This window comes from Nansenia antarctica (genome assembly GCF_963989245.1).
Source record: "Nansenia antarctica genome assembly, chromosome: 3".
Taxonomy (NCBI): Eukaryota; Metazoa; Chordata; class Actinopteri; order Argentiniformes; family Microstomatidae; genus Nansenia; species Nansenia antarctica.
The window spans coordinates 78,146,531-78,218,619 of record NC_137688.1 but is presented as its reverse complement, the minus strand read 5'-3'; the positions used below and the strand labels follow the sequence as shown (position 1 = coordinate 78,218,619).

Genomic DNA, 72,089 nt, shown 5'->3' with positions numbered 1-72,089 from the left:
ATCAAAGGTAAGAGTTGGTTTTCTTTAACTCAGCTGATGCATTGTTGTGTTTCTGACATGGTCTGGTTGTGTTTCTGACATGGTCTGGTTGTGTTTCTGACATGGTCTGGTTGTGTTTCTGACATGGTCTGGTTGTGTTTCTGACATGGTCTGGTTGTGTTTCTGACATGGTCTGGTTGTGATACATCATTGAATGTGTTGACCTGCTGTGATGTGTTGACCACCATCACTCTCCATCATCATCCATCATGTGTCTATGAAATAGATAGTTACTGTACTACTGACTGCAGCATTCATCTCTGCTCATTGATGTAGCCATGTCACACAGACACATAGTACACATATTCATCTGCTACCTTTATTAACCTGAGTGTAGCTGTGAGGCCTGTACTAGCCTTGTTGACTAGACTTCCTCCTTGTCTGACACTGGGTATTGGACCGTACCGACGTCCATAGACCGGTCACTCTTCCACCTCAGTGTCTGTAGTTGACAGGGTAACTTCTCCATGGCCCACACGGTCATTTTAAGGGTGAAAGTTGAAATTATACAGTGGTTGTAATGCCAGTGCGTGTTTTATGCGCGTGCACGCGAAAAAAAATCGTGCACGCGAAAAAAAATTCGCGCGCGAAAGAGGACCCCCCCGCCACACTGCTGTGCCCCACCCAAAATTTTGGCCACCAGCCGCCACTGCAGCCTACCCGGCGGACCCCCGCCCGGGTCGGGCTCCCGCCTCAACGCCGTCCTCACCACCCTGTCGATCCCCCAGGAAACGGGGGCGACGACCAGGCCAGTGGGGATGATGGAGTCTGTACTCTCCACCAGGTCCACAGGATTGAACTGCCTCGACAGCGCGTTGGGCTTGATGTTCTTGGAGCCCGGCCTGTAGGAGATCGTAAACTGGAACCTGGTGAAGAATAGTGCCCATCTGGCCTGTCGAGAGTTCAGTCGCTTGGCTCCCTGGATGTATGCCAGGTTTTTGTGATCCGTCCACATGAGGAAAGGGTGCACGGACCCCTCCAACCAGTGCCTCCACTCCTCCAGCGCGAGTTTGATCGCCAGCAGCTCCCGGTTCCCCACGTCATAATTCCGCTCAGCTGCGGACAGGCGACGGGAAAAAAAGGCACAGGGGTGAGTCTTATGTGTTGTGAATCCCTCTTCGGCTCCGCCCCCTCCTGCCTCGTTGGCGCTCGTTGAGCCTCATCAGGCTCAAGTGGAGACAGCTGGACCTTCCACAGCAGGTGGCTATCAACTCAGGAAAAGGCAGCCCTATAAGAAGCCCCAGAAACCTTCCTCTGACGCTTGATTATTTTGACCCCATGTGGTTAGTTGTTTGGCTCTCCCTGTTGTCTATTCTAGTTCTAGTAGTTTTCACTGAGTTTTGTTTGTTTGTTATTTTGTTAACTCTAGTTGTTTTCTTTGTTTACCCTCGCTCCCCAAAGGAACCTGCCTTCCCTGCCTAGACCCCTGCCTGCCTATCGACTACGTCTCCTGCCTATGCCCCAGCCTGCCTGCCGACTACTCCTCCTGCCTAACCCCCAGCCTGCCTGCCGCCATCCTCTCCTGCCTAACCCCCCCCTGCCTGCCTGCTGACACTTCCCCCTCTCTGCTCTGGACTGGTTAGTACACGTACATAATTCAACACTTCACTCATCTACATATCTACACCACACTAGTTTTTGCATGCTAGACACTCACACTCAGACACATAGAGTACAGTCCCACTCACACTTCATTTACATTTCCTAGTTCTCTGGCATCTACACATTCCCCCCACTTAGGCCCCGTTAGAGTAGGGTTATTATTTTGTCCATCTTTAATAAATCCTTTTATTGTTATTTTGCCTCTTGTGTCCGTCTGTTCTGGGGTTCTGCCACACTTGACTCTTTTCCTAGTGAGAACATAACATTATGGGGCTTTTCCACTAGAGGGCTGACCCGGGTCAGGGTTAGGGTTAGGGTTAGGGTTAGTGTTTATGTTCATAGATTTCTTCGCTAGCCGCCATCTTTAAATACCCAATGTTTCCTCCAGGATTTTTTACAATGGTGGCGGGCGGCCGTGACCACGCGCGCTCAAAACAACTTTTTTTTTTTTTTTTTCTAATCACAGCCAAAACTAGAGGATGGCCAAAAGAAAATAAATAATAATATACAGAATATAAACTTGTGACTGACAGTCACATACACACACAAAGATCATCAGCTATAATATAATACGAAGTAGGCCTACATGAGCACAAAAGCGGCTAACGTTACTGATTAACTGTTTACTGTAGTGCAGAGAGATGGTAGTCGTAGGCGGCGTATCAAATGACAAAGCTAAACGTTTAATGAAGGACATGAACGATTGTCAACAACACACTCAAGCAGTAAATAGAACAGTCTAAACAACTTGGGTACTACGGACGGAACAATAGTCTCAACCTATAGTTCCGTGCGTGAATTATGTCAACCCACCACATTACAGAAGTAAAATCACAGTCAGATGGAGCATTCGGTAAACAGCTGAGTATCAGCTGAGTTAAAGAAAACAAACTCTTACCTTTGATGAGACCCACATGAGCCCTGTTTTCCCGTACTTCTCCCGTGTGTCTCTTATTGTCCAAATGTTCCCTGAATTTTAGCTGCATGTTTTTCCAGCATGTAATTCCGTTGTCAATAAAAAAATCGTCTCCCCTTCTTTTCCCCTTGACAATACTGTGTCGTTGCTAAAGTGACGGCACATAAGAATCGTTTTTTTACTTGCTCATGTCTGCTAACGTAGCACTTGAAACTGGCGCCGTTCTCTGGACTGCAGCTGCTCCCGCGTTAGCATTAGCATCCATCTTTTCTTCTCCCTTCTCACCGTCACGAGCTCAAATGACACTTGTCGGCCGATCTAACTCTTAACACTCACTTACAGGACTTGTGACACCATGTCGTGTTATTCTATTAAACATACACGTGAGTCCTTCTGTATTTCAATGTAAGTGTCTTTATTTTAACTCGCTCTGTAAGCTCTACAATACCGGTCTCTTGTTGTCTCGTCGTAACCTGCCCACCTGACCTGGGGGGTATTCCATCAACGTCGCTAAAGGAAAATCCTGGCTTATTTTTGATAACTCTCCCGAGACCTATCAGAATATGCCTGGATATTTGTAAGAACTCTCGCGAGATTTATCAGACTAAACCTGGATTTTCCCTTTAGCGATGTTGATGGAATACCCCCCGGATGTCACTACGGTGGCCTGTACACAATAACAATAATACCACAGTTCACATTTAGACCAATCAGGAGCCCTTGTGTCACGTCGTCAACTGAATGTCATTAATCTGATTTTGGATCAGCGGTTAGAGAGAGATGGGCGTGGATTTAGGTGCACTTTTAGTCAACATCCATTATAGCGCTGATGGATCAGATATATTTTAATCAGCTAAAATGTTTGTTTGTTTTTTTTTGAGAATTTTTGTTTTGTTTTGTTTTGTGGACTGAATCAATTCGTGGCGGAGGAAATTCCATCGTGGCGGCCCGCCACCAATAAATGCATGTAGAGGAAACACTGATACCACATTCTTTTTTTTCTTTTTCTTTTCTTTTTCCTTCTCTTCCATTTTCCTTTCTTTATTCTCTTCTTTCAAAGGCCATTCATTATGTTTATAACATTATAGTACTAAAATACTATTATAATAATCTTAAATAGGCTACTGTAGGAGTGACGGCAATAACTGGACGATGTAGTCGGTTTGCCGGTAGAAAAACAATCATGTGCTTTATTCTCACTCTCTGCATGCGTACTGACAACAACAACATTCATCCATCTTTGTCCCACTTATATCCCGTCATATCACCCGCTAAGGAGCCTGGGTGATTGAGTAAACACAAACATATCAACAGTGCTTTGTACAGGCTGGAACGCCGTGAATTACGAATACTCTGCTCACTAACGAGCGGTCACTACACACGTCCCCCCAGAATTCACAAGAACCGGCCCCAAAAAACGGTCAGGGACTCTGATAACTCGGCCAAAGCGACTCTGGCGCCCTTGAGCAGGCACAGAAGACCGAGGCAGGGGAAAAACAACAGGCGGACGTTTGGCCGGCCTCGGACGGCAGGGCAGGGGGTCTGCAGGAGCTAGGGTCGGGACTGTTTTAACAGGGGGGCGACCGCGGCGGGGCGGGTGGGCCACCTCGATGGGACGGTCCAAGTCCAGATGAGCTGGCTTAAGGCGATCCACCGAGATGCGTTCCTTACTACCCCCCATGTCGATAATAAAGGATTTGTCGCCTGTCTCCACGACCCGGTAGGGACCATCATAGGGCGGTTGCAGAGGGGCTCGATGGGCGTCTTGGCGGATAAAGACATACCCCGCTGCCTTCAGATCAGGCGGGACACGTACCTTAGGAACGCCATGGCATGAGGTAGGGATCGGCCGGAAGGACTTGGCCTTGTCCAGCAGCGCACTTCGCTGTTCTGGTGCTGACCAGGGGACCGTAGCACAGGGGAGGAAATCCCCCGGAACCCGGAGGGGTTGGCCGTACACCAGCTCAGCAGAGGACGAAAGGAGGTCCTCCTTAGGTGCAGTACGGAGTCCCAGCATCACCCAAGGAAGCCTGTCGACCCAGCCGTCGCCCCGGAGATCGGCTTTAAGGGCAGCCTTCATGGACCGGTGAAAACGTTCACACAGGCCATTGGCCTGTGGGTGGTAAGCCGTAGTGCGGTGGAGGGAGACACCCAGCTGCTGAGTAATGGAAGTCCATAAGCCAGAAGTGAACTGGGCCCCCCGATCAGAGGAAAGGTCTGAGGGGACCCCAAACCGGGAGACCCAGGTGCCGATGAATGCGCGGGCCACCTCAGCTGTGGTAGTCTCCGTCAGTGGGACGGCCTCTGGCCAACGGGTGGTCCTGTCCACCATCGTCAGAAGGTGAGTGTACCCCCTGGAGGCGGGAAGGGGACCCACCAGATCAATGTTGACATGGTCGAAGCGTCTTTCTGGGACCGTGAACCGCTCCAGCGGGGCCTTAACATGACGATGGACCTTCGCACGTTGGCATGGCACGCAGGTCTTGACCCACCCACCAATGTCAACCTTCATCCTGGGCCAGACGAATTTCGCCGCAATCAGGCGCTGCGAAGGTTTCCTGCCTGGGTGTGAGAGGCCATGTATGGCCTCGAAAACTTGCCGTCTCCATGCATGTGGAACCACGGGGCGCGGCTGCTCCATGGACACGTCACAAAGCAGCGTTGTGCCGTCGTCACTGAAGGGGATGTCCGCCAACTGGAGGCCAGAAACTTTAGTCCTGCATGCCTGGATGTCTGGGTCCGAAACCTGATCCGCAGCCATATGGGCGTAGTCGATGCCGAGGTGGACAGCCCCGATAGTGGCACGAGAGAGGCAGTCAGCTACAGGGTTGTCCTTCCCCGCCACATGCCGAATGTCTGTAGTGAACTCGGAGATATAAGCCAGATGACGCTGCTGCCTGGCAGACCACGGCTCCGACACCTTAGCCATGGCAAAAATCAAGGGTTTGTGGTCCACAAAAACTGTGAATGGACGAGCCTCCAGCAGGAAACGGAAGTGCCTGACTGCCAAGTACAGAGCGAGGAGCTCTCGGTCAAAGGTGCTGTATTTTTGCTCACTGGAGCGGAGTTGTCGGCTGAAAAATGCCAGGGGTTGCCAAACCCCCTTGACCAGCTGTTCGTAAACGCCTCCAACGGCATAATCTGAGGCATCAGTTGTCAAGGCCACGGAAGCTTCAGGCACGGGGTGAGTCAGCATGGTCGCGCTCGCGAGGGCTTCCTTGGTGTCTGAGAATGCCTTTGACATTTCGTCGGACCATGCGATGATGTGCTTAGGGGTCTTGTCCTTGAGAGCCCCATACAGGGGTCGCATTAGGTGGGCAGCCTGGGGGATGAATCGATGGTAGAAATTCACCATCCCCAGGAACTCCTGTAAAGCTCTAATGCTGGTAGGGCGTGGGAGCTGCAGCACAGCGTCCACCTTTGATGGCAGCGGGACCGCCCCAGCAGTAGTGATGTGGTGGCCGAGGAAATCCATGGCAGGCAGTCCAAACTGGCACTTTGCTGGGTTGATGATTAATCCATGTTCCCGGAGGCGACTGAAGAGGAGACGGAGGTGGGATAGGTGCTCTGCCTTGGACGTGCTAGCTACCAGGATATCGTCTAGGTAGACAAACACAAAAGGGAGGTTGCCCAGCATGGCGTCCATCAACCTCTGAAAGGTCTGGGCAGCATTCATGAGGCCAAACGGCATCCTCAAAAACTCAAAAAGTCCGAATCGTGTTATAACCGCTGTCTTGGGGACGTCCTGAGGGCTAACTGGCACCTGGTGGTATCCCCGTACCAAATCCACTTTAGAAAAAATAGACGCGCCCGCTAGATGGGCTGAAAAGTCTTGAATGTGTGGAACGGGGTAACGGTCAGGTGTGGTGACATCATTTAGACGCCGGTAGTCGCCGCACGGACGCCAGCCTCCGTTGGACTTGGGAACGAGATGGAGAGGCGAGGCCCAAGGACTGTCAGAACGGCGAATGATGCCAAGTGCCTCCATGGCTGCAAACTCCTCTTTCGCGATGGTGAGCTTGTGTGGGTCGAGGCGACGGGCCCTGGCATGCACTGGTGGGCCTTCCGTGGAGATGTAATGCATGACGCCGTGTTTGGTGGTAGCAGCCGAGAAGGTAGGTGTTGTGATGTCTGAGAACTCCAATAGAAGAGGAGAGAAATCGTCAGCCGGCGAGACAGCACTGGACAGCTTCATTGTGGCTGCGTCACTGCGCTCACATGACAAAGAGCCGAATGTCTCAGCGTTGACGAGTCGGCGGTTCCCCACGTCCACCAGGAGGCTGTTAGCGCAGAGAAAGTCAGCGCCTAAGAGGGGAGTAGACACTTTGGCCAACACAAAACTCCAGGTAAAACGCTGGTCAGCAAAACACAAACCCACAGTGCGCCTGCCGAAGGTAGCGATAGCACTGCCATTGGCAGCCTCAAGGGAGGGTCCTTGTTTCCCTGTTTTAATGTCTATTGCCGATACGGGCAGCACGCTCACCTGGGCACCTGTGTCACACAGAAAACGGCGGCCGGAGAGGGAGTCAGTGACGTACAGCAAGCCTGCAGAATGGCCGGCACCCACAGCTGCTAATGAGTGGCGGCCTGTGCGTTTCCCGACACACTGAAGTTGCATGGTGGTAGGCACTTCTTAGCTTTGTCCCCGAATTTCATATGGTAAAAGCACAACCCCGACGGCCTCACCCGTCGGGCCACAGCAGTAGCGGAGATGGAGAGTGGTTGGAACCCAAACTCATCCATGGTGGCTGTAAAACACTTCTTCCCAGCTGAGAAAAATATATCCGCTTCCTTGGCTAGCTGACGAAAGTCTGTTTTGATGGAATTAGCCATTGAAAAACGAACCTGGTCTGGTAACTGTTGCAGAAAAAGCTCTTTAAAAAGAAAACACGGCTGATGGTCGCCCAGCAAAGCTAGCATGTGGTCCATCAGTTCAGAGGGTTTTGTGTCACCGAGCCCAGGGAGAGAGAGGAGCTGGCGTGCACGTTCAGATTCAGACAAACAAAACGTATCTATGAGGTGCGCCTTCAAGGTAACATATTTGTGCTGTGCCGGTGGGTTTTCAATAAGACTCACCACTCTCGCTGCCGTTGAATTGGTTAAAGCTGCTACCACGTAGTAGTATTTGGTATGATCCACGGTAATATCCCTGAGGGCGAATTGAGCTTCAGCTTGTGCAAACCATGCGTTGGCATTTTGTTCCCAAAAAACGGGCAGCTTGAGTGAAACTGCGTTTGTTGTCATGTTCAAATGATCTCCGAAAACGTTCGAGAGAATGTCAGGGTCACCAATGTAGGAGTGACGGCAATAACTGGACGATGTAGTCGGTTTGCCGGTAGAAAAACAATCATGTGCTTTATTCTCACTCTCTGCATGCGTACTGACAACAACAACATTCATCCATCTTTGTCCCACTTATATCCCGTCATATCACCCGCTAAGGAGCCTGGGTGATTGAGTAAACACAAACATATCAACAGTGCTTTGTACAGGCTGGAACGCCGTGAATTACGAATACTCTGCTCACTAACGAGCGGTCACTACACAACTATTAATAATTGTAATGGTGTGGGTATTGATATTTGAATATTATAGTATTTAATGTTTTATGTTTATCCTATTATGTTTATTTATTTCATTTGGTGGCATTTATGTTGAGCTGGTTTAAATCCTTCTTGAGGGTTTTTGGGCGGAGTAAGACCTTGGTGTGGGAGGGTGGGTAGGGGGAATGTATGCAGGTATGAATGTTGTGTATTTTGGTAATTGTTTTGTCATTGTCCTTTGTGTGTTTGTACATAAAATAAAAATAAAAAATTGATCACAAAAAAAATACCACATTCGCTCTTGGAAAATGTCACTACAGTTTCTGTAATAGCTTATTAATAAAGATTCGAAAAATTATGCTGACCATCGTATTATCTTAGTTAATGTCATTTCAATGCATCATAGAACTTTTATTTACAACAAGCATAACACAAAAAACGCTATTATGCACCGTCTTTGCCCGTGAATAACACCGGCTGTGAAGGTGGTACAAACACGATACTCCTTTGCTAACTTCACCATCGGTATACGGTCATTTTGAGCCCTTAACCACCGCGCTGACACCCCGAGAAGTTATGCTTTTAACCGTAAACTCAATGAACCGGGAGTTCACCCGCTGCTGCTCGCAGCACCGCGCCTGCTGGTTGAAACTCCCGTTGACAGCGGGGGCAGAGAAAAGTTTTACCAGGGAATTCGCTCCGCGCTGTGTCGACCGTGATGGGAGTGTAGGATCGACACCATTCAAATGGTTTTGGATTCCCTGTCCTCTCCCCTATCCGGACACGTTTGAATTGTTATCCTAACCCACGGTAAATCACAGTTATTAACCCGCAAAGGGCACCGTCTTTGCCCGTGAATAACACCGGCTATGGAGGTGGTACAATCACAATACTCCTTTGCTAACTCCACCATCGGTATACGGTCATTTTGAGCCCTGAACCACCGCGCTGACACCCTGAGAAGTTATGCTTTTAACCGTAAACTCAATGAACCGGGAGTTCACCCGCTGCTGCAAGCGTATCTATAACGAACGCGGAGATTGTCAGTCAGCCTTTCCGTAGAAATACATCGCTCCGTTATATATCTAACGTTACATGTTTTAAGGCTGATCTGTCGAAGGTAGTCGTGGTCTAGTGGATAGTGAGTTGGACTTGGGATCGGAAGGTTGTGAGTTCAAATCCCGCCTGAAGCCACACCACTACTAGTGTGCCCTTGGGTAAGGCACTTAGCCCTCAGTTACTCCAGGGGGAATGTCCCTGTAATTCGTAATTGTAAGTCGCTTTGGATAAAAGCGTCTGCTAAATGGCAAAATTATTTAATTAAAATTATCTGTGCATGATAGTGCTGCATTATGTTGATCTATTTATATCGATCTATTCTTGCCAATTCCTTATTACCAGTGGAAAGGGGGATGGCTAAAACACTTTGAATGGAATAGATAGGACTTTCCGTTCAATGAGGCATGATACTCGCGAGTTCATCTCGCTTTTCCCCCCGTTGATGTATTAAACAATCTAAGCAATCTAATCAGAGCAGTTGTTATTATGTAATATTATTGATGGGTGTGCCATTTTTGATGGACAGCAGTGAGCGGATGACTTGATGTGAGCATGTATTTGACTAATGCCGATAGTCTTGCTCCGAAACCGGAGCTGTCTACAGCGGATTCAAACTACCGTAATTCATGAACTATATGCCCAATCTAAAACATTCAAAGAGTTTCTGAAAGCAGAGAAGTTGCACTTTTGAACAGTTGAACTTTCCCCCTGCTGATCTGTATAGCGGGGGGAATCTTATGACACTGTTATGACGCGTAACTCCGCCTACTATCTCCTGCTCCTCCTACTCGTTCATGGTCTGTTGTGTATAGTGGAAAAGCGCCAATACCAGGAACTGTTCAAAAGCGTGCCGAAGCGAACTGTGCCAAGCCGTGCCGGGCCGGTCAGTGGAAAAGCGCCATTACTGTCTTTAGTACACCTTTGTGAGAGAACCGCCCCCACCGCAATGTCCGAAGCGTCCACCTCCACTACAAACGGTTGGGACGGATCCGGGTGAACCAGGATGGGAGCTGAGGTGAAGCGCTGTTTTAATGCTGTGAAAGCGGTCTCAGCCTCCGGGGACCAAGAAAAGGGGCGTAGGCTAGTCTGGGTGAGGGCTGTCAACGGGGCCGCTAAGGCACTAAACCCGCGAATGAACCTCCTATAAAAGTTGGCGAATCCTAAAAAGTGTTGCAAGTGCTTGAGAGAGGAGGGTCGTGGCCAGTCCAACACCGCCCTGACCTTCCCGGGATCCATAAGTAAATTCCCCTTGTCCACCACGAAGCCCAGAAAGGAGACTGTGTCAACATGGAACTCGCACTTCTCTATACTTTAACATAAAGTTTGTGACGGAGAAGGCGTTCGAGCACCTGCCGCACATGTATTCGGTGTTGGGCTAGCTAGGTCCTTGGAAAAAATGGAAATGTCGTCGAGGTAGACGAACACCGAGTGGTCGAGGAGGTCTCGTAGGACATCATTAACTAGCGCTTGAAATACCGCTGGCGCGTTGGCAAGGCCGAACGGCATTACTAAGTACTCATAATGGCCTCTGGGGGTGTTAAAAGCTGTTTTCCACTCGTCCCCCTCCCGGATCCTCACTGTTATACGCGTTCCGTAAGTCCAGTTTAGTGAAGACCCGGGCCCCCTGCAAGGTCTCAAGGGCCGTCGCCATCAACGGAAGGGGATATCTGTTTTTTACCGTGACGTTGTTTAACCCCCTATAGTCAATACCGCTGCCCCCCATCCTTCTTGGCCACAAAGAAAAACCCTGCACCCGCTGGAGAGGTGGACGGACGAATGTGGCCCGCGACGAGTGCTTCCTCAATGTAAACTTTCATGGCCAGGGTTTCAAAGAGAAAACAATCTCCCCCGAGGAGGCGTAGCGCCCGGCAGGAGGTCGATGGCGCAGTCGTAAGACCTGTGAGGGGGTAGCTCCTTGGCCCGCTGTTTACTGAAAACCTCCCCTAGGTCCCAATAGACCTGGGGAACGCCCACTATAGCCGGAGCCGCAGGAATGTCTGTGGAAGCGTCTGCGAGAGTGGAAAGGGGTCTGGAGGGTGGAGCTAGGGACTGGGATGAGGCCGGGGATGGGGATGGGAATGAAGGAGGGAGGGTAGTGGCTGGACCTAAGGGGGGAGTGATGATTCGCCCCGTGGACCAATTAATACAGGGATTATGGGATGTCAGCCAGGGGTGCCCCAGGACGATAGGAGAGTCAGGGGCCTCAATAATAAAAAACTGAACCTGCTCCCACTGTTCCCCCTCTACCTGGAGTGGAATAGGCGCTGTGCACTGGGTGATGACCCCGGAACCCAGCGGCCGCCCATCCAAGGCGCGCACCAGGACGGGAACTGGAAGGTCTGTAAGCCTTAACCCCCACTCATGGGCCAGGCCCGTGTCCATAAGGTTACCCGCCGCCCCTGAGTCAACCAACGCCCACACCCGTCGTATGCAGCGTCCCCACTGCAGCGTTACCCAAAAAAAGGTCCGGTAATCGCCCACAGCTGAGGGTGGTTCTCTACTCACTAATGCCCCTCCTGACACTAGCGAGCCCTCCCGTTTCCCGGCTTCTCCGGGCAGGTGGCGAGCAGATGACACTCCGTCCGCAATGGAGACAGCGCCCCTCCCTCTGACGGCGATGTCTCTCCGTCTGAGACAGGCGGGCCGCCCCCAGTTGCATAGGCTCATCGTAGAGTGGTCCCTCCATGAATCTCCGAGCTGGCTCCACACCCGGCGTAGGGCGGAGAAGCGCACCTCTAGCCGCCCCTCTCTCGCGGTCCCGCTCTCGGCGTCTGTTGTCCACCCGTAGAGAGAGGTCGACTAAGTCGTCCAACCGCTCAGGCAGCTCTTGGAAGGATAACTCGTCCTTCATGACCTCCGAGAGCCCCTGAGCGTACAGGACGACCACAGCGCGCTCCTCCCACCCGGTCTCTCTTGCCACGGTGCGGAACTCCACGGCATAGTCTGCTACCAGTCGATCGCCCTGTCTGCAGGCGGTGAGTCGCCTGCCTGCCTCGTAGCCCGAAAGCACCCTGGTAGTGTCAAACACCTTCCTTAGTTCAGTGATGAAGAGCTGGGAGTTGAAGCACAGCGGTGTCTGTCTCTCCCACTCAGCCGTCGCCCAGGAGAGAGCACGCCCCGTCAGCAAGGTCGTAATATAGGCTACCCGGGACTGCTCGGTGGGGAATGACGCTGGTTGCAGGCTGAAGACGAGGCTGCACTGGACAACGAACTCCCTGCAGCCATCTGGGCGTCCATCGTACCTCTCTGGGGGTGGCAGACGAGGCTCTCGAAGTGCAGGGATGGGAAGGGTAGGAGCTGGTAGAGAAGGTGGAGCTGCCGATGCGTTGGCTGCGGCGACGATCTGCGCTGCGTCGTGGAAGTCCACCAGGCGTTTGACAGCAGCGGACATCTGGCGAACGGACTCAGTCAACTCCTGTAGGACCCGGTCGTGCTGAGTGAGCATGTCCCCTTGAGTGGCCAGCACGGAGCGGATCTGAGCTGCCTCCACTGGATCCATGATGGTCAGTTGTTCTGTTACGTTTTGGTATAGAGTTCTAGATGTAGAATGGTGTTGGACCCATGTGCGGTGCAGCTCAGATGAATGGAGGTTGAGACAGTAATAAAAATAAGTTTCTCTTTACTGAGATAGGCAATGATCAGTCACAACAGGACAATTACTGCAACGTACTCCTGGCTGGTCTCCCCGCCTCCGCCATTAGACCTCTGCAGCTCGTCCAGAACGCTGCTGCACGTCTGGTATTCAACCTCCCCAAATACTCTCATGTCACCCCTCTCCTTCGCACCCTGCACTGGCTCCCGATAGCAGCTCGCATCAGATTCAAGACCCTGGTGCTTGCATATCAGGCAGCTAAAGGGACAGCCCCTGCCTACCTGAAGGAAATGGTAACCCCCCACACTCCAGCCCGCTCACTCCGCTCCTCCACCTCGGCTGGCCGACTGGCCCCACCACCTCTGCACAGCAGTCGTGCTGCCCGATCACGTCTCTTCACAACTCTGGCTCCCCGCTGGTGGAATGAGCTCCCCACGGCTGTCAGAACGGCAGAGTCACTACCCATCTTCCGTCGTAGACTGAAGACCCACCTCTTCAGGTTACACCTTAACTGCTCCTCCTGAGACATCTTCTGCCCCTCAGCACTACGTCTCCTAAAGTCGTCCGCTTTCCCCTCTACTGTGTCCCTAAGAACTTATATCGCCCCCTTTGTACTGTTTCTCTGTTCCTCCAGTAAAAAAAAAAAAAAAAAAGTTCTAGAAGAAGGTGGTAGAAGAAGGTTTCTCCTTCTATCAATGGCCCCGGGCCTGAGCTAGATTACTCTTCCTGCCACGAATGGTGGACTGATGATTCACATGCTTAGCATTCAAATGTATTGATTGTAAGTCGCTTTGGAATAAGGCGTCTGCTAAATGCCAAAAATGTAAATGTAAATGTAAACAAGGATATAGAATCAAAAGTAAAGGGGAGCGAGCAAGGCTCTGAGTAACGAGTAAATAATAATAGCGGATACAAAATAACTAGCGTTTCGACAAAACAAAAGGAGAGCAATCAAGGCTCCATCAGCTAACCGCAAGAATAATGCAAACACAAAGAAAATAACAAACACTATATACAGTCACTATACCTGGGAACAGCGACAGGTAATTAAAGTCCTCCAGGACAGAACGGACAGAGTCAAAATAGCAGACATGGTATTTTCCATATGACAAGCAAGGGTTCTCATTACGTCAACAAGCACAAACTCAACTCCACCTCTGAGGACATCTCCAGAGATGCATGGTTGGCAGCAGCTTGGAAGCAGGAGTGGGAGTCAGCCGGGCCCTCCCGAATCCACCGCTACATCTGGGACCCAGGAGATGGCGCCATTGGAGGAGACGACCTACCACGCCGGCAATGGACCACACTGAACCGTCTACGAACTGGTGTCGGTCGCTTTAAAACATCAATGAAGGTGTGGGGCCTGGCGGACAGTGCGGCATGCGAGTGCGGTGACCCAGAGCAGACCGCCGACCACATAATCACCATCTGCCCCTTATATAGACCACCCTCAGAAGCCAGCCTCTTCGACCTAGAACCAGAGATGCAGGCATGGCTACGCGACACCGAGTTGGACCTCTGACGTTACACGAAAGAAGAAGCACAAACAACTGACAAGGGAACAGGGAAATGGGACACACCTAAATACACATACAAACACTCACAGGTGACAATGATTATGCAATTAGTCCAGGGCATGAGTAATGCACTTCGACCAGCAGGAGGCATCGGGGAGTCATCCTCGCTGACCCCCCTCGTAACATTTTTTTGGTTCCAGCTTGATTAATTTCCACGTAAATAGATGTGGTCGGACTGATTTCCTTGCAGGACAAGCTAATCTCATTGTTTTGACCTAGCACCTAATTTTTAGACCTAATAACTGAAACTTTTTTAGGCCTTATGAATGGGATTACTGGATTTTAGACTTTAAGGCTTTTTAAGACCAGCGCGGGAACCCTGGTCCAGAGATCAGTCCATAGTCCCCTCCCCGATGACACAAAAAAACTGTTTTCTGAACCCTATAGAGTAGCATCATGCCACAGGTGATATAACAACATATGCACAGTCAATGACGTCTTTGCCTTGCTTACAATTTGTGTGGGAACATCGTTTTTCAGGACTCAAAGATAGGGAACCTAGTTCTTTTCTTTTCTTTTTGTTCTTCAGATCAAAGCAGTTAGAGAGAGACAACTAGAAAGGGAGATCCATTGAATTTAGACCACCAAGTCCTGCAACTCCGTCTCAATACAAGCTCCTATTTATTTAAGACCACATTACTAACACCCGAAACTGATAACATGTACTAATCTGTCTTTCCTTTCACTCTAGTATTGTGTGGAAAGGTTGGTCTCAAAGAGATTACCTTTCCCCCTAAAACCTGATCACACAGTGGAAACGCTTAGCTTTTGTGTTTTGTGTGCTCAGATCACGAGTCTAACCACACCCACCCTTGTGTGTTCCAGCCGAGTCCCTGACCTGTAACACATGTAGTGTGGGACTGTTCGGCACTTGTCTGAACTCCGGCGAGGAGACCTGTGCAACCAACACAAGCAGCTGCGTCACTGGAAGAGCCAGTAAGTCCTCCCCATCTCCCCCGACCTGTCATTAGACACACAGACACACACACACACACACACACACACACACACACACACACACACACACACACACACACACACACACCTTCCATCATGCTCACTTTCATACTAACCCCCTTTCCCACCCCCGCCCCATTTTTCTTTTTCTCTCTCCAGCGTTTTCCTCCATCACTGACTTCCTTGGCTTCAACACCCAGGGTTGTCTGGACGGCACCGGCTGCAACCAGACCACCAACGGCACCATCCTGGGAGCCGTCTACGAGGTGACGAAGGTGTGCTGTGACACTGATAAGTGCAACCCAGTCCAGATCAGCGGCGCGCCCTTTGCCATGCTCTCCCTTCCTGTGGTCCTCTGCGCAGCAGCGGTGGCCACTGTGTGGGGCAGCATGGCTGTACTAGACCCCATCTAATAAACCCTTTACAACCTCCACCTAAAAAGCGAATAACCTATCTATAATTCGTGACGTTAGAATTATAAGGTTCTATCTCTTATTTTTGTTAGAATTGAGTTTTTTTACATAATCTGATCCATTAGGTGTTTATTAATGCCTGTGTGGTGTTATTTTTAAAATGTTGACATTTTTTTGTTAGTAATTATTAAAATACAAAGGTTCCATCTCACAAAACATAATGGAATGTAAAAACTTTGACGCTCAATATCTCTGAACTACCCTAAACGGAGATAGAACCTTATAATTCTAAGCTTACGAATTGACAGCTCATGAAACTAGTTTGAAATCTGTCCTCTTAAACCACTTTGAGAACGCATCGGTTCACACTGCGCAACGTGACTCATTTTGTGTTGTGTGTTGATGCTATGCTATGTCACATCTAAGTCACATCTTCTCAAACTGTCTGTCTTGAGCTTGTCTTCTAGTGATGGGGCGAAAGGCTAAGAATGATATTAGGTGCCTATTCGTGGAAGTCGATCAATGTACTGTTCAAATAATAACACTGAATTCTAAAACCTTAAATGCCTCTTTTTAAATTTATATTTATGCTTTTAGTTACTACATGTATGTTTCTTACTCAATGAATTTATGGAGTGAAAATAAACAAAATCCTTGAAATGAATATGTTATTTTTGCTGCTTTATATATAAACGTTTTATATAAATAAAATGTCTCCCTCAAACACCAGGGTCAGAGTTGGAACTAAGGTCAGGGTTGGAGCTAGCGTTAGGGCTAGAGCTAGGGGCAATTCAATTGTAGCTTACTCCTCATTCAGACACAAACAACATACAACAGTACAATATCATGTCAAGCACAGTTCAGTAAACAGACAATAAGGTCACCTTTTAGATAAGTAAAAAATAAATAAATAAAATAAATCAGAAAAAGAAATGAACTATAGTCATTAGTCATACCAATAGTCATTGTGTAACCTGCCAATTGAATGGTGAACTTAAGTTACCTCTATCGGGTGTGTGTGTAAATATGTCTCTGTTAGCAGCCAGCGCCTCTCCAAACATTGATCTCACCGCACGTCACTGAATCACACATGATGGTTACACAAGCTTAAACATAATCCTCAATACATAGAAATGGTCTTTAGAAACAAAATGGGGTCAAAGTCTAGATACACTGTATGATCAACATTTGTATTCTGTTTGTAATCCAAACAAGGGTGCAGTTAGTAGTGTTATGACGTAAGTGACAGCAGTTTAGTCAAAATTGTCCCAGTGGTGTTGGAGACAAAGCATGTGATATAGGGACAGACAGAAATCAATCCATAGTCCCCTCCCCGACTTCATTTTGGGGGACGTTCTACTGTGACAATCCTATCCCCTATACAACCCTATGCATCATGCCACAGGTGATATAAACATATGCACAGTCAATGATGTCTTTGCCTTGCTTACAATTTGTGTGAAATATTGTTTTTAAGAACTTAAAGATAGAGAACCTGAATTCACAGGACAGTTATTTTCTTCCTCTTGTTTTTCAAATCAAGGCAGTTAGAGAGAGACAATTAAACCAAGGCAGTTAGAGAGAGACAACTAGAGGGTAGGGGGGTGAGAGAGATCCATTCGATTTAGACCGACATGTCCTGCAATCTGTCTCAATACAAGCTCCTATTTAAGAGCATGTTACTAACAGCCGAAGCTAATCTGTCTTTCCTTTCACTCTAGTATTGTGTAGGAAAGGTTGGTCTCAAAGAGGCTGATTACGCAGTGAAAACGCTCAGCTTTTGTGTTTTGTGTGCACAGATCATGAGTCTTACCAGACCCACCCTTGTGTGTTCCAGCCGAGTCCCTGACCTGTAACACATGTAGTGTGGGACTGTTCGGCACTTGTCTGACCTCTGGTGATGCTACTGCTTCACTGGAAGAGCCAGTCAGTCCTCCTCATCTCCCCCGACCTGTCATTAAACACACAGACAGACACACACACACACACATACACACACACACACATCTTCCATCATGCTCACTTTCATGCCCTTTCCCACCCCCCATTTTTCTTTTTCTCTCTCCAGCATTTTCCTCCATCACTGACTTCCTTGACCAGACCACCAACGGCACCATCCTCGGAGCCGTCTACGAGGTGACGAAGGTGTGCTGTGACACTGATCAGTGCAACCCAGTCCAGATCAGAGGCGCGCCCTCTGCCATGCTCTCCCTTCCTGCGGCCCTCAACAGCAGCAGCGGTGGCTGCATCTAAAAATCATAAAAATACTTCCAACAAAAAAGTTAATACCCTGCCACGTCTATAATTGACAGCTCATGAAACCGGTTTGAAATCTGTCCTCTTCAACCACTTTGACATCGCAAGTCAGCGATCCAAAACATACTGCAAAGGAGACTCTCAATTGGTTCAATAAAGCCGTTGGACTAGCCTCGTCGATCGTCAGTTACTTAAATCCAATAGAAAATGTGTGGAAGGAGTAACACATCAAGATTCACCAGCGGGCCCCCCGGAACCTTCCAGATGTAAAGATTGTCTGTGTTGAAGAATGGGCCAAAATTCCACCTGATCACTGTGAGAGATGAGTTTTTTCATACAGGAAGCGTCTTGAAGCTGTCATTGGAAACAAAGGCTTCTCCACCTAGCGTGTTCAATACTTCTTTCCTGTGTCATCCCCCCCGGCCCACTTCCTCTTGCTGAAAGCCCTCTAATAATGTGAAAGTAAATCAAGTGAAAGTAAAATAAGTGATTGGAATATCAAGAGTTTTTTTAGCCTTTTAATTGAAAATGTTTATTGTTTTATCTTGCTGTTTTTAATTGTAGCACTCTGAGATTTCCTATGTAAAGTGCTTTTATAAATAAAATGTATTATTATTATTATTATTATTATTATTATTATTATTATTAAGAGTTGGACTTGCTGATGCAAGCCCACTAATTATAGTAGGCTAGAGGGGATCTAAGACCTTTTTTTTTTACTGCTGGAAGTTTGTCCAAAAGCCAAAATTAACACATGAATTACTTGACGAATCACTAGACATTATTTTCATATTATGCAACATTGTCACACACTACCCCCATCCCTCTACCTCACACCCCTCCCTCCTCGTGTCTTTCAATGATGCAAGCAAGGGTGACATACTTTGTTTGGTGTCTTTGGTTCCCGAAATTCCTCAGCATCCTAGACTTGCACCTGTGTTTGTCATTCCTCTCATTGTTTCTATTATCAACAACTCAATTCACCCACCCACGACCAGACACAACTCAAGACACAGACCTGTTTACACCCCGTCACCTCCTCTCTCTCACAACTCCTCCATTCCCATATCCATCACCTTCACTAATCCTAACTCAACCACACCCTCAACATAAAAGTGGTTGTTCGGCACTGGTGATCCTCATTCTCCAGCCACTGTTTGGGATTCAGATTGTTTCTGGTGTGATCTGAGTTGCATAGTCTAGATCTGTGACTAGTCCTGTTACTGGTTGAATATTTTTCCTGTGAGTGACACTATCTCTACTAGGATCAAGATGAACAAATGTATGTGGGGCTGTGTGGCATTGTTGGCCCTGGTTGTTGTGGGTAAGTCTTCCTTCTTTCCTCTAGGGCAAGTAATAATTATCTGGTGTGGGTGTTATTATAAATCAACACTTGTTAATGAACATAGTTGAGGTTGTTCAACAATGTTTCTTGACTTGAACATATGTGCTGAGGTTGCATCCCTAATGTAAACTGGCAGTGAATTCCACAATTTGGGTGCATAAAATGAGAATGCAGCCTCGCCAAATCTCTTCTTTTGTACATGTGGTACACAGAGAAAACCAGCGTCAGAAGACCTGAGAGCTCTATGGGGCTGATATGCTCAGCAAAAGGTCTTTCAGATATTCTGGTGCTGTGCCAGTGAGAGCTTTATAAACAAGCAGAAGTGTCTTGAAATCTATTCTGAACTTAACAGGCAGCCAGTGTAGAGTCTCTAAAATAGAAGTTATATGAGCTGTGTATGTTATGCGCTGCTAGTATGTCTGAGATGGTGTTGTTTTCTTCTGCAGTCAATTTGAGATTAGAACATTTATATATTTATTTGTGACAGGTGGTCTGGTGAAAACGTAAGTAGGGCAAGGTCATAAAAATAATTGAAGAAGATATGCTTATTTGAATGTTACACCACAATGGTACACCTCAAACCCAATCCAAGAATGTAATTAAAATAAAAGACACAGCAATGCCAACAGAGTTAGATATTAGTGCACATCACAAACATGTGACACAGGCTGGTGAAAAGGTTGTGGGCAATTCTCAAGTCCCGCAATTGACAAAAAAGTTGTTGTTTTTTAAAGAAAATGTGTTTTCTGTTTTTTTGTATATTATGAACGTTGAAGTGTTGAAGAGCCCACTAAATATAACCAACAGCAGTTTTAGGATCACTAAATACTTTAATTTGTGAATTGGATTCACTGTATAGTCTGCCGTAGGCTACTGGGTAAGTGATACATGGCTTGTAAACAAACTTACGTTTTAGGACGTGGGCAAAAGCAAGGACTGTGTGATCACACACGCACACACACACACACACACACACACTCACACACACACACACACACACACACACACACACACACACACACACACACACACACACTACACACACACTTCTGGTGAAGTGAAGTAGCCGCCATCTTGTTGTGACATTTTGGTTCATCCCACCCCGTGGGAGTTTAATGTCATTTGAATGTTTTATGGACCTTTTCTTTATAACAAGCGTAACAAAAAAATGTTAGCTAGCTAGCTAACATTTACAACATTGTTTTAAGGCTGATTTAAGGCCCTGGGCAAATATGAGTTTTGGGAAAATTGTAGCATAAAAAAACATGTATGTATAAAAATAGCATATACATCTTTAGTCTAACTAACTAACTGTCAAGTTGTATGATATATTCATCTGATATTTGTGTTGTCTGCAAACCATACAAAAATGACATAGTATTGATGACATCTACATCTTTCTCTCATTCCATCCAACAGCGGAGTCCCTCAAGTGTAAGTCGTGTGCCCTGGGGATTTCCAGCCTTTGTATCGTTGGCTACACTACGACATGTAGCGCCTCTGAGCCCAACTGCTACACTGGAACTGCAAGTAGGTTAACAAGGCAACATAAGCGGGCCACATGTCGAAGTGTCCTTGGGCAAGCCACTGAACCCCAAATTGCTCCCAGTGAGCGGCCCGGCGCCTTGCATGGTAGCTTGCCGCCATTGGTGTGTGAATGGGTGTGTGAATGGGTGAATGAGAGGGCATTGTAAAGTGCTTTGGATAAAAGGCACTATATAAGTGCAGTCCATCCATAAGCAAAAAATTATATTACATATAAAAGAACATGAATTGAATCCCTTGGCCTCCTTCATTGTATATATTTTACATTTTTTTATAAAATTGGCTTGTCGTTATTCTATATATTTTTTAATGCTATTGATCTACAACTCTGTGATTACAGTGCTATCCTAATCCAAAAGCCCTGATATCAGACTGAAAAAAATGCCATTTTACAGTATAGCTCAAACTATTCATGCGGATAGTTACCCATCCTCAACTTCTCCTGGGTTTGTCCCTCCAGCCTTCAACGTCTCTTCAGTCCTGACCCTGACCCACAAGAGCTGCCGGGCCACAAGCTCCTGCAACAACTCCTCCGACTCTGGCAGCGTCCTGGGCGCCGGCTACACCATCACACAGGCCTGCTGCAGCACGGACCTCTGCAACGGGGCCAGCTCCGTCAAACTGCCTCTGACGGCCGTCTTTGGCGCCGCCCTGGTGGCTGTGTGGAGCAGCTACGGGTACTAAATAAAGAACGGGTTGTGTAGTGAGTCCATATACATAATGGACTAAACTGTGGGGTTTTCCTCTGAAGTCTGCAATGTTTTCAGCTAGTTTCACTAACCTTTAGTCCTGAATGCCAATTGTGATTGTTCTTATTTATTTCTTATGATTATAAAAACGTAGGCTACAAAATCATGTTAAGGTTGATCAAATAAATGATGTAATGTCGCTTAACAATGTTTGTGTACTTAAATGGACTTCCAACATGCTACAGTAAGGCCTTCGAGATTGTTACTGTCACCATTTGCAACATAACAGCAAAACATTATATTAGATATAAAAGAGCATGAATTGAATCCCTTGGCTTACCTCATTATTGTATTCTTTTCTGCAGTTTTTACATATTTATTTCATATGATTATAAAAACACAGGCTACATAATCATATTAAGCTTGATCAAATAAATAATGTAATAAAGAGATGTTGCTTAACAATGTTCGTGAACTTAAATGGACTTTTCATTACTCAGTGTTCCAACATGCTAATGAATGAATGAATGAATGAATGAACAGGTACAAGGAAATGTAAATGAGGCACTCACTCACTGACAAACTTCCTCTTACTGGAAGACACAAGAACCAGATAAACCTCATTCTGTTCTTTACCAGTCTATCTACCCACATATCTCTCAGCACGAGACTGGAAGTTGATTTCTCTTTCCTCATTGTTGAGGCTATTTAGTGAGCATATGATGTGAATACTGTTCACAGCAGACATAATCCTCCGAGAAGAAAAAGATGAATAATATTTTGAAAGGAGTGCTTGTCCTGGTGGCTACCATAACAGTAGGTAAGTCATATTTGAGCATCATCTGTCCCTCCATGGACAACATTGTGACACAGTTTTAGAGTGATTATTAAATTGTTAAACCTTGCCTAAACCTATATACATGTCCAGATGTCTACAGAGAGAGTTTGTAACTCTGAGATTTTTTTTCTCTTCAAATGTTTAGGCTACATCGTGGTTTCAGGTCAAATTCATTATTATCCAATGTAATCTTTTCCATTTCTTCTCTATCTTGACTTATTTAAAAGATATTTATCCAAATGGTAGGCTATAAAGCACTCTATCAAATGGCAAACCAAGAGGCTAAAACGCAGCCATTAACTTCAAACTATGCTTATCATACTTCTGTGTATACAAAACAGTGTATATACAGTAAGGACCTCTAAGAGTAGCCAGTTACTATAAAAGCCAATGGTTTTAATTAAGTTTTGATAGTTTGTGAGGTTGCAATGCCACTGAAAGCATTGGGTACCACTATATCATATAATAATAGCACTATATTTCTATGGATGTGGAAAAATCTCTCAAAACCAAGACTTGTTCCATGACTTACAAAACCGGTAGTTCAGGCAAAGCGGTGTCCTAGAACAACCCCTAATCGTCAAGTGTATCTCTCTCTCTCTCTCTTTTTAAATTGTTTTCTCTTCAAACATTTGTCATATGTTGTGATCAGAACCCCCTCCCTCCGCCTCACTCTCCTCTCTCTCCACAGCCCAGTCCTTGACCTGTAGGCAGTGCAATATAGGTATTTTTGGGACATGTTTTTTTCCTGAGAACACGGTGTGTGATAACTCGACGGCCAACTGCTACTTCGGAGAAGCACGTGAGGGAACCTAACACTCCACAAACATTTCACAGCTTAACAGACATAACAGACATATTATTTCCATTACCAGGGCAATGCTAAAATAAAAGTAAAGCACACTACACTACACTACAACAGCTTAGTCAGTCTGCATACCGTGAGCTTAGAATTATGAGGTTCTATCTCCGTTTAGGGCAGTTCAGAGATATTGAGCCTCAAAGTTTTTACATTCCATTATGTTTTGTGAGATGGAACCATTGTATTTTATTAATTACTAACTAACACATTTTAACATTTTAAAAAGAACACCACACAGGCATTAATAAACACCTAATGGATCAGATTATGTAAAAAAACTCAATTTTGACAAAAATTTAGATAGAACCTTATAATTCTGACGTCACGATACAGTATGTCAGGAACACTTAATGACGTATCACCTCTTCCTTGTTCATCCCTGCCAGAATTCAATGCGACAGGGCTTCTGAGACTCCATACCCGTGGCTGCCTGGACTCTGACCTGTGTGGCCGGACCATCACGGCCTCTCTCCTGGGCACTGGTGTTACCAGCTCCTTCAGGTGCTGCCAGACAGACCTCTGCAACGGGGCCAGCTCTGTCCAGCTTTCCATGAGTGCTGCCTTCAGCGCCGCCCTGGTGGCCGCAGTGTGGGGGAGCTGGGGGTTTTAGACAGAAGATCCTGGTGATTGGCAATCTGCCACTATAGAACTGTCTACGATTATAACAAAGAGGCTATTGTCTCAATATGATTACCCAGGTTAAATAAATGATTATTATTATTATTATTATTAATAATAATAATAATAATAATAATTTGTCAATACTATAGGACTTGATTTATAACATGATTGAAAATGTGATTTGTACTTGAAACTTGGGTGTGCACTGAACTTCACTTTAATACAATAACTTCAATTTATATAGCTCTTTGCATTGCAAAACGATCTCAAAGTGCTTATCAAGTTAAAACACATACTAGTGCTTTGATATTCTGTACTGTCTAAAATTGTTCTTTGAGAATGCATGTTATTTATAATCAACATACAAATATATATAACAAATATGATGATGAGCCAAAACATTATGACCAACATTATGACTTGACTAGCGAGTGTATCATTGATTTTAATAGAATACATCAAATGTATTGACATTTTTCGGAATAAAATTCTGAACATTTGGTTGGTTGCCGACTTGTCCCACTTTCACCAGCTGCTGTCACATATCTGAACTGTACATCTCATATTGTTCTGTATATATCATACTGTGTATATATAGACATATTGCCCTTGTTCTATACATACCATACTGTAAATACCATATTAATACTCAGCTCATATATATTCACCTTTTATTAGATTCGATTCAACCTTTTTGTCATTGCACAGAGTACAACAAAATGTATGTTTTGCTCTAGGCACACAGGGTCAGCCATAGTCAGCGCCCCTGGAGCAGTTAGGCAGGGGTAGGCACTTTAGATATGATGCCAGCAACCCTCCAGTCACCAGCTCACATGCAGCTCCCTCCTGAGGCGAGGATCGAACCAGCGACCTTCCGATTGCTAGCCGGCCTCTCTAACCTCTAGTCTACCGCCACCCCCTATACTAATTTATTTATATTCACTGTAATACCTAATACTGTAACACCATGCATTGTCTACATGTCTTTGCATTATGGCACTATTGGCACTCTGGTTTGATGTCAAACTATGTTTCGTTGTCCCAGTACTTGACAATGACAAGTTTAATCTAATCGAAAATATAATAATATAATCTTTTAGGCTTTTTGTGGATATAGGTAAAGCTTGAATCTTTCGGGGGTGCAGATTTTTTACGTATTTGTTGAGGTGTTGTGTGCCTAAGCTATCAAGATATAGCAATTTGGACGTAGAGAGTGGACTGTAGCCCTGTATAGGTGTACAGCCCGTATAGGCCTATAGTTTGGTTCCAATTCTTGCATTGCAAGTGTAACCTGTGAGGTAAAGGCCACTAACACTAACAACCTAATTCAATCACTTTGGCCAACAGCAGGCCCCACAATAGAGATCACCCACTCATATTTTACATATATTAATAAAAAAAATAAAAAATAATAAAAAATAATAATAATAATAATGATAATAATAATAATAATAATAATAATAATAATAATACAAACTTTATTTGTACAGCACTTTTCCTGCAAACTTTGCAGCTCAAAGTGCTCCAATCATTATATAATCATAATTTAATTATTTAGTCATTTAAAGGCAATATTAAAAAGATGGGTTTTTAGTCTTGACATCAACATATTTGCTGAGGTTGCATCCCTAATGTAAACTTGCAGTGCATTCCACAATCTGGGTGCATAAAATGAGAATGCAGCCTCACCAAATCTCTTCTTTTGTACATGTGGTACACAGACAAAACCAGCGTCAGACGACCTGAGAGCTCTATTGGGCTGATATGCTAGCAAAAGGTCTGAACATATTCTGGTGCTATGTCAGTGAGAGCTTTATAAACAAGCAGAAGGATTGAACCAGATATCAACCAATCTCCAATCTGATCAATGGATGCTGATGCTGACGTGGACTTGCCGGTCGGTGCCCAGTGGCTTTCCACTCTAAACTTAGCCAGTGGTTTACTGGCAAGATGAGATGCACCCTGATGACTAAAAACATATTTTCTGACGAAGTCAGGCCTTTAGGAATTCTAGGGTCATGGGATTTTGGTTTTACGAAATGCCCCCAAGCCGTTCCAGCATCTCATGGCCTAAGACGACCTTAAAGTGAACAACATTTCTTTCTTTTCCGTGCCCATTCCTCGGTGGATTTACTGGAATGTTTTGGTTCATTCATTCGCATCATCATGTTTTGAGTCATCTGTGTTATTAGCACCATAAGTGCTCCACCCTGACTCTGAGTAAGCAGCCAAACTGAACAACCAAGCTGTCGCTGATGCCACCTAGTGAACTAGCGGGAGGACAGCACACAGGACTCAAGTTGTAAAAGAAAATCAGGGGGGGATGGTGGATTTTATCATATGGGGACAATTTTAGCATCCCCACAGCGTCAGTGACTTCAGTGTCAGTGACTTGGTAAAAATGTCATTGCATGTGTGCGTGACCCCCCTCGCCCACAGTATTTTACTCAATAGGCGCTAAACTAAATGTTGAAATAGCAGTAATACTACGTTCATTTATAAAATGACATAACAGATGGAAAGGGGGGAAGGCAGTTTTAGAAGGGGGATGATTTTGACTGTTTTTATTTCTGGGGGGATGCCATCCCCCCTCATCCCCCCTCAACTCGAGTGCTGACAGCACATAGATGTGTCTGTGTGTGGGGATGTAGTTGAATGCCAAGGGATGAGAACTCTCAGCATGTCGATCCATGTTCATTGGTTATTTTATTCAAAATCGAAAGTGGAAAAAAACAGGAAATGGCTTATTTATTGTGTTTGGTTTCAGAATTTTATCATTGTTTTAGTTTATGGTGTAAGTAAGTAAGTAAGTAATGTTTATTTATATAGCACATTTTACAATGACAAAACAGCCGCCCAAAGTGTTTAACAGAAAACACTAGTAAAAGAGAAAAAACAGATTAAAAAAAACACAATAAAAAATAAAATTGGGCAATTTAAGTAGAATATTAGATTATAGAAATCAGGGTTAGCCTACATGAGCACAACAGTATAGTCTCTAATAAATAAACTGCCTTTGAGTCCTGCTATTGCATCAAATTTGTGGTCCTCTGTGGCTCAATTGGTAGAGCATGGCACTGACAACGCTTAGGTTGTGGGTTTGGTTCCCATTGGGACCATACATACTGAAAATGTATGCAGTCACTGTGATGTAAGCAGCTTTGGATAAAAGCGTCAGCTAAATAGGCGGCTGTGGTGCAGGAGGTAGAGCCGCCGTCTAATGATCGCAAGGTCGGCAGATCGGCAGTTCGGACCCTGGCTGGCTATAAGTCGAGGTGTCCTTGGGCAAGACACTGAACCCCAGCAAGGACTGTAAAGGCGCTGGGAAGGGTGGGACATACGGCCCAGTACAGAGCAGGGAAGGGTGGGACATACGGCCCAGTACAGAGCTGGGAAGGGTGGGACATACGGCCCAGTACAGAGCTGGGAAGGGTGGGACATATGGCCCAGTGCATCACCTGGTGTGAGCCGCTCAGCCTGCAGGAACTAGGCCTATACAGTGTGCAATAGCCTGCTGAATATTTTGTCTGTATATTTGTCTTGCCTTACTATAATTAGTAGATAATTTCATCTCATTTTATTTATTTTGTTTGCCTCTTATATTTTGTTATCATACTCTATATGGCATTTTATATGTACCCTTAATGGAGCCCATCACACTGTGTGTGTGTGTGTGTGTGTGTGTGTGTGTGTGTGTGTGTGTGTGTGTGTGTGTGTGTGTGTGTGTGTGTGTGTGACTGTACATACCATATTGATACTCATGTTGATATGCACACTCAGGACTTAAATGTAGCTTTGCACAATTACTTGTTTGCACGAGACCTACTGCCCTTGTTCTGTACATACCATACTGTAGAGGGATTTTGCGCGTCAGCCTCGATTTCATTGTGTAATTTTTTTCCAGTTGAGTGGGACTGCGGACATCCTGAACAAGTCACATCCTCACCATTTGTCAATTCCTTTGTGATTGTAATGTGGCTAAGGAAATCACACCCTGGCCATTCCTTTGCGGTTGTAATGTATCTCACAACTTGTCCTTTGTTGTGAATGATATTAACTTAAACATAATATAAACATAATAACTAAACATATCATATTAATACTGATCTCATGTATATTCTAACTTTTATATGAATATATACTCACTGTAATACCTCATACTGTAATATCATGCACTGTCCACATATCCGTAGAGCGGTAGAGAGCAGTGACCAGCTTGGATATTCTGCCGAGTGGCGTGTAGAAAGAATTGCATCGCTTTGTGTGGAGATTCAGATTCAAACCCAGCGAGTCAACTGTCCATGCAGACTCACTGAAGTAACTCACGGAAGTCAAAGCGAGGGTTGGGTATGGGGGTATTGCAACACGGGCTGTGTTCGGAATGGCATACTAGCATACTACTCATACTAGATATGACGTAGATTTTTAGTATGCAGTGCGTTCACACTGTACAGTATGTGACATTTGAGTATGCAAGAAATGTATACTAGATTTTCGGTCGGCTGGTATTGGCATACTTATTATGAATTTAGTAAGCAGTATGCAGTATATACTAATTGAGTATGCTAGTATGCAGTATGCTAGTATGCCATTTCGAACACAGCCACGAACTTCACGTTTGGGGCGTTGCCTCATCCGGGGCTCTTTAGGGGAATTCCCCCAACTGAAGTCCGCTACTTCTCATGTTCACTCGGGGAATCGGAACTGAGTCAATTGCGTTTTACTGTAAGTCACAGGACCGGATACGTTTGTTACAATTGTATTAGTACAATTGTTACTGAACTTCGTTTTGCTATTGTCACAACGTTTAATGGTAATACCTCCTGGATGACATGAGTTTTAGCATGACATTATTATAGCATACTAATGTTGTTATAAAGGCTGTATAGTATAGTTATAATAGTCTAAGCGGAAGATAGAAGCCTACATGTTATAGGTCGGATTTCTGTTTACCTAATGATTCATTGCATTAATGCACATTTGATTGACCACGTTTTCACCTGTCAGATTGTTATCGGGTTGTTTTTGCAACAGCGGCGACACTTGCAACTAACATGAGTGACGAAAATCAAACTCTAGTTGAACTTTTTGTAAAGGTAAGTAAGCGATTGTCTGGATAATGCATCAATGCATTTTATATCTCCTATCTTTAACAACTTAGGCTACTACAACAATGTAGCATTCATATGCTGGGTTTTCATGTTATGATTGATTGCAATTTAATCTCTCAACCAAATATTGCCTGACGCAATTCCCTGATAACTTTCTTATCTGTGAGAAAAGTAAACCGTGCCATTTGTCCCGATCGCGCCAGTTTCTTTGAAGACCAGGCCTAATTTATGACCATGTTAATCATCTCATATCCTAATTTATGACCATGTTAATCATCTCATATCCTAATTTATGACCATGTTAATGGTCATATCCGTGATAGCTGGTGGTAGTCATACATTCGTTTACCCACATGCTTCCTGGACCACCTTTACAGGGCCCTAAAGGTTCATACAACTGTGCGTAATGTTCATCTATAAATACATCATTACGCGCGTAATCTGTAGGGGCGCCGTCTCTCTGACGCGCGGTGTGATAATCAGTTATTATTATAGTACATGCATGGTCCCCCGCCACTTTCCATCAGGTCTTCTCTGTGTGGACTTCGTCTTATTTGCTTAAAGTGTGAAAGATAGTGTTGTAACTTCTTGTAATCTGATTCATTTAGTTTTCAGGAGACTCACACACCTCCAAAAAACCACACCACAAAAATAAATGCCTCTGGAAAAATAGTTACATTTCCTGAAATAAGAATATTGTTGCTTAGAAATGCAGTGGAGACCTCAAAATGTTTCTTTATTTGTATTTATCCGTTATTTATTCAGGGGAGTCCCTTTGCGACCAAGGTCTCTTTTTCAAGGGTGCCCTGATGACAAAATATAGACACATCACTGTTATTTACTTAAAGCAGCAAGTATTAGAGTGTCCTGCAGGTCAAGAGCAGGTCATACTGCCTTTAGTCAAGAGCACAATGATGAAAGGTAGTTCTACCCAGCTCAGAGGAGACACATGGGACCTTGAGGTCTAGCCAGTCTTGAGACCGTGTCTGATAAGGGCTAGGTAAGTCTTCAGGTGATACGGGATGTAAGATAGTAGGCTAGGGGAGTTTATGGAGAGTTCCTTAATACGAGAGCCAGTGTGGGTCCTTCTAGCGGTTAGTGACTGCCACCCCACAGCCTAATATAAAACACAGTGATGAGTACCAAACGTATCACCTGTAATAAAAAACAAAGTGCTGAATGATAGACTGAATCTAGGCTAACTGTTGGAGGAGGTTGTATGCATATAAATGATGTCCCCATAGTCGAGGACCAATAAGAATATTGATAGATCTTTCTACTGTTAAGTGAAAAGCATGATTTAGCAAGTTTAACTCTCAGATCTTTTTCCTTTTTCTTTTATAACTTTTTGTTTTTAAATGACAACCTCAATAAATCCAGATCCCAAGATATATATTCCAAGTATGAGAGGGACTCTCTCAATTTGAGAACCATCTGAGGTGCAGATCTTTGAATCCATGGCCTCAGACTTGAGAGTTCGAGAGATAAGCATAGCGTATAGGCCTACTTATAGTTTTGGCTGCATTCAGTACTAACCTGAGGTGTGCAAGTGAGCATTGAATGGGGTGAAAAGTGTAGGTTAGATAGAACTCTGTCCACAGAGGAGGCTGCAGAATAAGAATTTTCTTCAAGGAAATCAGTCCGACCACATCTATTTACACAGAAATGAATCAAGCTGGAACCAAAAAAATGCCAATTCGCTTCCTTTTTTGTCTGTATGGCAGTGAAATCCCTAATTTCATCACCTCGAGGATGACAAAAAGCTATCATATGGTGTTGCAAATAGGTCTAAAATTATATTCAAAGAGGTCTAAAAAAAGGTCTAAAAAGGTCTTAAATTTGACTTGTTGAAACTGACACCTGCTGTTTCATTCTAGGCGGGCAGCGATGGCCAGAGCATCGGCAACTGTCCCTTCTCTCAGCGCCTCTTCATGGTGCTGTGGCTGAAAGGAGTCACGTTCAACGTCACCACAGTGGACATGAAGAGGTCTGTTCTGCACGTAACAGTGTTTGAAAGAGGAAGCATGTTGTCATCTTTTAGCTCTATACTCCCAACAGTTTTGGTTTTACTTTTTTTTATTCAATGTTTTCTTTTTTTCAGAATGGTTTCACCATTTAGAAACGACAGCTCTTTTTTTAGTCCCCCTGTTTCAGGGAACCAGTAGGGAAAATTGGCTTGACAGGTATTTCTGGTAAGTCAGGTGTGTTCCGTCACTTTGTGTTAGGCATAAGAGAGCTGACAATGTGTAGTACTAATTTTAGGCTTAGCGTCTTCCTTTGTAGTCTGCTATTGAGGACCAAAGAGATGTCAGTTAATCTTCTCTTCAACCTCTTTGGGGCGGCATTGTTAAATGGTAAATGGACTGCACTGTCATTTTCGTCGTATATAGCGCCTTTTTTGCTGCTCCAAAGCGCTTTACAGCGCCTCTCATTCACCCATTCACACACACACACACACACCGCATGCAAGGTGCTGGCCCGCTCACTGGGAGCAATTTTTTGGGGGGTTCAGTGTCTTGCCCAAGGACACTTCGAGATGTGAGGCGACTCTACCTCCTGCACCACAGCCGCCCATTGTTAGCCTGACAAACTATCAGAAACATGATGGCGCTCCATCACACAGTCAAGACAATGACCCAGAAGATATTGCCATAGACAATAAGAGTGTTTCAGGGTTGAAAAGTGGAAGGTTCTTCATTGGCCAAGTTTTTTTCTTCTTCTGACATTCAAATATAAATGCAATTGAACATTTCAACATTTCATTTGTTGAAGAGAGAAATTAAGACCACAAAAAGACCTCAAAACAAACAACATCTGAAGATGGCTGCCGTACAGGCCTGGCAGCGCATCACCAGAGAGTATACCCAGTGTCTGTTGGGGTCAGTGGGTTGCATGATTTTTTTCCAATACTTTTGGAGGCCTGAAATAGGGGGAGTATGTTTAAAAAAATGTTGTACTTTCTAATTGGTGAAACCAATCTCAAAGAAAAAAATAACATAGAATTAAAGCTGAGAATGTACGTTGATCTCACAATAATAGTTTCATTTCAAATCCAAACTGTTGCAGCAGAGAGCTAAAAGAAAACAAAATGCTTCCTCCTTACAATACTTATGTATTGTTGTCTGTCCACATGAACCTATAATACACTTTAAATATGACTACCTCCCATGGTGCTTCTCTTACTCTCTTGCTCATACTGTCAATCTTTCTCTACTTTCTGTCTCTCCTCTTTTGCTAACCTCTCTCTGTGTGTGTAGAAAACCAGACATCCTGAAAGACCTGGCTCCGGGAGCTCAGCCCCCGTTCCTGCTGTACGGGACAGAGGTGAAGACAGACACCAACAAGATCGAGGAGTTCCTGGAGGAGAATCTATGCCCTCCAAAGTAACCAATCCATCTCTATATACACTACCTTCCATGATAATAATAATATATGTGAATATTCATTATATTTATATAGCGCTTTTCCAGGGCTCAAAGACGCTGACAATATGGGGAAAACAGAAAACACAGAAACAACAAGCAACAGATAACATGAGCAACATAGAACACAGAGTTAACGAACAGGGAACAATTAACTCAGCAATGTCCAGGGGGGGAGGGGGGGATGGCAGGGTTAGGGGAGATGGTTAGGGGTAGGGAAGGTTGAATGCGTGGGAGAACAGGTCGGTTTTGAGGTGGGATTTAAAAGCGGAGAGTGAGGGTGAGTCTCCGAGTGGTTGGGGGAGAGGGTTCCAGAGGCGGGGTGCAGCTCGTGAAAATGATCCATGATCTGGGCCCAGTTGTTCAAAACCTTTCATCTGGATCAGAATGATCCCGATTCTTTTCCCTGATCCAGGATCCCTATACGACTCAAAAACAGCCAGATAGATCTGATCCTGGATCCAGATTAAACGTTTTGACCAACTGGGCCCTGATGATCATGATATGTGACCAGTATACAAAATGAAGCAAAGATTCACATCCCTCCTGGTGTAACTGCTCAATGCGCCAGGACTTTTTGTTTAATTATATTTATATACAATATACAGTGTATAACTATTGATAGTTTATGTACTTCTTTGTATATATTATGTTTGTCTATATACTGTAGACATTATGCTGATTGATGCACGATACCTCACTGAAAGATATGAAAGATTATCCTCCGCCTGTCTTTTTGTGTCTTGTTATTATTTGTTGTACACTTGTTATTTGTTTCTTGTTTTTATTTTCACTTGTTTACCTTCTCATTTCTTTTAACCTGCTATTTCTTTTGCTCTTTAATTATGTTTTTTATAGCCTATGTAAAGCACTTTCTGACCGCTGGTCTGTGATAGGTGCTTTATAAATAAACGTTACTTACTTACTTACTCCGCTAAATGGCAAATAATTGTAAACTTCATCCTCCCACCCCAGGTACCCCCGGCTGGCCTCCCGAAACCCAGAGTCCAACACAGCCGGCGTGGATGTGTTCTCTAAGTTCTCAGCCTACATTAAGAACTCCAACCCCCAGCTCAACGACAGTGAGTGAGACAAAATCATCATGATGTGAGCTGGTTCTTGTTGTGCAAAACCTTGTTTTGCTCATGATTTGGAACTCATTCAGTACTACATCCATAATGAATTTGTCCATTCTATTCAAAGGCGCAATGACGGATATTTTGTTTCTATAAAAACAATATAATCTTTCTACAGAACCCCCGATCACTAAGTCAGATTGTGTTGTATTGTGTTTGTGTTTGTGGTGGTCAGACCTGGAGAAAGGCCTTCTGAAGGCCCTGAAGAAGCTGGATGACTACATCGGCTCCCCACTTCCTGACGAGGTTGATGAGAATAGCGCAGATGATGTCACTTCCTCCTCCCGCCCCTTCCTGGACGGAAATGACCTCACTCTTGCCGACTGCAACTTGCTGCCTAAGCTGAATATTGTCAAGGTAATATGTAGAAGAAAAAAAAAGTTTTAGTAGAAGGCGATAATAGGGAGAAGGTTTTTCCTTCTATCAGTGGCCCCGGGCCCGAGCTAGATTACTCTTCCTGCAACGAATGGTGGACTGCTGATTCACATGCTTAGTATTCAAATGTATTGATTGTAAGTCGCTTTGGAATAAGGTGTCTGCTAAATGCCAAAAATGTAAATGTAAATGTAGTTTCAAGCCCTCAAAAATACAGTGTTGATTAGGATTGATGGACCAGTTGTGTGCTAAAACTGTCCGGTCAGTTCTGACATGTAATTCACTTGAATTTACAGTATAAACTGTATTTAAAAACAGTGAAGATTGTGTTAGATTGTGCTGCTATAACATGCCCTTTTGATCAGGTTGATGTTGAGCAATACGTGAAACTGCTATACATCACAATCATTGCAAGCAAGACTTTCTATAAGAGTAAGTACTAGAAGCAGTCACAGTGCCCATGAATAGGAAGAAAACTTTTTTGTTTGTCCCAGTAAACAAAAAGTCCAAAAGACGTCTTCAGGGAAGCCGGAATGTGGGTTCAGATGACGTCTTAAGACAATTCTGTAGTCCAAAAGACGTCCTAAAGACTGGACGTCCTAGAAAGACGTCATCTGGATGTTCTAGAAAGACGTCATCTGAACCCACATTCCGGCTTCCCTGAGGACGTCTTTTGGACTTTTTGTTTACTGGGGTATTGGATTTTTTTTTCTTGCCAAAAGTGCAAGTTCAACACAAGTGGGGTATGTTGGGATGCTGCTAGCACAGGGGGGGGGACTGAGGAAGGACTGAGGAAGAGGAGCCCTGGTGTAGCCTGAATAGGGGGGTCGTAAGATCCAGGCAATGGGAAACTCCTTCCACCACTGGGGCAGCAAAGACAAAGAAGAGCCGTGACCAAGATGAGCGACTGCCAGGTCCTCTTAGAGACGGAGGTGCCAAGCGGCCAGCAGAGGTGGTAGAAAATGAGTGTTCTTGCTGGGGTTTGTTGGGGACTAACAATCGCTTGCTGCTCATAGGGAGGGGGGCGGTTCCCCTAACTGCCCTGTAGGGGGCTAGCACCAGGTTGAATCTGATGCAAGCTGCTATTCGGAGCCAGTGAGAGGGTGAAGAGAGGAGATGGGTGAACTTGGGGGAGATTGAACACCAGACAGGGTGGGGCTGCAGCATTCTGGATGAGCTGCAGAGGTTAGTCAGGTGGGCATAGGCAGAGGGTGCCCTGGCCAGAAATGATTTGACTCTTTAAATACCGTTTAAAGTGGTAACAAGGTGCAATCAATCACTGACCACCCTTGAGTCATGTGGCACTAAGGACGTTAATAAGAAGACACGAGAAGTGTCTGTGTTTTTAAAAACCTCTTTCTTCTAAGCCACTGAGGCACGTCGTGTTTTCGTCCACCCTCTGAGTACTTGGCTATACTTAACTAAAGACGTCATTTGACGGCACCATAGGCCTTAGTGAGAACCGGCTTGATGAGGAAATGTTGACATTGGGCCTATTCAACTGGTGTTTTGTCACGTTTGTCATATTGTATACAACTAGGAAGGTGTGTGCCACTCCTCAAGTCCAGTTGACATTTGGCAAATGATCATTTCCTTCTCTTATTCTCTCTCTCTATCTCTCTCCTTCTCTCTCTTATCAGGCGGTGTGTCTGAAGTACCGTAGCTTCTCTGTCCCTCGCTCTCTCACCCACCTGTGGCGGTACCTGGACGCGGCCTACCTCCGCGAGGAGTTCTCCTCCACGTGTCCCAACGACACGGAGATCCACATGGCCTATTCCTCCGTGGCCAAGGCCCTGAAGTAGGAGGAGAGAGTTCCATTAGAATCTTCCATTAGAATTCCTTTAGAATTCCTTTAGAATTCCATTTAGTCCCACACAAATACCAGCGGAAACCACGTTACCTACACATGCACACGCACATTGCTTACACATTGCAAATAGTGTATCTAGTGACGGAGCATACACTAATCCGTACACACCCACCCCACGCACTCATTCACACACACACACACACACACACACAAACGCCACGTACCTACACATGCAGACGCACATGCTTACACAGAAATAGTGTAGTCTGACGGAGCATACACTAATCCGTACACACCCAACCGACGCACACACTCATACACACACACTCACACACACACCCACACACACACTCACACAAAAGCTCTACTGCCTTCTTTTGAGTGCAGGATGATATCGTACTGTACTGTAGTCTCTTGGTTATATCGGAGGCAGCCTATACTGTAAGTCCCTATTTTATGTTACATGCTCTATGCATTCAGTCTCTGTATTATATTATTCTTTATGATTAATCCTTCACTGCTTAGTTCTTATATTATTGCCACATTGTGTGTTTAGTTATTCACTTTCAGCCAAGCCGTTAGAAATTATTCGTTTTGAATTACACACAGGCACACGTACCTTCAACTTCAAACTTGTTTTTACAAACGATTCCAACCAATGTCTTTATATGGCAAGACAATATATGGCAATGTACACTGCACAAGCGGAGGTTAAAAGGGAATCTTGTTTGGCGCATATCTACAGATATATTCTCAGCTAGTGACAGGAAATGATTTCGACAGACCTCTGCTTCCCCTCTGCCAGTGTTGTAGTAAATAATTCATCAAGAATGTTATCAAGCCGTGGCCTGGGGTGGTCCAGTGGTCTAGCACTGCGGTCTACAGTGCACACATTATGCCCATGTCAGCATGGGTTTGAATCCGGCCCCCATGCCCTGCTGACATGCCCTCTCCTACTGTCTCTATCCAATAAAATGAAGAATATGAGTGGGACTGCCCACTCAGAAGAAAATAACCTTTAAAATATATATATATATATATATATATTATTATCAAGCTTATGTTCCCCATTATAAGGCTTTTTTTGCATTAATTTACCTGCTTTATTCATTCAAAATGAAGGATTTTGTCTGCAGTAAAATGACTTGTATTGCAGGACACTCTGTGTTACACCTATTTATGTTATGTAACGTCGTTATTGTTCCTCTTTTATGAGAACTTAAGCTTACTAAGACGCACTTGACTTGTTATAACCTAAAGACACCAAACCAGTTTAGTCACATGGTTTACTGTAAATACTGAGAAAATCACAGCATGTCATGCAGAAACACAGTGTTAACAGTTCGTGACGTTAGAATTATATGGTTCTATCTCCATTTTTGGTCAAAACTGAGTTTTTTACATAATCTGATCCATTAGGTGTTTATCAATGCCTGTGTGGTGTTATTTTTAAAATGTAGATTTTTTTTTGTTAGTAATTAATAAAATACAAAGGTTCCATCTCACAAAACATAATGGAATGTAAAAACTTTGACGCTCAATATCTCTGAACTGCCCTAAACGGAGATAGAACCTTATCATTCTAAGCTCACAAACGTTATTGAGTAAAATTCTGATAGCTTCATTATGTTAAACTCATGATTAAATAATAAAATAAAAATGTACTAGAATAATAGCTGCACAGATAAATGAATTCCCATAGTAGCATTGATTAACAGAGACAACACATAAAGTAGTATGTCTTAGTATTCTTAATGTGCACGCTTTTTTCCAATGGTAGAATTAATTTAATTCCTTAAAAGTGAATTTGAACCCAACGAGAGTTAATCGAAATGGGAATTTCTGTCAGGCGTCTCTCTGGGAAAGAACTGGACCTTGTATGTTTGTTATGTCAGATGTGTTTCAGGACACGGTCGTGTGAAATGATATCACCCAAGTGCATTTCGTAAGTATTCTTCGTTGAATACTGGGGGTAAAATGTGGATGGCATTAGCGATATAGTGTTATTTTTTCTACTGTCGTTTTCTCAAAGAGTGATGATGATCCCCAGTTTAAAAATAAATAAATAAATCCCATATCCTGAAAAAACTGAATGCCACAACAGTCAAACCTATAATATTATTGTAAGACTGAATCCTTAATGTTGACTTCTAATATCAAAGGACCAATTTTGCAGGACAATTAATAGTCTATATGGCTATGTGTTGAAAGGGACCATGTCTGTATGATTTCAATACTGTTGTATTCTAGTATTCTCTATATTGACGTTTGTGACTTGAGGTTAGTGGTAAGAGATAACTTGATACATTGCTCACTATTTCTCTTGTATGTAGTAATCCTTCCCTCCCACATAAGTTATTACTCTTTCACTCGTGTCTCTCACTCCCTCCTTATCCCCTCCTCCTCAAACCTGTCCTTTCTTTTTACAACCCTCTTACAGTATGCTTTTCTCATTCTTATTATATATATTTTTTATTTTCTCCACATTATTTCAGCCCTTAGCACCACCATCCATTTTAGCCGAAGGCAGTTGCACTTAACTTTGATGACGTTGTGGGTGGATATTGAATCCAATGCAATTGTGTTCAATCTCTATTGATGACAATCAAACTTTGTATGGGATTTAAGTGTATTTATTTCTTTTGTATGTTTAAATCATCCTTTAAAAGACACAGTCATTTTTTTTATTCCAATAAAAAGGTTGAAATACAAATGCAATCATCAGTTGTGTTCATTAATCTCTAATAATCCTTTACCAATAATATTCTTTTTGAAATACAATTCCCTATTAAAGTACCTCTTAACTATTAAAGTAGCACCATTGAGAAGCATGAATGTGAAAATGAAATCCTTGTTTAGTACATGTTGAGTATGAGAGGTTACAGGTGTGTCTTTGCCACTTAGACAGTGTGATGTGTCTCATATGACTCAACAACCACGTGACTAACCACAGGTAGCTCTGTTGCCATGCATGCATCCCCTACACGGGTGTGTGTGTGTGTGTGTGTGTGTGTGTGTGTGTGTGTGTGTGTGTGTGTGTGTGTGTGTGTGTGTGTGTGAGAGAGACTGAGATGGTTTAGGTTAGTAGGGGGCCATGCAAAGTACATGTAGGCACTAGGCAGTATGTGTTACTGTGAAATGGCAACTGTGCCAGCAAGGTGCGTAAGTACATCATGTGTCCAGTATAGTGCACATCCATCACCCCAGTATGAGATAGAGAGGCGGCAGCAGGCTGATTAAAGCTCCTCTCCAGCAGAGGGCAGAAGAGGCCATAGCGCCATTGCACAGGTCCGTGTCACAGCAGACGTTGCTGTAGGTGAAGTTCATACCGGCTGCGTGTTTCTCCCCAGCCTGGCCACACTGGGAGGGAATTGCACAGCTCTTTTCATACAGCACCAGACGCAGGGTTCCTACACACAGAGACAGAGAGAGAGAGAGAGAGAGAGAGAGAGAGAGAGAGAGAGAGAGAGAGAGAGAGAGAGAGAGAGAGAGAGAGAGAGAGAGAGAGAGAGAGAATCATATTAATAGTTTCAAGTTTCAAGTTTTATTGTTACATCACATTACACATTAAGTGTAAGAGAGTAACATTCTTAGGCTTCGGTTAATTAATTTTAAATTAATTAATTAATTTTAATTAATTTTGCCATTTAGCAGACGCTTTTAATCCAAAGCGATTTACAATTACGAATTACAGGGACATTCCCCCTGGAGTAACTGAGGGCTAAGTGCCTTACTCAAGGGCACACTAGTAGTGGTGTGGTTTCAGGCGGGATTTGAACTCACAACCTTCCGATCACAAGTCCAACTCACTATCCACTAGACCACCACTACCCCCTCCTGTGACTTTACAACAGGGGTCAATAAGGACAATAGGCATAATTCAAGGCCATAAGTGATGTATAAGCCAGGATACAGTTAACAGTATCCAGACAATTTGCAGACAATAAGGCACTTATTAATTCGTTCCTAATCAAAAAGTGTCAATAGGACATAAGTGACAGTAGTAAAAGTGACTGCGAGCTTCAGGATTATATAGTCCGTATGCATGGGGTGTGCTTGTGGGATGATAGTCAGTTGTCTACAGTGGGCTTGTTCATGAGCCTGATGGCCTGGGGGAAGTAGCTGTTGGTTAGGGTTAGGGCCTGAGAGCCTGGGGGAAGTAGCTGTTGGTTAGGGTTAGGGCCTGAGAGCCTGGGGGAAGTAGCTGTTGGTTAGGGTTAGGGCCTGAGAGCCTGGGGGAAGTAGCTGTTGGTTAGGGTTAGGGCCTGAGAGCCTGGGGGAAGTAGCTGTTGGTTAGGGTTAGGGCCTGGGAGCCTGGGGGAAGTAGCTGTTGGTTAGGGTTAGGGCCTGGGAGCCTGGGGGAAGTAGCTGTTGGTTAGGGTTAGGGCCTGAGAGCCTGGGGGAAGTAGCTGTTGGTTAGGGTTAGGGCCTGAGGGCCTGGGGGAAGTAGCTGTTGGTTAGGGTTAGGGCCTGAGAGCCTGGGGGAAGTAGCTGTTGGTTAGGGTTAGGGCCTGAGAGCCTGGGGGAAGTAGCTGTTGGTTAGGGTTAGGGCCTGAGAGCCTGGGGGAAGTAGCTGTTGGTTAGCCTCTGAGTTTTGGCCCTGAGGCTCAGGAAGAGGCTTCGCCTTTTGGACGCCATCAGTTCAAACAGACTGTGGTTGGGGTGGCTGGGATCTTTGATGATCCTCCGGGCTTTGCTGACACACTAGTATATATATATTAGTGTATATAGTATACTAGTTAATATAGTTCTGCAGCACTTTGAGCTGCAACATTTGCAGGAAAGGTGCTATACAAATAAAGGTTATTATTATTATTATTATTATTACAGAGGGTAAGTACTACTGTACTAATAGTGTAGTGTAGTAGTACAGTAGTAGCTGACCTGTACTGGGAGATTGAACCATTATCATTCCTTAGAGTGGATGTGAGTGACTCTTGTTGATTAGCGTCTGCATTGAACCAAATAAAGTGATAACATGAGTCATTTCTTTTGGTTTTAACGTAGAGAAGCGTGACTGACAGACATTCTGGTATGACACTGTGTTTGCTAGTCTAAAAGTGGTCATTGGAGGCTAGGCCATAATACTGTTTAAAGACAAGTGGTAACAAGGTGCAACCAATCACTGACCACCCTTGAGTCATGTGGCAATAAGGATGTTAATAAGAAGACACAAGTGTCTGTGTTTTTAAAAAACCTCTTTCTTCTAAGCCACCGAGGCACGTTGTGTTCTGATCCACCCTCTGAGTACTTTTTCAGTCATTTGACGGCACCATAGCCGCTAGTGAGAAGTAAGTAAGTAAGTAAGTAAAACTTCATTTATATAGCGCCCTTCCCAGCACGGATGCACAGGGTGCTTTACATATACAGTACAGAACCGGCTTGATGAGGAAATGTTGACATTGGGCCTATTCAACTGGTCTGTCATATTGTATACAACTAGGACGGTAGGATTACTACTAGGTCACTCCTCAACTCCAGTCTTAATTGCGGAAATCCACTCTGATAAACCTTAAGTTTATTGTTCAATCTCCAACTCACACAGTCATTAAAAACACAGGTATATCTTCATCCATGTTTTTCAAGCCCCCCCCGCCCCCTTCCCAAAAGTGCATTGTCTATTGTCTCCAATGCCTGAATTCCCCTAACACACACACACACACACACACACACACACACACACTCACACACACACGCTTACCTCGCATCCCAATTGCAGTGCTAGCTAGGCAGCGCTGTCCGGCTGGACACTCCTGGGGGAACTTGAGACAGTCCAGAGGAGAGAGTGCCGGAAACACACACGTGTAACAGCGCAGAGAGGCTGAGACCAGAGGGGAACAACAACAACAACATATGGTACATAAGACTATGACACATAAGTATGACACTCTTCACATGTTGGGATGGATGGAGGCAGCACCAAAGCCACAGCACAGCATTGAGAGTGCACCATGTAATGTTAACTCTCAAACTATTGAATTGCTCTAAAATGTACTTACTGACGAAATAAATACTAGAATATTGTAATTTGCTCAAAAGTTAATATACATACAGTATATTACAATATATATATATATATATATATATATATATATATATATAGCCTTATGTTGATACCCCAGTGCCTTATAATACTGAGAGAAAAAGCCTCATCCAAAAGGTTAATGGAGAGCAACAACATTTCCCTTTCATTTTTTAATTATTGTTATTATACAAATCAACTCATTAATGTTCTCTGATTCATCCATTCAAGTGCTATACAAATAACGGTTATTATTATTATTATTATTATTATTATTATTATTATTATTATTATCCTACATACCTGCTAAGGGAAGACAGCCCAGGAGAAGAAGGAACAGATGTGGTCGAGACATGATTCAAGTCTTGGAAGTTGATCCCTGCACCCTTCGGAAAAGATTTCAAACTCTTCCCTCCGTCTTTGTCGATGTAAGTCCCTGGTACCTTACCTCTCTTTTCTTCACTCCTGTCTCGGTGCGTATCCCACTCAAACACAAATTAAATGTATGTTATCTCTTTCCTTCTTTCCAAAATGCAACTGTCCAATTGTCATTTGTATTGCCAGCCCTCTGAATCTACCTCCCCCTCTATCTCTCTCTCCTTCTTTCTTCTTTCTACCTCCCCCTCTATCTCTCTCTCCTTCTTTCTTCTTTCTACCTCCCCCTCTATCTCTCTCTCTCCTTCTTTCTTCCCCCAAGTCAGATTCCCCACCCTAAACTGCCCTAATTTCATTTGGAAGGTAACCATGCCATGCTGATGTCCCCTAGAGTAGGCCTAGAATGTGTGTACATGGGACATTTAAATAAGGGCCTCAGAAAGCACTGTAAATGTGACTTTAGGTGATTTATACAGACTTGTAGCCGCCGCTGTGCCAAGTAGCACATTCATATCATAGAGATGATCTATCTGAAACATGCACCAGATACAGAGGATCTCTTCCTGTATACATTTCAATATAACATTATACATGTGAAATCATCAGCGTGTCTTGCTGAAAACTAACAGTGTTTTATATATGCGAGGAGAGAGGGAGAGAGAGAGAGATGGATAGACACAAATAATAAACAGAGTAAGAGATAGAGAATGATTGTGTTTGAAGGACACACAGAGAGAGAGAGAGAGAGAGAGAGAGAGAGAGAGAGAGAGAGAGAGAGAGAGAGAGAGAGAGTAATGGCATTATGCCATTACTAGCTATAACGAACGGCGTGAGGTGGGCAGGGAGGGCAGTCAAGTGACATGGGTCTTGTGCTAAACTGTTCAAATCAAATCAAATCAAATCAAATTTTATTTGTATAGCACATTTCTTACAAGATGCAACTCAATGCGCTTCACATAATGAACATTCTCAGTCAATCAATCAATCAATCAATATTGACAGAGCCGCAAGCAGGCAAAAGTAAAAACCTGTACACTATGTAGCCAGGAAAAATTCCCTTGCAGCCCTCTACACATAGAGCGACTACTAGCCAGTTTGCCTACCAGCACCCAGCGGTGGGCCCCCACACCGCCGCCCCACACACCCAGCCCGCCCCACCACCAGCACACCTAGCCCAGCCAAGCAAGCACAGACCACAAAAGGCCCCGCACAAGGACGGCCAAGCAGGTGCCCCGGCGGCGGAACAGACCAAGGGGAGGCCCAAGGACCACCGGCGCAAAGCAGGCAAGCTAAGCGAAAAACCTGTACACCATGTATCCAGGAAAAGTTCCTTGCATATTATCGGCGTACACACTGTCCATAAATTTAGTGTTATATCTGCATCGTTCTGCATCCAGCATGGGCACAGGTCCTGCCAAAAGAGAATCTGCAGAAAGCGCAGTTATGATGCAACAACACAATAAAGATGACAGCAATACAACCTGATGGTGGTCCAGGTACATCCTGGTACCGGTTCCAGTACTGCGCTAGGTGCTACTGGGAGCTGACAGTGCCTCATCAGCACTCAGGTCCTTTTTCCTGTCAACACAAATCTCAAAACACGAGTATGTTGTAATGGCCTAGTGATCCTAGTTCTATAATCCAATGTCTCCCTTAGTAGCAAAAGGCGACATTGAATAAGTAGGTTTTGAGGTCTCGCTTAAAAAATTCCTGAGTTTTAGACAACCTCAGGCCCTCAGGTAGGGTGTTCCACAATCTAGGAGCATATATGCTAAAAGCTGATCCTCCAAATCTCTTTGTCCTAGCCTCTGGCACTATTAAAAGTTCCGTGCCACTAGACCTTAGGGGTCTAGCTGGTGTGTATCTTATGAGCATGTCCACCATGTAATTGGGCGCATCGCAGTGGAGTGATTTATAGACTAGTAAAAGGATCTTAAAGTCTATTCTATAACTGACAGAGAGCCAGTGTAGTGATCTCAAGACAGGTGTGATGTGCGCTCTTCGTTTGGTCCTAGTAAGGACACGAGCAGCAGCATTCTGAACCATTTGTAGTCTATTAATCATTTCTTGGGGGAGACCCGTCAGGAGAGCATTACAGTAATCTAGCCTACTAGTAACAAACGTATGCATTAATTTTTCGGTGTCTGCCTGGGAGAGAAATTATTGTACCTTAGTGATGTTTCTTAGATGGTAGAAGGATGTTTTAATAGTATTATTAATATGAGTTTCAAAATTTAGATCTGGGTCAATTATGACACCAAGGGCCGGTTTCACAGACAAGGCTTAAGCCTAATCCTGGACTAAAAAGCATCTTCAATGGAGATTTTACATTGAAAGTGTGATTTAGTCCAGGACTAGGCTTAAGCCTTGTCTTTGAAACCGGCCCCAAGATTCCTAGCCTGACACTTAGTGTTAAGAGCTTGTGTTTTCAAGTGTGCAGATAATTTCTCTCTCCCAGTGTTCTCGCCAATGATTGATCAATACCTCTGTTTTTTTCTGATTGAGTTGGAGAACATTTTGTGTCATCCAAATATTAATATCAGCAATACAATCTATCAGGTGGTCGATCATCTTGTAGTCGTTGGGAGTTACTGAGATATAAAGCTGAGTGTCGTCAGCATAGCTGCGGTAGTTAACGCTATGCCTCTTGATAACAGAACTGAGGGGTAGCATGTATAGGCTAAAAAGCAAAGGTCCTAAAATGGACCCCTGGGGAACTCCACAGGTTGCGCTATCATTTTTTGACTTATGGTCACCAAGGGCTACAAAGTAGTCTCGGTCAGCCAGGTAAGTCCTGAACCAGTTTAAGACCGGACCTGAGAGGCCAACCCAGTTTTCAAGTCTCTCAATAAGTATGGAATGGTCTACCGCAGGGGTCGGCAATAGGCGGCCCGTGGGCCATTGCTGGCCCGTCACCAATAATATTTGGCCCAGCAGATTATTTTGAGAATCCACTTTTTTTTCCTTTTTTTTTTACAATATCGGACCGACAGTCCAACACCGCGCCTATAATGTCCGAATAGAGAATCTACCTCCACCTGAATAATGCGTATTGTACTTGTATCCATGTTGAGAGTGAATGACACAGGGACAGACAATCAGGCAGCGGGGTGCACCGAAGCGCACTGACGCTGAACCCCTCATAGTGAATCATAAGTAGGTGGACAAGGCGTGGTGCTGAAATAGCCAACATGCGGTGTGTGGTTTGAAAAAAATAACATCAGCTCATTAAATCATTCAAACGTAATGTTTATGTATGTGACTGCAACACACATATGAACAGTAACAAAGCAAATTCTGTTTAATTTTCTGAAAAACATTGACAACAAAATCGGCGCAAAGTGGTGGTAGGCCTATGCTCCTGAAACGACAGAGCAAACGCGCTATTAGGGATAATAAGTACAATGAGCCATTCATTCAAAATATACAAAATACAATTAGGTTATTAAATACAATAACGACAGGCTTGGTACTCACTTAATGTGAAAAGTGGCATCTCCCATCGGTCACTATTTGCTTGATATCTGGTGATATTGACGTCACTTTAATCCGCAGGCAGTTTATTTTTATTTTTATGCATCAATCGATTCCTCTCGTGCGTCTTTATCACATTCATTGACGAAAAGGACGACTTGTATAGAAAGGGAACATCGTGAGCACGGAAGATGTGAGTCTCACAACGGCTCTGCATTGATGAAACCAGGTAGGATGAACGTATAGTTCGCTGTCCATTCCTCTTTAAATGACCTGTTTCCACCGTCAACTTTCCTCTTTAGACCTTTGGAGAGTGACATGATGTTTCTCTTGCTAGCAGGTTAACTGTTTAGCTAACTTCACCCGGCACGCAAACAACCAATCCAATAATAAATAATGTGACCTTGTCTGGGAGGAGGGGGGAATAATTCAGAATAAAACAATGTTAAATAATTATTAGAATAAGTTAGGCTGCGATACATCGTCAGTCCACATATTTATTATTCAAAAGTATGGAAAAGGGTGAAACTACGTTTCAACGTTGTTGAGAATCACAACACAAATTTGCTAGTCAAGCCAAATACTGCAACGTAATGGATTGGACTGCTACCTAGTTAACTATAATAACACTACTTTACATTGTTAGCAGGCTCACAAAACAAGCTGTGTTAGTTGACTAGCGATGTGTACATTTTTCCGAAAGAAAAGTCAAAGCATTAGAACGTGTCACATTTTTTTAACAATCAATTACTTAAATTAGCCTTTGATTATGTTCTGGCCCGCCATCTAGTGGCTCAAAAAAGTTTTGGCCCGAGGCCAAACCTAATTGCCGACCCCTGGTCTACCGTATCAAAGGCTGCACTTAAGTCTAAGAGTACAAGAATCGAGAGTTTTTTCGAGTCTGCATTTATCCTAAGGTCATTAGTTACCTTAAGCAAAGCGGTTTCTGTGCTGTGGTATGATCGGAAACCTGACTGAAGTGGGTCATACCTATTATTTAAGACTAAGAATTCATGAAGTTGTTTATACGCTGCCTTTTCTAAAATGTTGCTTAGAAAAGTGAGATTGGATATTGGTCTACAGTTTTTTGGATCAGAAGGATCTAGGTTACTTTTCTTCAGGGTGGGTCTAACCAGGGCAGTTTTAAGCGCCGCTGGAAATATCCCTTTAAGTAGGGAGTGATTTACAATGCCTAGTATGTCATCAGACACAGATTCAAAAATGTCCTTAAAAAAGGTGGTAGGAATAGGGTCAAGAGGACACGCAGTACTGTATTATTAGTAACAACATGTGTACTGTAATACCATTTTCTGTTTATTGCAGAACCACACATACACCCATTGTAGTGTTTGCAATCATCCTACCCATGCCTGAACTGTACCCTGCCTGAACCCACTAAAGAAACCTGAACACAAAGTCAATCTCCTGTCATGTGTGTCCTGATCGACGCCCCGGGGCCGAATGGAGTATACTCTCATTGAACTATTCACGTTATACAGTCCTTTCCCATAACCTCACTAACACTGTAAGTCTACTAGTCCATATGTTTATATGTTTATAAAAGTACACAGTTACATGCTAACTCCCCCCTGTCTATATACCCCCCTGTGAATAGGCCATATAGTGTATAGAAGTATAGAAGTTCACATAATAGATACATTCTCAGATGTCTACCGATCACTTATCCCCCTATTTTTATTCATATCCCCCCCTATTTATGTCGCATTCTTGTTTTTTTTAAATATTATCTTAGGACTGTGTTTGTTTGTTAGTACCTAGGGTTTGCATTTGAATTTCGTTGTACCTGTTACAATGACAATAAAGATCATTCATTCATTCATTCATTCATTCTCAAAAGGGGGTGGCGCCCCTGGACCAGGAAGACAGTCTCCTCGATATACAGTAGCTTATTGAAGAGACACACACAAACACACACACACACACACACACACACACACACACACACACACACAGACACAGACAACCAGAACAGGCACTACTAAAGACACAAAGACATACACACACATAGACAGACACGGCCAGGCTATTGATAGCCATCACATATGATCTAGAAGCTATTTGAATGTCCTAAGCCAAAACCTTCAATGGAAAACATAGGCGTATACTCATTAATCTGTAATGCAAAACCAAGGGAGTGGCATTATAGATACACTTCCTTGTTCCTAGTTCGATATTTAGTGACCCATTGTCTTGCTTGATCACAGTCTGACTACAGAACGGACAAACTCCCTGTGATCTCGACGAAGCAGTTATTTCTCATTTTCAAAAATGAACAGAATTCTTCTCAGCATTTTCACAGTTGGTCTGTGCTTTGCAGTGGGTAAGCAAGTTATTTTAGCCTTTTTTCCAATTTGTTTGTTTATTGTGTGAAGCTTTTTTTATGAGACCTACGAATCCTAATGTTCCTAAAGAATTATGTTTACTGTTATTCAACAGTATTTAAAAAATAATATGTTTTTAGCTTGATCTAGAATATTACAGGTTGCAAAAGACTGGTTGTATTCTGTAGTCAAGTCAGGTCAAGTCAGCTTTATTTGTATAGCACGTTTACATACAGCAGCAGCTGAACCAAAGTGCTTCACAGGTGTAGAACAAGACATGTCTCTAGAGTCTAGACATACACAACTCGTTTTCTGTATGCAGTGGGGTATTATCGTGTACAGTGCATCCGGAAAGTATTCACACCCCTTAACTTTTTCCATATTTTGTTATGTTACAGCCTTATTCCAAAATGGATTTTTTTTTGGACAAAGTGAAAAAGTCTTTTTTATCTTTGCAAATGTATTAAAAATAAAACACTCAAATATCACATGTACATAAGTATTCACACCCTTTGCTCAATACTTTGTTGAAGCACCTTTGGCAGCAATTACAGCCTCAGATCTTCTTGAGTATGATGCTACAAGCTTGGCACACCTATTTTTGGGCAGTTTCTCCCATTCTTCTTTGTAGATCCTCTCAAACTATATCAGGTTGGATGGGGAGCGTCGGTGCACAGACATTTTCATATCTCTCCAGAGAGCAGTGTTATTACGGGTACGTTCGTAAATGCACGAACGGTCAGTTCGCTCGGACAAACCGTCTTTTCAGTCAGAGCACCCATCTCTGAGTGCTCTGAACTTGGCCGGGCTCTGTGACGCAGACACATGTAGCGCAACGCCCCAACAAATGTAAAGTGAGTGTCATCAAGAAGATGGAGAAGCTAAAAACTCAGCTAGCAAAGGCAGAGCTTTTGATCGTTTCCAATGTGTCTGGGTAAGCTGCATTGTAGAAGAATCTTGACAGTTCATGTACAGTGCAGAAATTGCAATACTATGCTAGGCTACGATAGAAAGAACCCCGGTTCATCCCATCTGTAACGTCATGTTGACCATGGATGCACCATAGCTAATGCTAGCACAAGCCAACTTTCAATGCCCAACTTCTATGAGTGTTTTCCTTGTAGGCTATGCTTGAGTGACATATGTTTCAGTTTGTGGGCTCATTGTAATTGTTGGCTATAAGCGAAACATTTCTTATTTTAGTTGTGATACTCAGTCCATGTCCCCGCCAATGACGTGCCAAATACTCACTCCCCGCGTATACACACTACCCTCTGCGCTTATGCGTTCGCCTCCTTTCAATACAGCTTATTTAATTTAGTTAAAATGAGTGCAAATACCATACCACCATACCAGAACATCACAGCAGGAACAACCTATCTCAAAAAAGTGATCGTATTGTAACCAGTCCGGAAAGCTCTCTGTCGCTTACCAATAATCGAACCTAGAGAAATCAGCTACGAATGTCCCCTCCCCTCGCAGGTTCATTACAGTATATTACATACATGTATTACTGTTAAGTGTTGTTGTGGATGTTATCCCTAGTGCCATTCTGAGGTTAGCATTGCGATGTGTTCGTCTTAACGTTTACAAACTAAAATATACGATCGCTTTTTTGTGATATGTTGCTCCTCTTGTGATGTCCTGGAAACGAACACATAAGCACTCCGAACAGCTGTCAGTGTCTTTTGTTGCTATAGGAAACCACTACTCTGCTTGCGATTGATCAGCTGTCAGCAGTGTTATTACGGGTACGTTCGTAAATGCACGAACGGTCAGTTTGCTCGGGCAAAACCGTCTTTTCAGTCAGAGCACCCATCTCTGAGCGCTCCCAGAGCGCAGAGCTCTGAACTTTGGAACTTTGTTATGTTTTGATATGAGAATGTCGAACTAAGTGGTCAGTTTATGAAAATAATACCATAGAATACTAAATAAAATATTTAAATAATAGCCCCCTAGCGTTTGCCGCCATATCGTGACACCCCCCCCCCAAAGTCCAATCAAAAATGAATAAATATTAGCATCATAAAACAGCAATTTGGCGAAATGCAACACCAGCACACTTAAAAAACTAACAATGTTAGTTGTAATATACAGTTTTGTAGCCTACTGTTTGTTCTGCACCGGACATGTGTGAAATTGCTGCTGTGTTATTGTTGTTCTGTGATATAACACAGAATATTAGTCAACATTAATATTCAGGGAAGAAAATAAGCCTACTTTTTTTGATGGGGGGCGGTAAGAGACCTGGATAATGGACAGGGGGGCGCTGGCCCAAAAAAGGTTGAGAACCACTGGTATAGACACATGGTCAAATTAGAACTGCAGGACAGTTGGATTAATGCTTACGGAAGGACATGTCTCAAGTATTATCTCGGCGGTTAGACGAGTGAAAGAAAAACAACATACAGATGATAATTCACACAATATAATACCACGAAAGCGTACAGCACTAAACAATAACATTCATTTGGGTAGCATCATACTCAAGTCAAGTCAGCTTTATCTAGCTGTATGTATAGTGTACAGTTTTTGCTCGATTGCTTGCTTTCAACACCTCCTTCCAACCCTTCTAGAAGATGGACGAGGTTTCCCATTGTTTCTTCTGGCAGGATTTAGGCCACACGAGGCTTTGAGGCTTTCGCCCGTCCATTTTCCTTTGTGGGAAGAGTGGGTGTGAAGATTACCTCTTGGGTGGGGTTGGATTCGGTGAAGACCACTTGTCGCCATAATGACACATCCCCAGTTGATATACACTATGGACAAAAGTATTAGGACACGCAAACATCACACCCATATGTGCTTGTTGAACTTCTTATTCCAAAACCATGGGCATTAATATGGAGTTGGTCCCACCTTTGCTGCTATAACAGATTCCACTCTTCTGAGAAGACTTTCTACTAGATTTTAGAATATGGTTGCCGGGATTTGCTCCCATTCAGCCACAAGACGTCCGGCACTGACGCACTGATGTTGGGCGAGAAGGACTGGCTCGCAGTCGGCGTTCCAATTCATCCCAAAGGTGTTCGATGGGGTTGAGGTCAGAGCTCTGTGTGCAGGCCAGTCAAGTTCTCTCAGACCAAACCTGGCAAACCATGTCATTATGGATCTCACTTTGTGTATGGGGGCATTGTCATGCTGAAACTGGAAAGGGCCTTCCCCAAACTGTTGCCACAAAGTTGCAAACAATTCTCTGTTACCTGAGAAATAAATAAGCAATGAGAAATGACTAATTAAGCAACCTCTATACAAACCTCTATACAAACCCATATCCTGTTTCAAACCACACCCCATCCTCTGGGCTTTTCTCTGTTGGTTCTTTATGCAGGTATAATAACCCTGCATTCAGGTGGCATGAACAAACTTGTTTTAACGTGGTGAAACCCGGGTTTGATTCCCAGTCTGCATTCTCAGCCTGTTACATTAGTACCATGACCTGGATTACTTGCCTGCTATATATAATAGGAGCCACTAAGCACATTGTATTGAACATGTTAGAGAGCGGTGGGCATAGCTGAGTTAGATATTTTATGGAGGTTGTGTTAGCTGTTATAAGGTACATGAAGGAAAGCCTACCTGAATAGACTAAAGACCTAGTGGTTCAGTATTACATTTCATTTACATTTACATTTACAGTAGCTGACAACAATCTATGGCAGTTATGTAAAGTTCAAACCTCCAGGGACACGACGCAGTATTGAATTTGTAATAATAATAATAATAATAATAATAACAATACATTAGACTTATATAGTGCTTTTTAGACACTCAAAGACACTTTACAAACTGAAAAGATCGAGTAGTAATAATAAAAAGAAACGTAGGCGTACCAGCAATCAAAAAGTAAATGTATTTACCCAAGTAGTGTTATGAAGACCTGTTCTGGATCTATTTGACTATGGCGTTGAAAAATGTGACACAGTCTAGTGTTTTGGTCCACATGTAGGCATCCGATTTAATGTTCAGACTTTTCTTTTGAAAAATGTATGTGAATACATTTCAGAATTGTTGAAAATCAATGACACACTCGCTAGTCAAATAACACAGCTTGTTTTCTGAGCCTGCTAACAATGTAAAGTAGTTTTATAGTTGTAGTAGCAGTGGGGATTACTCACCGAATCCATTACATGGATTCATTTGTGTTGTGATTGTCAACAGCGTTGAAATGTATTTCTGTGTTTCAAAATAAAAGTCAGAACATTTTGATTGGTTGCCGACATGTGGACCAAAACACAGTGTCACAAATGATCATTACAGGGTATAGCCTACTTACATTTACTGAATGTAAGGTGAAATAAGCATTGCAGGGTACATTAGGAGCTTTGTCTGAGCTAGATTACTCTTCCTGCTATGACTGGTGGATTGATGATTCACTTGCTTAGTCAAATGTATTGATTGTAAGTCGCTTTGGAATAAGGCGTCTGCTAAATGCCAAAAATGTAAAAATGTAAATCCTGGATGGATTTTTAATTTAAAAAACAAAACAAAAAAACACAATGATCTGCAAAGCCTTTGTCCAGACACATACTGACCTTTTGGCTTGGGATCTCGGGGATCTCTTGGGATCTCGAGAATCATTTTGTTTGCACATCGTCAAAAAAATGTTGTCCCAAGTCTCAAGTCCCAAGTCTCAAATCCCTTGAGATTAAAATCTCTTTTTCGACAATCACATTCAGCAATGCTCTCCTGAGTCACTTTACTACCAATTGCCCACACCCATAACTTAACCTTTAACCAAACCTTAAGTCCACTTCAAGAGCAGCGAGTCAACAACCAAACCATTGGGTTGGGCCCATCATACAGTCATGGACAAAGATATTGGCACAAAAGGCATTCTAGGATAAGTTACGAACACAGCGGTTGCTGTGTGGTAATTGATTCTCCCTCTCTTCTCCCAGGCCATGCTGTGAAGTGCTACGGATGTACCACTGTTTGTGACAACCGTGTCACCTTAAACTGCCAGGCGAACATGACCTGTTTTACTGACGTCAGCACAGAGGGTAAGGAACATTGGGTACTTAGTACTCTGCCTATAGAAAAAATCTTTAGGGAAACATCTATTATTGAATGTGAGTTTAATGAACAAGATGGGGGCGCGCTACACAGACGCGCGGCTCGGAGTGGCTTCAACGCTGGTGTTTTTTGGTGTTTTTAAGTACATTTGTATGTACATTTTTATTTTAGTATATAGTTATAGGATGTAAACCAGCTCCTTTCCCTTCTTGTTTTTTTTTTTTTTTTTTTTTTCCTAGCACCAGGGGAGCCCCCCCCTCCCAAATTTCGTTGTTTGGTACCTGTACTATAGCAATGACAATAAATACCATTCATTCATTCATTCATTCATTCATAATTGGTATCACATGTGGTATATTTTGACACACACACACACACACACTCACACACACACACACACACACACACACACACACACACACACACATGGACTGTATATAATGTATAGACCTGTAGAATCTGTCTTTTGCACACACATTCATGCCTGTGGGGGTTACACCTTTTGTAGGCCATTGTCACATTCCTAAAGGGGTTTTATGATGGTCATCCCTTTGTCTTAAGCCACATTGTCCCCACATGTTTATTTCAAAATGGCCTATGACCTTTAACCTGAGTGACACTGTATGTGGCCTGACCCTTTTTCACACCTTGGTCTTCGGGGCTATAAAGGTGTCTTTTTCCTTCACCAGCTGAGTAGAAGCTCTCCCACCACCAGAGAGAAATGCTGTAATCTGTAATTGTTACTTTGTTTAATAAATAGTCTCAGAACTCAGAAGTTTTACTCGTGATCTACTTTAACCAAATTCTTTTAAAGTCAATATACTTCACGCTGCCACTTGTTATGTAAAATAAAGCTGTAAACTGATGGTGTAAACCTATTTCAGTAGACCTTTATTTTGCCATTACTGAAATGAAAGTATTGCTTTGAAATAACTAATAATGTTGATTAGATGATTACACAATAATAACCTAATTACTTTGCTTGTCCTTTTCTTCACAGTCGGGATTCCAGACTTGAGGAAAGGCTGCATCATAACGTCTTTGTGTAACGCTACAGAACATAATTGGCCCACCGCCGTCTCCCCCAGCTACAAAGTAAATAGGACCTGCTGTGACACTGACCTGTGTAATCCTGCTCCAACTCCAGCTCCAATTCCAGGTTATATATTATATATTATATATTTCTTAAATATTTGTCTTGTTGATTATTGGTAACACTGGGTTAGCAGTGATGCATCAGAGTTCCAATAGGAGTGTTTGATTGTTCTGCTATCTATCTATCTATCTATCTATCTATCTATCTATCTATCTATCTATCTATCTATCTATCTATCTATCTATCTATCTATCTATCTATCTATTACCTGACTGACACATACAAAGCCCTCCATAGCCTGGCCTCCCCATACATGACTGAGTTCCCTGTTCGTTAACTCTGTGTTCTACATGCTCATGTTATCTGTTGCTTGTTGTTTCTTTGTTTTCTGTTTTTCCCCATAATTGTCAGCGTCTTTGAGCCTCGGGAAAGCGTTATATAAATATAATGAATTGTTATTATTATTATTAGATATAAAATTGTTCTTTACTCATCAAGCCCAATTTATACTTCTGCGTCGAATTTACGCGCGGCTACGCCGTAGCCTACGCAAGGGCTCTCCCAATTTATTGTTCTGCGTTGGTCGGTCTGCGTCGCGTTGGTCGGTGTACTCATAGCGGCATAATAAAATAAAAAATGTTTGCTTGTTGTAAAGAAAATGTCTATAATGCATTGAAATTATATTAAACTAAGATAATAAGATGGTTATCATCATTTTTCAAATCTTTATTAATAAGTAATTACAGAAAAAGTCAATGACATTTCTGTCATGCTTCCGCTTTTACGAGAGAGTCGGAATGTGACGCTACCAAGCGGACCAATCACAGTTCTTATAGATAACTTTACATTAAACATGTCTCATCATCCGCTGTCAAACACCACAGGTAATCATTTATTTCTAAATAAACGGGATTGTACATCTCGTAAATGTGAATCGCGCCCCTTATGGGAAGGCTGTGCTTGACGCTTCCATGGGGCGCTCCGTTGGAACGGTGTACTCATAGCGGCATAATAGCGATTTTTTTTGTTATGCTTGTTGTAAAGAAAATGTCTATAATGCACTGAAATGACATTAAACTAAGATAATAAGATGGCTATCATCATTTTTCAAATCTTTATTAATAAGTAATTACAGAAAAAGTAAATGACATTTCTGTCATGGCTTCCGCATTTTGGCCTACGAGAGAGTCGGAATCATGTCGGAATCATGTGCTACCAAGCGGACCAATCACAGTGCTTACGGTCTGCGTAGGTGTGTTGCGTAGTTACATTTTTGGAGAGGTGCGCGTCAACGAGTGCAAAGATATACTTTTTTTTTTACTCACAGGGGTCACCGTGACCCCTCACAGCTAAATAGTTAAATAGTTGTCTTGTTGATAATTGATAACATCAAATGAAATTATTACAAAAGAGTGTACTTATTGTATACACGTCACAGTCGTAGCATCAACTCAACGTGCCTTTACTTTATATCAACTGACAACAGCACAATACATCACAGATATCATCGCTCAGGCGTGACGTCACAATAGCTGAACAATCCGACGCTGTGATGCATCACTGTTTAAATAGGGATGTTGTAACAGGATGTTCTCTGGGACAGCAGGGATGTTGTAGAACGGAGGAATATAGTAATTGATTCTCTCTCTCTCTCTCTCTCTCTCTCATTTCCCAGGCCCTCTTCTGACATGCTACGAATGTGACTCAAATAAGACAAGCTGTGTGTCACCTCCAAATGTCACCTGCCTGGCGGGGGAGAAGTGTTTTTCTTCTGTCGTCGACGTGGGTAAGGAACATTGGGGCCTGGCATGGGTCCTAGGTCTTCTTTAACACTTGATTACTTCTCTTCCCAAAACCTCTCTGTTCTCTGTAGAAACCAACACAGAGGAGAGCCAAATCAGGAACTTACATGCTTTGGAATGATGAATGTGACACAGTCTGGTCATTTGGGCCGCAAATGTTCTTACATCATTCCAGTAGGAGAACACTGTCTGCCAGTACACCTGCCAGTACTCTGCCTATAGAAACAAGCTTTAGGGAAACATCTATTATTGAACGTGAGTTTAATTGGCATCACATTTAAGAACACCAGCAATGTATGAAGAATACATTAAGCCTTTAATGGACCATAGAACTTTCATGTATTTAACAGAGTAGCAGCGAAATAGCGTGTAACATGATGTGTCACATGACCATTATAGGAGTCACACCAAATGCCCCCCACTCATATCACATGGTGTTGCTGCCACTTGCTATGTAAAAGAATCACATCCAGGTGGTGAAGTAAGCGGTGCCGGTAACAAACAGGAAAGATGGCAGTTATTACTTGAACAATAACGATGGAATTCAGAACCCAACAAGAGGGTGCACGGAATGTTGCGAGATTAGCATTAATAATAATAATAATAATAATAATAATAATTTTATTTGTATAGCGCTGTTCCTGCAAACGTTGCAGCTCAAAGTGGTCCAATCATTATATAATCATCATTTAATTATTTAGTCATTTAAAGGCAATATTAAAAAGATGGGTTTTTAGTCTTGACTTGAACATATTTGCTGAGGTTGCATCCCTAATGTAAACTGGCAGTGCATTCCACAATCTGGGTGCATAAAATGAGAATGCAGCCTCACCAAATCTCTTCTTTTGTACATGTGGCACACAGAGAAAACCAGCGTCAGAAGACCTGAGAGCTCTATGGGGCTGATATGCTAGCAAAATGTCTGAACATATTCTGGTGCTGTGCCAGTGAGAGCTTTATAAACAAGCAGAAGGATCTTGTTGTACATTGGGATGTATGACATGTTTCTTGTACTTCACACAAATGGTGGAATGTTCAAAACTCCACTGTAGCGGCAGTTTGTAATTTCCATTTAATTTCCATCTAACTTGTGATGACGACTACAGTTTTAAAGGTACATAGAAATAATATGTATCAGAATGTTCACCTGGGTCCCACGGTTTCCAACCGTGTAAATATCTATGCTGTGAAATGTATAGTTTGTTGAGATATTCGGTGTTGTTTGAAAACCCTGCTCCCCATTCACACAGATGGTGGAATGTTCCCCCCAAAAAATGGTACACAAAACATAGTACGGTTTAATTTAACGTTTATTTAAGGTACATAAAACATATATACAGATGTGCATCTGGTTCCCAGGATTCCTATGAGGTGAATATCTAAGCTGTGACATTTATACTTTTTAGATAGAGCTGTCTGAAGCTGGGCATGCTTTTCTCAAGCTACTATTGTATTGCCAGGCATATGACGCTTAGGCGACTCCTGATTGGTTTAAATCTCATGCTACGAACACACATGCGGACACACACGTCACGTATAGAAGCGTCTGCACCGCATAATAAAGCTGTAAACTGATGTTGTGTACTATTTCAGTAGCCCTATATTTTGCAATTAATGTCAAAGTATTGCTTTGAAATAACATGCTGAGTAGATGATTACACAATACACAATAATAACCTACTAATTACTTTGTTTGTCCTTTTCTTCACAGATGGGAAGAAAATCAAGAAGAAAGGCTGCCTCACAGAATCTCTGTGCAACGTTACTAATTTTGCCACCATCTCAACCTCCTCAAACTTCTCCGGTGTCTGCTGTGCCACTGACCTGTGTAATGTTGCTTATAAGAATAACGCTGCTCCAGGCCAGGCCCGTGTGAGCCTCCTCCCTCTGTCCCTCGCCGCCCTGACCACTCTCTTCATGGCCAAGGCCCTGGTGTGAGGGAGGGAAGCCTCGCACGCGCACGCACGCACACACACACACACACACACACACACACACACACACAAACACACAAACACATAGAGACACACACACACACACACACACACACACACAGAGACACAGACACAGAGACACACACACACACACACACACACACACACACACACACACACAGGTACATTGATGTAATAAAAGTAATTCTGATTCCGATCATCACCCTATTTTAAGCCTTGTATAACCTTCATATGTTGGCCAGCTGAAGGAAACCCGACAACTTTACATATATGTAGGTTATCTTGTTTTAACTCCAAATGTCCACCCTACACATTTATTACAGGCCAAAGAAATGCTTGTATTTATCTTGTGATTTTAGAATGTTAATGTAGAAAATGAATGTGTCTTGTTAGTTGTATTTTATTTTATGGTAAAATGACTAGTTATTTATTAAATTACATGGTATTAAAACATGTTTTTCTCTTTGGAATTAATCATATCACTGGTCACCATTTGATACCAATAGTGTTGAATTATTTGAAGTCGGCTACTAGTTCCTAGTTGTACTTAATAAATACCAGTAGAAATAGGACCGTAACCCCCGCAGTGGTGTAGCGGTCTACGCACTGGCCACTAGTGCATGCTGCCCACCGGGGCCGGGGTTCGTATCCCGGCTCGCCAGATCCAGATATGGCCGAGGCACACGGGAAGCGGCATATTGGGCGGCCGCTTCCGAGGGCGGTATAGGAGTATTTCTGGACAAGGATCCGTCGCGCAACACCGCCCCCTGGGTGCCGGAATAACGGTGCTGGGCTCGAGGAGCCAGTCAGCTAGTCTGCCTGGCGGCCTCTTCTGGGACTGCCGGCCACGGGGTCGTGCGGCGGATCCTATGCAATAGGCAGGGGATAATTGGATGCTAGGTTGGGTTCAATTGGCTACCAAATTGGGTGAAAAAGGGATAAAATCTGAAAAAACAAATTTAAAAAAAAAGAAATAGGACCGTAAAACAATGTGCTACCATTTGATTTATTGAATATCATCTGGGATTCTTTTTCATGTTTATTGGATATGTCAAAATGTAGAATGATAACAATAATATCAATATTATAACATCAATAACGCCTGCATCCTTTTTAATACTGTTGACAGACAACAAATCCCCCAGCACCCATTGCTCAGGAGATCATACCTACAGGACAGAAACTACTATGTCTCCATTGGCAACTTTGTATCTGACCAAATTAAAATGACATGTGGAGTACCCCATGGATCCATCCTCAGCCCCCTTCTATTCAATCTCTACATGCTTCCATTGGGACACATCTTAAATGTTAGATGTTAAATCTTAGTTGCCTACCACAACTAAACGGATGACACTCAAATCTACATAATAATAATTCATTATATATAGTGCTTTTCCGATGCTCAAAGACGCTGACAAATATGGGAAAAACTTGAAAGTGCTGTGTCCCTTGTTGTATGAATAGATCCGAGTCTAAAAATGTGACAACTGCCAATGAAAAGGGCTACCTGTAGGCAAAATCATTTTTCTCATCATGTGCTTAAACTACAGATTGTAAGCTTTCAAATTATGCATCATACATTGAAATCGGAAACAAATTGAAGACGACATGAGTATTTGAAAGTTGCTACACCTGAAATCACTAAGCACAGAAAATCCCCATCAAAGATAATGAATCCCCATCAAACAACAAGAAACGAAGTCATTGTGTTATAGATTACACTTATTTAATGAACGTAAAACTGTTCGGAAAAATAACGAGTGGGTACTTCACATCTTCGAGTTGAATGTTAGGTAAAAAAACGAAAATCAAAAAAAATATATATATATACTTTCAAGACGAATTTCACGTCTTTCTCATTTCCGAGAGGTGTCTGTTTACATCAAATTGTGACACAAATGTATTGAACTGTCATTCTACAGCTTTAGTACACTGGTACTCTGGTGCAGGGAATTTCTGATTTGGACCCGGAAATTGCTAAACGTCACGTTTGACGTCAGACTTAACAACGATAGTTATGGAGATAGACTCCAGTTCTATGAGTGGAGCGGAGCCCCATAGGGGAGCTCTGCTCCTATTGGTTTACCCGCTACCTAAAGTAGCCAATGACTGCATTTTTCAATGCCTGCGCCCGCCTGGGGTGCTATATAAAGGGGCGTACTTCGCTCCATCATTCTCCCAAACATACAAAACAGCCGGGTTTGAACGAGTCGAAGTGGGCCAGCAGCCCTATGGGGCTCCGCTCCACTCATAGAACTGGAGTCTATCTCCATAACTATCGTTCTATATCGTGGAGCTCCGCCCCATAGGGGAGCTCTGCTCCTATTGGTTTAGGCGGAGCGAGCGAGGCCAAATGTACCCCCACTGAGACTATTAATCCGAAAACAATCTCAGCGGCACCCGGAGCTGACCACTGATGTTGGTTCAAGACAACTTTAAAAAGTTGGCCCAACCCACACCGAGTCTGCTCCACTGATCTAGCCCTTACGTGAGCACGCAGGGTTGTAGATCTAACGGAACATGTCCTGGAGGAGGGTCCCCTCCCCAGGCACATCCGTAATCATCCTGACAGCACTTGAATAGCATCCCCAACCAGGGTAATCCAAGTGCCATCCCCACTACATCAGTCAACAGCAAACTGAGGACAGAATGAGAAAAGGATGAGGAAGAAATATCACTTACCCAACCCTTACGTTGGGTTGTTGATCTAACAGAACATGTCCTGGAGGAGGGTCCCCTCCCCAGGCACATCCGTATTCATCCTGACAGCACTTGAATAGAATCCCCATGACCAGGGTAATCCAAGTGCCCTTCCCACAACATCAGTCATCAGCAAAACTGAGGACAGAATGAGAAAGGATTGAGGAAGAATATCACTGACCTAACCCTTACGTGAGCACGTAGGGTTGTTGATCTAACGGAACATGTCCTGGAGGAGGGTCCCTTCCCCAGGCACATCCGTATTCATCCTGACAGCACTTGAATAGAATCCCCATGACCAGGGTAATCCAAGTGCCTTCCCCACTACATCAGTCATCAGCAAAACTGAGGACAGAATGAGAAAAGGATGAGGAAGAAATATCTTTCAAGTAATACCGTATAAAAAGTGATGGCGACGACCAAGACGCCGCCTCACATATCTCCTCCACTCCCACTCCCCTGAGAATGGCCACTGATGTGGCCATGCCCCTGGTGGAATGAGCCCGAATGCCAGTCGGCACGGGCTGCCCCTTCGATTCGTATGCGAGGCCAATAGCCTCGCAAATCCAAAGGGACAGCCTCTGCTTCGAGAGTGGTGTCCCGGCTTTCTGTCCGCCATAGCAGACCAGAAGCCGGGGAGAAGATCTCAGTCCTGCCGTGCGCTTCACATATTGTGCCAACGCGCGCACCGGACAATACAACGTAAAACGCCTCTCCCTCTCTCCGTCGTGAGGAGGAGGAAAAAAAGGCGCTCAGAGCACAGCTCTGAACCCTAAACCCACGATTAACCGTAGGGATAAAAGCCGGGTTAGGGCGTAATACAGCTTTTGTTTCATCATCAGATATGATCAAACAATCTGCCCGTGACGAGAGAGCGCACAAATCACTCACTCGCTCAGCCGTAGTCAAGGCGAGGAGTAGACTCGTCTTGAGAGACAATAAAACGCAACGACACAGTGACAATGTGTTCGAATGGGGGCACGCACAGCGCCTCTAGCACAATCGACAGGTCCCATTTTGGCATTAGAGTCCTATGAGGGCGTCTAAGCCTACACACTCCAGTCAAAAAACGCTTAACCAGCGAATGACTGAAAAACCAGTGTCGTTGTCGCAAAACCCTCATGACAAGCTGAGATGGCAGCGTAAACTTTAATAGTTCCCGCCGCCAATCCCTTGTCAACAGCGACTGTAAGAAGCACAAGAACGTTTCGACCCGACAACAGACAGGGTCAACCTCCTGTCCCTCACACCACTGTGTAAAACTCGCCAGCGCGCCGCATATCCCTTCGCAGTGGATTGCGCGCGCGCACTCTGAAAGGTCTGAATGACCGCGTCTGTCAGACCCCTGCGTTCTAACAATCCCTCTCAGTAACCAGGCCATGAGGGGCCCCCCCTCATAGGCGGCCCCTTCACCAAGCCTCCGGCTTGAGAGAGTGCATCTTGTCGATGAGGTATGGGCCATGGGCCCTCTATCAACATCTCCATCAGTTCCGGAAACCACGGGGCTCCGGGACGGTCCGGGGCTACAAGAATTAACTCTAGCCTCTCTGACCTCACTCGTGCCAACAGTGGGAGGATAGATGTCAGGGGTGGGAACGCGTATAACAGGACCCTCGGCCATGGGTGGTGTGCGAATGTATCGACTCCCAATGGCGGGTTGTCCTGTTCGCACAGGGAGAACCAAAGGCGACACTGCGCATTCGTCCGTGACGCAAACAGAACCACTTCTGCTTGCCCGAACCGTGCCCAAATCAGCGACACAATGGAGGGTGCTAACCTCCAGTCGTCGTCCCTCGGGCCTCCCTGTGATAACAGATCTCCTCCTTCGTTGAGCAGACCTGGAATGTGGAGAGCTTTCGGCGAACTCAGGCGACTCCGCGCGCGATGACGCGCGGGTCTCTCCAGTAGCACAGGTCGGTTTTGACCGATCTCTGTATTACAACCAACTTGCGACGGCGTCTCACTGGAACCAGTCGCAGTCGTGCGAACCGCCTCTGCAGTCTGCGCATGTGTAACAGGCCTAAGGGGACCACTACATGGGCTGCAGACATCAGTCCTAGTAAGGACATCCTTGACAGAGCGGTGATTGTATTTGTCACTCGACACACCCGGAGAGCTGACGTCAGTGTCGCTCTCCGTGGTGCCGATAAACTGGCCCTCATCTCGGCAGTATCCAACTGAATGCCTAGATAGGAAAACTGTTGAGCCGGCCACGGAGCACTCTCTGTCCAGTTTACCGCTTACCCCAGCTGAGTGAGGTGCTGCACCAGTGAGGTTGCGTCCCGAATGGTTCGATTTGGGCATTGGGCCAAGACCAGTAGGTCGTCGAGATATGCTAATATGCGTATCCCGTTTCGCCTCAGTGGTTCGAGTGCTGTCTGCACGCATTTGGAGAAAGTTCGAGGAGCAAGCGCGTACCCGAGGGGCGCGCCACTCTCTCGTTGAGGACCCTTAGATCTAGTATGGGTCTCATGTCTCCCGATTTCTTTGGGACAAGGAAATACGGGGAGTACCACCTCATGTCCCACTGGTCCCTCGGAACCAATGTCACTGCGCCCTTTGTTAGGAGATTCGTAATCTCCTCCTGGAGCGCACGTGTCTTTATCGGGCAGGACAAAAAACAGTCTCTCTCACGCCCCTGAAGGGCGGAGGAGGCTGAATGAACTGTAGTGCATATCCCCTCCTCAATGTCCTGTCTAGCCAGCCCGACAGAATACCTGTCCCTTCTAGCCATTCTGCATAACGCAACGACAGCGGCTGGACCGTCTGTTGTGGTGCAGTCGACAGAAAAAACTTGAATTTCTGTATGACCCCAGCCGCCGCTGCCCACCGAGGAGGTGGCACAGCCCAAGGTGGGGTCATTTTCGAAAAGGGATGGGCTGCCGTCTGTAAAGAGTGTTTGTTATGTGTAACAATGCTCTTTATTGACGTAGGTTTATTATGCCTGATAATCAAAGAACCGGCCGCACGCTCATGAGCTGGGCCAGGTCCTGATAGACATGGAGGGGTTTTTGATGTAAATAACGGTCCCTCTATACGGCTACAGACAGGGGTGTTTAACCCGCCTCGTGTCGTGATAGGGGTAAGTCCGCTAGGCAGAGAGCTGGCCACACGCCGGTAAGCTGGGCCATTCTCCGCTTTGTTTCTAACCGGTAGCTATTCGACCACACTCTGACAAGGCAGGTGGGTCTCCGCTCTGGTAGATACCATGGAAAAACCTCCTTAGGGATGGTTTGCCGTCTGTAAAGAGTGTTTGTTTTGAGTAACAATGCCCTTTATCGACGTAGGTTTATTATGCCTGATAACCAAAAAACCGGCCGCACGCTCATGAGCTGGGCCAGGTCTTGATAGACATGGAGGAGTTTTTGATGTAAATAACGGTCCCTCCATACGGCTACAGACAGGGGTGTTTAACCCCCTTTGTGTCGTGATAGGGATTAGTCCGCTAGGCAGAGAGCTGGCCACACGCTGGTAAGCTGGGCTAGTCTCCGCTTTGTTTCTAACCGGTAGCGATTGGACCACACTCTGACAAGGCAGGTGGGTCTCCGCTCCGGTAGATAACATGGGAAAATCACCTTTACTGAAAAAGTAAGGTGGGGATTTTCCTTCTTTTACCTCTTTATGAGGTAGCAGCCATGAAGAGGAAACCGGTGGTGGGTACCATGGAAAATCCTCCTTAGGGATTTACCGTCTGACTTACCGTCTGTAAAGAGTGTTTGTTATGTGTAACAATGCTCTTTATTGACGCAGGTTTATTATGCCTGATAATCAAAGAACCGGCCGCACGCTCATGAGCTGGGCCAGGTCTTGATAGACATGGAGGGGTTTTTGATGTGAATAACGCCTCGTGTCGTGATAGGGGTAAGTCCGCTAGGCAGAGAGCTGGCCACACGCCGGTAAGCTGGGCTAGTCTCCGCTTTGTTTCTAACCGGTAGCGATTCGACCACACTCTGACAAGGCAGGTGGGTCTCCGCTCTGGTAGATACCATGGAAAATCCTCCTTAGGGATTTACCGTCTGACTTACCGTCTGTAAAGAGTGTTTGTTATGTGTAACAATGCTCTTTATTGACGCAGGTTTATTATGCCTGATAATCAAAGAACCGGCCGCACGCTCATGAGCTGGGCCAGGTCTTGATAGACATGGAGGGGTTTTTGATGTAAATAACGCCTCGTGTCGTGATAGGGGTAAGTCCGCTAGGCAGAGAGCTGGCCACACGCCGGTAAGCTGGGCTAGTCTCCGCTTTGTTTCTAACCGGTAGCGATTCGACCACACTCTGACAAGGCAGGTGGGTCTCCGCTCTGGTAGATACCATGGAAAATCCCCTTTACTGAAAAAGTAAGGTGGGGATTTTCCTTCCTTTGCCTCTTTATGAGGTAGCAGCCATGAAGAGGAAAAACCGGTGGTGGGGTCATTACCGACCCCTCCGCCAGTGAAACCGGGTCACGCTGCCGTGGGGGGCCGTAGCGGGCCCTCCCAGTGGTCAGCGGCGGGGGCTGGGGATGCCGAGTGGGGCATGGCTCCGTCGGTAGAGGTGGAGCCAGTGCCGCATCACGCCGAAACTCCGTTTCGCAGCCGTTGACGGCCTAGTCGTCACCACGGCGGAAGAAGAAGAGGTGGAGGGTCGCTGGAGAGGGAGGTGGCTGCTTCTTAGCCTCCTCCATCGCGGCCAGGCGCTTCGTCATGGTGTCCATGGCGGGACCGAATAGCCCTTGTCTCTCTATTGGAGCATTCAGTAGGGCCATCCGGTCCGCCCCGGTCATGGTGGTGAGAGACAGCCACATCTGTCGCTGCTGCACCACCGCGTTTGCCATCAGGCGACCCCCACAAACCGCGACGCCCTGGGCCAGGTACATCGTCGCGGCACTGAGCTTGCTCAGAAACTCCGCCTCCGCTGCAGACAGACCGTTGGGTCAGTCTGTGGTGATTTTCGCAATGGCGGCGTTAAACACGGCGATGTTATTCGCCGCCGCCGCCGCCTGCGCACCGAGCTCATCAGAGCTTTCTGATTCTGACACCGGCACCGACCACTCAGCTGGGTGAGGGCGGCGTGATGTCAGGGCCGGCTGAGCGGGCGGGACCATCCCTACTTGGGGAGGTGCCTGCCCAGAACGCCGCTCTGGGGCCTGTCCGGACGCATCATCGGCAGAGCTATTCGAGCCGGATAGCATCCCCGAGATAGCGCCCGCCAGGGGAACGCTCTCCTTGAACCAGGCCATCCCCTTTCGCCTTTCCGCGACGGAAAGGAGGTGGAAGGGGAGGCAGCTGGGGGAGGCGACCAACGCCGCCTCGGCATGTTCGGGGCCGAGGCAGACGTGGCAGAAGTCGTGCTTGTCCTCCGCTGCTAGGAAATCGCAGCGGCAGGTGTCCCGGAGGAACTTCTTCGTGGTCGGCGGCGGACGATCCATCGCTTAAGGGAAAAGTCTCCTCCGCTGAAAAGTGTCCTCCGCTGCTTGGAAGTCGCAGCGGCAGGCGTCCCGGAGGAACTTCTCCATAGGCGGCGGACGATCCATATCTTGAAGGGAAAAGTCTGGCGGGTTCTCCAGTCTTAGTAGTCGTCCTTCTCAGTCTTCAGATATAAACCTGTGCTGAACTTTTTGGGAGAATGATGGAGCGAAGTACGCCCCTTTATATAGCACCGCAGGCGGCCTGTATTTGATTCCCAACTAAGTTGGGCGCTCCGCCACGCCCCCAGCGGGCTCCGCCACGCCCAGCGGCCTGCGGGCTCCGCCCCCCAGGCTGCGCGCCTGCGCAGGCGCCTGCGGGCTCCGCCCCCCAGGCTGCGCGCCTGCGCAGGCGCCTGCGGGCTCCACGCGCCAGGCTGCGCACCTCTTTCGACGCTGCGCTGCCCTCGCTGATAGATGCAATGCCTCGCTGCAAGATGCCTAGCTGCAAGATGTCGACGCAAGACTGCCGCAATGCTGCGCCCGCGTAGGTTTAATTTATCAACGTTTCTAAAGTTAAAATATGAACTCCATGTGCATTGTGAAAAGTACATATTTGGGTCTTTCATTCGCGATTTTGGTTAACCCTGTCACTGTCAGTAGCACGCAGGTCAGTGTGTGCTCAGATGTCAGGGAAAACGTGGAGGAATATCCTCATTTCTAAAGTTAAAATATGAACTCCATGTGCATTGTGAAAAGTACATATTTGGGTCTTTCATGAAAAGTACATATTTGGGTCTTTCATTCTCGTTTTGAACCTAACACTTCTCCTTGGTCATTTACAGACCACCATCAGTGAACCCTGTCACTGTCAGTAGCACGCAGGTCAGTGTGTGCTCAGATGTCAGGGAAAACGTGGAGGAATATCCTCAATTGAAGGTATAACGTTAAAGTTTAGCAGGACTTTTTCATGTACTGTATAGCCTACTTGTCCTTCAGACAAGTGAACTCATCACAAGGAAAAAGTAATGTGTTCACACATAATGTAGGCTACAAAGTCAAGCCCTTCAAATTACATTGCTGTTAGCATGTAAATATGAAATATGATGACAGTTATGACCAGAGAAGACCGGATTGCTTATTGTTGAGTACTAGCTTGTTATTGACAGATTGAGCCCTAAAGTGTTTATTTATGAACCTAGCAACTGGAAGAAGGGAACTGATGAGAATCGCAATAAGTCATCATTGTAGGATAAGGTTATGAGGTAAAAGTACTGTATAGCCTACTTGTCCTTCAGACAAGTGAACTCATCACAAGGAAAAAGTAATGTGTTCACACATAATGTAGGCTACAAAGTCAAGCCCTTCAAATTACATTGCTGTTAGCATGTAAATATGAAATATGATGACAGTTATGACCAGAGAAGACCGGATTGCTTATTGTTGAGTACTAGCTTGTTATTGACAGATTGAGCCCTAAAGTGTTTATTTATGAACCTAGCAACTGGAAGAAGGGAACTGATGAGAATCGCAATAAGTCATCATTGTAGGATAAGGTTATGAGGTAAAAGTCCCAATGTATATCCGTCCATACTAATTGTATTTTCTTCCTCTGTGGCTTCCATCTGCAGAGTTGGCTACCCCCTGATCACACATACCATGTGTGCAAATACATGGCCCTGCCATCACCAGGGGATCATGCTTCATTTGAGGCACAAATTAGAGTCCAGGTCAGGACAGAGGACGAGGCAAGGGAGTGGGTGAAGGCAGCAAAACACTCCGGGGTAACATGGAGGGTCCGAAAATCCATTCCATGTCTGGCAAAGCGCGTTCTTTTCAGGGTAACAGTTAAAATGTCTTGTGCCTGCTCCAAACAGTCACGTATCAGGCGGATGGCATTCACATAGGTTCTCAACTCCTTCCACTTTACGTTTATATAGTGAATATAATGTTTTGTTTAGGTGGACTACAAGTGTCAGCACCATGTTGATGTGAGGTCTATGACGGCCAATTCGAGACCTTCATCTAAAAAAACAGGCTGTCCAGCCACAATGTCTCTCACCCTGAAACAGTGCCAGCAGCCTATAAAGCGGAGGCGGCAGATTAGCCGGTGAGTTGAGAGATGTATGCAGGTCTACTGTACGCTGATAATCATGTTGTTATATTCATCCTTGGCTTAAACTTAACATCCTCGTTAGCAGAGTATTTTTTTCCATTTTAAACTGTCCTGTATCAGCTTCTCTCACTCCAACCATCTGCAGGTCCACCCTCACCACACCATATACCTTCTTTTAGGCCTCCGCCTTTTCCTTCAGCTCTATCTCCAGCATCCTTACCCCTACCAGCTTGTCTCCTATCTGCCATGTCCAAAACCAAGCTCTGCCTCTTGTTTAGTTATTTGTCAGACAATGCCACCACGTGTAAACTTTCCTTTTCACTATTGGTGGTAGAATTCTGGTAGCATTCTGTCACAAATCATTCTTAAGACAATTCTCCACCCACTCCACCCAGCTTGCACTATCTTCTTCACCTCTATTTTACGCTCTCCATTACTTTGGATTGTTGACGCCAAGTATTTCAACTCATCCACATCCTCCTTGTTACCTCACCAATCCACTGATTCCCTCATTCACTGGCTCAATCTTAAAATAATGTTGATATGATTCTGTCAACAGCTGCAAGGACAGACACATGCCTGACTTCCCATTGGAAGTCAGGGTAAAGAACACCCACAACCACAACCTGTTTGTGGCCGAGGCCCTTGGGCACAGAGATGTGGGGAAGGCATCAATTGAGAGCCTGACGAGGCTTTTTGAAATCGGCCACTCTCCCACATCAGCACTTTGTGTGTTGAAGCACGACCTGCAAATGCAGTATGGCGTGAGATATGTCCATGCCTCAGCGAACAGAGAGATCTGCCCAGACCTCCAGTTTGTCCAAAGGTGCACCTTTTTTTTAAGATTAAGATTTAACTACATATTGTAGTTATTATGTATGTATTGTCAAAAGACCCCTCACATGATTGGGGTTGAGACTGTATAATACTATGTTGATGATGGTTGTGTATGTGTCACACATTTGAACACATATGAGCAGTGGAGTGGGATGTATAGTTTGAAACGGTATACAGCATGCATATTATAACTTTATTGGCTAACATTATTTTGTTCAGACTCTTCCAAAAGGTGTGCAGGGGAGAGTATGGTGCACAGCAAGGCCCTTATATGCTGGAAGCTCTGGAACGACAGGTGGTGGAGTACAACACCAAGTGTGGAGAAGTGTGTGCCAGGATGACCACTTCCTCTGCTGGAGCTCTTCTCATCGCGATATGCTCCCCACTGATGAAACGCCTTCACACCCACAAGCACAGTGGGGAGCTCTGCTTCATCGACTCCTCTGGGAACATGGACAGAGAGAACTGCCGGGTCTTCCTCCTCCTCACACACACATGTGCAGGTGGCCTTCCCCTTGGGATCATCATCACTCAAGCGGAGGACAAAGGCACAATCTTTGAGGGGCTGGAGCTGCTGAAAGGGCTCATTGGAAGGGAAGGCTTTGCAGGGAAAGGACAGGCAGGACCTGGCGTGTTCCTGACAGATGACTCCAGTGCAGAGAGGGGAGCTCTAAAGCAGGCATTTCCTGAGGCTACACTGCTGCTCTGCTCCTTCCACCTCCTCCAAGCTACCTGGAGGTGGCTGTGGAGTAAGGAGAGTGATGTGGAGAAGGGAGACAGGAAAACCCTCTTTGCCTTCATCAGGGACATGTTGTACAGCAGGGAGGTCTCTGAGGTAGACAGGCTGTACAGGCAGGCCGCGGAAAATCCAGTTGCTGTCAGGTTAGTGTGGAGTTTAGAGACAGTTAGCTTTACAATGGTGAAGATACTTAGTTGACAAATGGTAATTTCACACATTTCATGCCTGTAACATTGCATACATACAGAAGGAGATGCACCTCTATAGTTAATGTAATACACTTTTTGTCTTGTAATCCATTCCAGGTACCGTAAATACCTGGTCTACCTGGAGCGGCTGTACAACAGGAGGGAAGACTGGGCGCTGAGCTTCAGAGTGGAGATGCGTACTCGAGGGAACAACACAAATAACTTTGTGGAGGCGGCGATGCGTGTCCTCAAAGACAAGATCATGCTGAGGACCAAAGCGTTCAACCCTCCGCAGCTCTTTGATATGCTCACCTCCCGGCTGGAGACATACTATGTAGCCCGCATCACTGATGTTGCCCTTGGCCACAGAGAGGCTTTCCAGCGTTCACGCTTCTTGGCTCATGACAGCAGCATTGAAGCCAGCGACATTCAGCAGGTAACAGTTTTAAATACTACTACTACTACTACTACTACTACTACTACTACTACTACTACTACTACTACTACTACTACTACTACTACTACTACTACTACTACTACTACTACTACTACTATTAGATTCACAGAAACTTTCAACACTGAGTTAGTGTTTAAACAGAATCTTCTCTTTCTTAATGTCTGACAGATTGAGGTGAAGCTGTTCAAGGTCAAGGGGTCGACAGCAATGTATGAGGTGGACATGGAGTCTGAGCTGTGCACCTGTCCAGCTGGACAGACAGGGGCACCATGCAGGCACCAAGAAGCAGTGGTGCAACACTACCACTGCTTGTCCAACAATTACATTCCCACTACTGCTGAGCAGAAAGCTGAGCTTCTGAAGCTCACATCAGGAGGTGATTTTGGGTTTTTATGATTTATAATGATAAAATAATAATAATTTATTGCATTTATAGAGCCCTTTTCCATCAAACAATGCTCAAAGTGCAGTGGGAGAGGAAGAAGGGGCACACCACATCACAACCAATGTGTAGCGCCCACCTGGGTGATGCTTAGGCTGCAGCTTGTGCACACTACAGCTCACCACACATCAGCTAGTGAAGAGGTGAAGAAGAGGGTAAAAAGGAGAAGGGGGACAAGGAAGGACTAGTACTAGATTATTTGTATGAAGATGTCAGCGGGTACGCAGGCAGGCAGGCATTGGACAGTACTAATGCGCGATCGTGGAGCCAAAGAACCTTAGCTAATTACTGCCCTAATAACACAGTTGCCTACCAAAAACAAAGAAATACTCCTACAGTAAAATATAAATTATTTGTGCTTTGCTATGTTTACGTAACCCAAACAACGTGCCTAGCAACAGGCATTAAGAATTATAACAATTCTTATGCTTGGAGTGCTATCATCGCAAAGACCATGGTACAATCTACTGTAGTCTATTAGACTTGCTCATCTCAACATTGTTTTTGTATTTTCAAGCAACCGTATCTGTGGACTTCTTCCAACCTCTGAGACAGTTCAGTCTGCTGGAGGGAACGCCACATCAGTCACTCCTGGGTAGGTGATCACAGTCAGGTTAGGTCACACAATACACTAATTACCCCAGAGAGCGGAGGTGCAGAGGGGACTGCTGGACAACGGAACCCTGCTTTTGAGGAAACAGGTGTCCTTGTTAAACGGTGTGTGTGTGTGTGTGTGTGTGGGGGGGGGGGGGGGGGGGGAAATCCGCTCAATCATGTGTGTTGGGTATTCTTTGTGTTGAACACTCACCTCAGAAATGAATAAAATGTTTTTGGACCTGTGAACTAAAAAAAAAAAAAAAAAAAAAAGAAGTTCATAATCAATCATGTGGGTGGGACAGACAGTAATACTTATGCACCTTTTTAAAAGCAGTGTGTGCAGACGTGAATGTCCTGCTGATGAGGGAGATTCTTTTGGTCCAATGGAAGAGGACCCTGAAGTACATGTTCCTCTGCCTGGTCCGTATCATCCTGTATCATAATCATTGTTAACAGTGTTTGTTAATAGTGGTGAATGTGGTTCAGTGTGACTGCCATACAGACAGAGCACTGTGGTATTCAACGATTCTGCTGAGATTGGGATAGCATTGCGGATAATGGACATTTTTAGAACTGTTCCCTCACTGTATGTAAATTAATTCAAACCTATTTTCTTCTTGGATATCACAGATTCTGGTGGTGCCTCCATCGTGGAAAACATGATGGAGGATCTGAAAAGAAGAGGCCAAGAGGATCCCCTCTTCTTCACTGGGTTGGTGAAGATGGCCAAACAGCATCAGCTGCTGAAGAAAAAACCAGCTGCACTACTGTCAGCTGTCCACACCTTTGGAAGGAGCAGTACTCTGACCAGCAGACGGGCAGTCACTTTGAGGCGGGCCG

At 44.6% G+C, this 72,089-nt stretch overlaps 2 protein-coding genes across 2 annotated transcripts; one reads left to right on the top strand and one right to left on the bottom strand.

The window, feature by feature from the left end:
- Positions 1–28,884: 28,884 nt before the first annotated feature.
- Positions 28,885–35,700, top strand: clic1 (chloride intracellular channel 1; the record flags this gene model as incomplete). The annotated part of the gene is made up of 6 exons (XM_080526529.1): positions 28,885–28,950; positions 30,843–30,952; positions 32,223–32,348; positions 33,363–33,469; positions 33,699–33,880; positions 35,539–35,700. Exons 1-6 carry the CDS (start codon positions 28,909–28,911, stop codon positions 35,698–35,700), a joined length of 729 nt encoding a protein of 242 aa, XP_080382655.1. The 5' UTR covers positions 28,885–28,908.
- Positions 35,701–38,906: 3,206 nt separating this feature from the next.
- Positions 38,907–42,085, bottom strand: LOC308154441 (lymphocyte antigen 6 complex locus protein G6d-like; the record flags this gene model as incomplete). Its single annotated transcript, XM_080527601.1, has 3 exons — positions 38,907–39,118; positions 41,410–41,529; positions 42,034–42,085. The coding sequence occupies 3 exons, from the start codon at positions 42,083–42,085 to the stop codon at positions 38,907–38,909; spliced, it is 384 nt and encodes a 127-aa protein (XP_080383727.1).
- Between the last annotated feature and the right edge of the window lie 30,004 nt (positions 42,086–72,089).